This window comes from Xyrauchen texanus, chromosome 24 (assembly GCF_025860055.1).
Source record: "Xyrauchen texanus isolate HMW12.3.18 chromosome 24, RBS_HiC_50CHRs, whole genome shotgun sequence".
Taxonomy (NCBI): domain Eukaryota; kingdom Metazoa; phylum Chordata; class Actinopteri; order Cypriniformes; family Catostomidae; genus Xyrauchen; species Xyrauchen texanus.
The window spans coordinates 41,657,460-41,718,407 of NC_068299.1; the positions used below are offsets into that span (position 1 = coordinate 41,657,460).

General features: G+C 40.0%; 2 protein-coding genes across 3 annotated transcripts; one reads left to right on the plus strand and one right to left on the minus strand.

Annotated features, from left to right (window-relative positions):
* Positions 1 to 21,849: 21,849 nt before the first annotated feature.
* On the plus strand, positions 21,850 to 33,964 carry ddx21 (DEAD (Asp-Glu-Ala-Asp) box helicase 21). 2 transcript variants are annotated; one of them, XM_052090459.1, is made up of 16 exons: positions 21,850 to 22,011; positions 22,659 to 22,796; positions 22,876 to 22,998; positions 23,091 to 23,163; positions 25,801 to 25,979; positions 26,099 to 26,216; positions 26,342 to 26,527; positions 26,619 to 26,764; positions 27,875 to 28,024; positions 28,112 to 28,273; positions 30,194 to 30,313; positions 30,405 to 30,478; positions 30,761 to 30,920; positions 32,037 to 32,171; positions 33,025 to 33,069; positions 33,311 to 33,964. In XM_052090459.1, the coding sequence occupies exons 1-16, from the start codon at positions 21,862 to 21,864 to the stop codon at positions 33,551 to 33,553; spliced, it is 2,202 nt and encodes a 733-aa protein (XP_051946419.1). In that variant the 5' UTR covers positions 21,850 to 21,861; the 3' UTR covers positions 33,554 to 33,964. The 2 variants fall into 2 exon arrangements, with proteins under 2 accessions (XP_051946419.1, XP_051946417.1); XM_052090457.1 differs by having other exon boundaries at positions 22,873 to 22,998; positions 33,311 to 33,963.
* Positions 33,965 to 34,086: 122 nt separating this feature from the next.
* On the minus strand, positions 34,087 to 38,874 carry irf1a (interferon regulatory factor 1a). The gene is made up of 8 exons (XM_052089850.1): positions 38,788 to 38,874; positions 38,511 to 38,610; positions 37,135 to 37,314; positions 36,058 to 36,141; positions 35,850 to 35,966; positions 35,715 to 35,767; positions 34,340 to 34,436; positions 34,087 to 34,169 (listed from the first exon to the last, which is right to left on the minus strand). Exons 1-8 carry the CDS (start codon positions 38,872 to 38,874, stop codon positions 34,087 to 34,089), a joined length of 801 nt encoding a protein of 266 aa, XP_051945810.1.
* Between the last annotated feature and the right edge of the window lie 22,074 nt (positions 38,875 to 60,948).

The following is a 60,948-nucleotide window of genomic DNA, read 5'->3' on the forward strand; positions in this document are numbered from 1 at the left end:
CCTCTTGAAATGGAAAACATAGACTATCAATTACCAACAAAAGCCATCATCAGCCAATTAACAAGGACAATAGCATCTATGTTAACTTCTGCAATTAATCCAGGATGGACTTCAAAGACATTGTTCATTAATCTTACAGTTCATACAAAATCAATGTTTAAACACTGTCCCTTAACACTTAGTTTAATCATTTTAAACCATGACTTGCACTATACATAAGTAATATTGGCATTATATTCATGATGTTAGCCAGAGGGGAACTGACCCCCACAGTGAGTCTGGTTTCTCCCAAGATTATTTTTCTCCCATTAACCAACATCTTTTTGAGTTTTGTGTTCCTTGCCACAGTCGCCTTCTGCTTGCTCACTGGGGTTATAAATACAATTATTATTTAATTACTTATTTTTAAACACGATTCACAATCATATTTTATCTAATCACACAATGATGACTCATCGACATTATAGACATTACAGTTTTATCCTCTGTTAATGCATGATCTTCTGTAAAGCTGCTTTGAAACAATGTGTGTTGTGAAAGGCGCTATACAAATAAAATTGACTGGACCCAACTCTTTATGTGTCTATTCTCAATGTCGATGACCGCCCCATTGCCCAAAATACAGAGTCTGGGGTAGAGTGCCCAATACATCACGCACAAGACTCTGAACCTTCAACCAAAACTCCTGGATCTTAACACACCCCCAAAAGACATGGGTTCAGTCTCCATCCTCTGATTGGCATCACCAGCAGGTGGGTGTGTCTTTAAGACCAAGCCTATACAATCTAGAGGGGGTCCAATAGAATCTATGTAAAATCTTCAATTGCATAAGGCGCACCCTTGCATCTCTAGATGCAGACTTGATGTTTTTTAGAATCCTAGCTCACTCTCCCTCCTTCAATACCAAGTTTAAATCTTTCTCCCATAATCTCTTGGGAGAAATTAAAGCTCCATTCCCAAGGCTCTGGATTAGGTTGTTGTGGGGACACTGCTTTCTGACGAGCTGCACAGACACAGGAGTAAAGTGTACACCGCTTATCCAGTACATTTAAACAGGAACCTAGGAAGCCACATTCTCACAATAACCAGCTTTTTTGGTGTCCATCTAAACATACTGACAGAACTGGTCAACAGTGCCACCCAGTGCTTTCTGTTATACATGCCAGTTTTAGGTTGTGTGTTCTGGATTTAACATGCACCTCATTGTATATATGGCCAGCAAAGCAAAACTTTGCAAAATTTGAATATAATTTTTTATATTCAAATAATTATTGCAGAATGAATACTCAAGTATTTGACTGCACGTGCACATCCCTAGGCCTATGCAGCTTACTGAAATGTAATCTGGGATGTTTCCCGTTCCAAATGAAGGACTTTGCTGTTATTGTAGAATAATCATTTTTAGATGGTATAATAATCATTCTTAGATATCAAAATACTTATATGAGTTTCTAGGCCTTTGTGTGAGCCAGGAGAGAGCATATGAGGTTACTAAAAGTGTTGATGCTGCAGAGAACACAAAGAATGGTATACAACCTTGAAATACAGGATGTACTTCTTTAATCAGTTATTATATGAATGGTGTCTTGTATTCTTGCAGCTGGTGTTTTGCTGTTTCTGTTAATTAGTAGTATTCTGACATATATCTTTGGTGTATTTCCTTTATGCTGACACGTATCTCTAAAATATATGGTGTGTCTCATTAAAATACAGGATGCACTTCTTACGAAAACACTTTTAATAAGTTAGATATCTCTTATATGATATGTTTCTGGCATGGTGTTTTACCTTGATGAGTTAAATATCTTTGGAGCTTGTATTTTCTTTCATTAATCAAATGATACTGTGTATGAACAAACAAGGCCGCCTCATTATGAGGGTACACTGAAATGTAGGGCAAAGGTAAAAGGTATGTGATGGGGACATGGCTGTTTGTATCATACACAGGTGTTTCTAAAATTGATGCACTTTTACCATGAACTATGACTTATGTCAAAAATAAGTGGAGTTACCAGTTGATGTATGTTTTTTAAAAAAATAATTAGATGAGGGATTTTCCACCAATATTTAATTAGTAAGGAAAATAGAACATATTGGTGGCGAAGGAAAGAGACAAGAGCAATTATTCTATTGGTCAGAGATAATGGGCAAGAAGATAACAAAAAGGTATATAACTGAGAACTCAGGAGAATAGAGTCAGAACAATCAGCTGACTGGTCTCTTGTTTGTTGGTGATCAATAAACTACAACTTTGGCATCTGGAACTCAAGACTCTGAAAGTTTTCTTCAACTTAGAGAAACTCTTCGCAATATTCCACGACATATTTTTGGCGCCCAACTCGGGGCTGGCATTGAGGTCAAGGGGGCAGAGGTCGCTGGTGGGACGGCTTGCACGGATCGCACAGAAACACCGGCGCCAGAAACTGAGGTAAGCATCTTTGCTTAAGGTGTTTTTGTGTGATCTGTGGTAGCGGGTCCCAGTAAGTGGCTTCCCTAAGACTTTTGCCAGTCCGAACATAGGATAATTCGAACTAATTGGCTAAAATAGAGAGAGTTCCAGATTTCAAAAATGGGGGTGGGATTGTTTAAGTTAGTGTATTAAAGAAGGTAGAAAAAGCCTGGGGTGAGTCGAGAAGCGACGGCGTGGAAAATTCCCGGTTAGGTGCATTTATTCAAGGTTTTGCCAGAAGAGTGGCTGAAAATCCTGTACAGGTGAAAATCCTAACACGGGTGGAGAAGTGAAAATTCGCGCAAAATTCCTCCAGGTGTTAGATTAAGTTATTTATTGCAGTGTTTGACGGAACCCGGACTGTGCAGAAAACGGGGAATTGTTGAACTATGTGCATGTTTAAGATAATGAATAATGTGCATAACTAACTATGTTGTTGGTGCATGTGCTTTCATACTACTAACCGCATTGTCTATGTGTTTTTTCAAATGCATGGTCACAGTGCTGATGATGTGTTGTGTGCAAGCGCAGAATAATGCAGAGAATCAGGTGCACCAAGCAAGTAACATGAACTAAAAGTAAGGGTAAATTGGGAAATTAAAATGAAGAAAATAATTGTAGAAAAAGATGTGAAAACACCTGATCCTCTGTCTCCCGGACCTGCCTTCACTCGCTGGGTGGCTGAATGGCCAGCACTGTGAGTGAGGGGAGGGGGAGATTGGGATAGAAAAAGAAATAGATTAATTGGGGAATAAAAAGAAGGAAAATGTTTTCCATTTACAGTGAACAAAACTAAAGAGAAAATGCAGAGACCCATGAAATTTGTGAGATGCGAAGACCGACGGGGACCTGAAGAGTGGGAATGAAAATTGGAAAAGACACTGATAGAGTCAAAGGGCATACGTGATCATTTTTGGAGGGAAACAGAGTATGTAGATTACACGGGACAGAAAAGACAATTGACACTAGATAAAAAGAAGGCACTGTTGAGAGGTTTGATTAGGATAGTAAATTTACCAGAATTAGAACAAGAATGGCCTTTTGTAGATTGGTTGGAAGTCACAATGGAGAACTTGTACCTTGGAACCTTTTTAACAGGCATAGAAAGACTTTGCCAGGCAGGATATGGGGAACAGTTAGACACCTTTGGGATAGAAGTAAGAAGGTCAGTTAAACAAGTGCAAATCCCTTATCTCAGCACTGAAGTGGCCCATTATTGGGAAACGCTAGAGAGGCCAGTGGGACAAGGTGTCACAATTTTGAAAAATGTAAGCTTAGAGATATTCAACAGAGTCAGAAATGTATACAGGGAAAGTAAAGTAATATTCAAGGAAAATAATGAAGGGAGATTGTACCAGCAACTGTAATTGAAGGTACAATAGGAATGTTTGAGGTAAGAGTTTGCCTGGATCCCCAGCAGAAATAAAGCAGACTTGGCTGGACATATATGAGAGACAGCAAGATAACCAATAGGGGCAGGCTTGGATAGAAAATATAGATATGCATGAAATAAGATAGAATGCAAAACTTAGAGTGTATCATTAATAAAGACATTTACAGTAATGTAATCCTTAATGATGTAATGTTCATGTTTAGATAAATATGTAACCACACACGAAAGTATAATGCATGAGAAAGATTAAATAGTTAGAAGAATTAATGTATTAGTTTAGACACTTATAACTATGCTGTGTGTATAAGAATGAAGCAATGTATAAGTATGTTAACCAGATCAAACTTGTATCCAAGTGCATGCATAAAATAAGTAATGTGTAATCATCTCTAAAATCTTGTAATGTGCAAAGAGATTGTAATGAGAAAATAAAGCATAAACAAACAAATAGTTGGTTTTGAAAAGAAATAAAGTAAAACCATACAAATAATAAAAGAAGGAACATAAGCAAATAATAAGAAAAAATATGAATTAATAGAAATAAAAATAAAGAGAATGATAAAAGAGTGTAAAGAAAAGAAATAAGAGATAATAAATAACTATAAGAAGAAGAGATGATAAACAAAAGAGGAATATATAAATAGTACTTATAAATAAATAGTGAAGCTGGTAGGACTAAGGTAACTGAACGTAATAAGTTGACTCTTTCTCTCTCTCTCTCTCTCTCACAGCATGCTGAGGAATGGGTGTTGGGAGGGAGAGAGGGGAGGGGCTGCTAGAGCAAGACAAGAGAGCAGTGAGGGGAGGGGCTGCTAGAACAAAAACAAGAGAGTAGTAAAGGGAGGGCTTTTGAACACGCTTAAGAGAAATAGGATAAGATTTCTTGGGTCTCCTCCCGCCTGATAATAACAGTACGGAGGGCTGGCAGTGGATTAGAAAGGGTGTAAAAAGGAAAGAAGGAAAAAGAGGCAAAATGATAATAGATAAAAAGTCAAATAAATTAACCTCATGTTTTACTTTCATGCACTGGGCAGGAGAAGTAATTGCAACAGGTCAAGAGTGTTGTGGAAAAACCTGGAGCAGTGATTTGATAACCCTGAGGAGTGACATTGTTTGGATACATAATAATCTGTGTGGACTGGGACCAGAAGAGGAACCAACAAAGCAACCAAGCAGAACACAAACAAAAAGTAGCAGTATTAAAATATCTAGGAAGAAGGAAATTCCTCAACCCAGAAAAAGCCCAGGGGAAGTCAGGGGTCGGATACTTTTAGTGGTCCTCGTCTGACCAGCCTGGTGAAGATTAGCATAGCAGAATAGAACACTCTGGGGTTAAAGAGGTACTGAATTATTGAAAACATAGAGGGATAGTAAAATGGCACCGACACCAATAGATCAGATATGCATGGAGTTCCCAACATATAGAGAGGTGATAAAAGAGATGTCTAGGAAATGGGAAGGAAGAACAAAGGGGCTGAACACAAAGTGGCCAGCAGAGGGAACATTTGATGTAGGGATATGTAGAGAAATGGAAGCATTGATAAAAAATCATAAACCAAAAGATAAGAGCCAGAAGAGGATAATGAAACGAGATAGGGAACTAACAATGCTCCATATGTTCAAGACCAAGGGGATAGAAATAATAAAACAGGAAAGGGAAGGAAAAAAGGTGGATGAAGAAAAAGGAGAAAGACCCCCTCCCTATGCACCAACAATGGAAACGAAAGGAAATTTGCAAATGCCTATGATGGAGTTTAAGGGGGAAGTACACATGGCTGGAGAAATAGAAGTCACTGAGAAAGTGTCAATAGAGCCAGAAGAAAAGCCAGCAAATCTATACCCAGATATTAAACTGAGAGGAACTATGAGCCACAATTATGGGGAAGCAGTGGGATCAGAACAAAACAGCACAAAGGGTCTATGGAGTCCAAGTCAAAGGTGGGAAGGGCCAGAAGGATCAGATCAAGAAATGCGCCAAGAGCTGTTAAGTCAACAAAGAATAAAGGAAGAATTAAACAAACAATGCCAGGAAGCAATAATAGAAGGAATAAAAGGGTATGCGGAGCAACAGAACAAAGAACAAAGAAAACAACAAGAGCAAGAAAGCACATCTGAAGATGACGATCTAATAGAGACAGATGACGGCATGACAATATCATCAAGAGTGAAAGAAAGTGTGAAAAAGCAGCGGAAAATGAGAGAAGATGTGACCAGCATCAGAGCCAAGTCACAGGAACTATCGGACTCCATGAGAAAGGAAAAAGAGATGCTGGAAAACATGAGAAGGTCAACAAGAAGAAGAGAGCATGTCGCTCCAGACATAAACACCCTGGGACACCGGACAAAAGGAAAGATGAAACAGGTTACAGGACAACTCTATCTTGAAGACATGCCAGAAAAGACTAAGCAAACATGGCAGAGAATGACAGGAAGAATGGTCAGAACTGATGTGGAATCTGATGGAGAGGATGATGAAGAATGGCCAGATGAAGAGGAAGTGAAAAGACCAGTCAGACGACATAATAGGACGATATCATCACAGTGTCCTATTATGATGAAGGGACAGTATGACTGCTATGTGCCATGGGCCAACCATGATCTTGAAGGATTACTGGCAGCCCTCCCTGACATATATGAAGGAGCAGGAAGGTGGATTAGAGATGTTGAGGAGCGAGCAGTAGGAACTCAACTGGCCCTGGGAGACATTAAAGCACTTCTTGCAAGATGCATTGGAGGAGGCAAAATGGCGGAAATACTCGAAAAAGCCAAAGTGGGAAATGCAGCAGATACCACAAAGTATGATGAGATACCATTCAGCAGATGCCGAAATACCATCTGGAAAGCCCTAAGAGAAGAATTTCCCACCAACCTAGACCCAAAATCAATAAAAGGAGAGCCACTGGGAACAACTGAAAACCCGAAAGCCTATATCGAACGAGAGCTAAAGAGATGGAAGCTGGAAATGGAAAAAGATCCAGAAAAGGATCCCTGGATGACAGCTGTGTTCGAACAGCCATAATAGAGGCTATGCCTACACCAGTAAAGGAAAAGCTGGAAGACGTGGTGGGGTTAACTACCAAGACACAGAAAGAGTTCTGTGCCCATGTGGTACATGCAGTGGAACAACACAGACGGAATGAAGAAAAGCTAAAGCAACAAGAGAGGGACATACGTAAGAAACTGGAACAGTTGCAACTGGAGGAACTAACAGGAAACAAGAAAAGAATTCAAGCAGCAGTAAAAGGAAAAGATGCACCAACCTCTGTAATGGCGCCAGTAAATACAGTATTGCAAACTCCGATCGGTGCACAGGCTCAGATGGCCTCAAGTGAAACAGTCACACCTATGGTACCCGGCGTACCACCTGCGCCCATGTATCAACCCGTATCAACAATCCAGGTAGCACCAATGGCTCCTGTACCAGGTGCTCAAAACCAGATACCCATGCAAAGTCAGGTGATGCAACAGCCCATGCCGACTGTGGTACCAAACCAGATACCCATGCAGAATCAGGTGATGCAACAGCCCATGCCGACTGTGATATATCATTTCCCGATCAAATGAATAGAAGATGGAATCGACAGTATCAAGGGGAAGAGGAAGAGGACGAGGAAGACAGAATTATAATAATGGCCCAACAAATGCATGTTGGGGGTGTAACCAAGTGGGACACCGAAAAGCGAATGTCCTATGAACCCCTGGCCACAAACGCACCAGGCAGACACCAACAACTGGCAACAAGACCCTCAGCAGCAGCAGCAACAGCAGCAGGCCCCAGGTCCCGTCAATCCATGGCGCGGACCACCACAAGGTTACTAGGGATGCCCAGAGAATCCTACGGGGAGGGTCAGCTTCCAATGATATCAACTGATACTGATCAAGAACCAATAATGAAGGTTAAGATAGAGGGCAAAGTAACACCGGTTATGTTAGATACTGGAGCCACTTTTACGTGTATAAGTCCAAGTTATGCCTCTCACCTCCCCGGTCTGGAAAATATGTTAAGACAGTAGGATTTTCGGGACAAACGCAGTTAATTCCAATGACGGCTCCAGTAAACATAGAAGTAAAAGGAAAAGCAGTAAACATCCCAATCTTGATATCAGAAAATACACCAGTGAACTTATTGGGAAGAGACGCTATATGTAAAATGAACTTACAGATATGGTGCACTCCAGAAGGAATCTACATTGATGATAGAGGAGTGAAACAAATGACAATGACAAAACAGCCTGACCCTGAACGACCACAAGCAAACGTATATTGGCTGGGAGATCTAGGAAAAGAAGTGAACAACACAATAGACAAATGGGGAAAATATATTAAGGCACAGTTAGGAGATCCCAATGTGCCTGGAGCAGAGCATCATTGTACATTAATGTATGATGAAACAAGAAACCCAGAATTGGAGGAAAAGTGGCTGAATGGAACAAAACAACAAGAAATCGCCTTGATATCAGAATACATAGTAGTTGGACAGGCGGGAGCAGCACTCAAGATAGAGAATAATGACTTTATAAACAAATGGTTTCAGATACCAGAATCTGTTCCACATGTGACAATCTATGTGAGCAAAGGAAGGGAACAAAAAGACTTAGGACAAATGATGAAAAGGGCAGAGAGGGTACAATGGAAAGGGACAGAGAATCCTCTAATCATGGAATCACCAGACAGAACATTTCTAAAGATCATATGTGCTACCCAAATGATAGGAACACCTAAGGTAGTAGTTATTTCACCTACTGAAAAACTAGACTCAAAAATGGTAGAGCTAATGGCAGAAATGGAAAAAGTAGTGCCAGTAAAACTATGGTCACGCCATGACACAGATGTGGGGTTAGTACTATCGGCAAATCCAATCCGGATAAAAGTAAAACCAGGAACCCAACCTCCACGAAAACAGCAGTATCAACTTAAACCAGAGGCAATATTGGGGATTAAAAGTACTATTGAAGGGCTACTTAAAGCAGGAGTACTAATAGAAACATCAAGCTGTTGTAATACACCTATACTTCCAGTAGCAAAGGCAAATAAAGCAAAGTGGCGATTAGTACATGATTTGAGGGCAGTTAATGAAGTAGTAGAGGATTGGCCTGCGGAAGTACCCAATCCGCACACTCTGCTGACTAATGTTCCCCCTGCTGCTAATTATTTCACTGTGATTGACTTGTACTGCCTTTTTCAGTATTCCTTTAGCAGAGGAAAGCAGACAGCTCTTTGCATTCACCTATCAAGGTAAACAATTCACGTACACACGACTACCACAAGGATTCAAGCACTCACCTCAAGTGTTTAATCAAGTATTAAAAACAGATTTAGAGGATCTAAGAATAGACAGCACATTGATCCAGTATGTGGATGACTTACTGATCTGCTCACCAACACTAGAGCAATGTCATCAGGATACTATTAAGGTCCTTACTAAATTGGCTGAGGGGGGTCATAAGGTATCAAAAGAGAAGTTACAGTACTGTTTACCCCAGGTGGAGTATCTAGGACGAATTATTGCACATCAGACTAAAGCAATATCGCCAAGTCAGTTGGAGGGTATAAGTAAAGCGCCGCAACCACAAACAGTGGGGCAAATAATGACCTTTTTAGGGATGACAGGATTTAGTTCAGATTGGATAGAAGACTATGCTATGAAAACAAACCCCCTGCGAGAACTAATGAAGCAAACAGGACAGCAAAATCTTAGAAGTAGGCTAACCTGGGGTGCAGATGCACTGGTAGCTTTTGAATCACTGAAAAAGGAACTGCAAACAGCACCTGCACTAGCAAGCCCAGACTACACTAAGCCGTTTCATTTGTATGTAGCAAATAGAAAAAGTGGTTATGCATCAGCAGTGCTGATGCAGGAACTGTGTAGTGGAAGGAAAAAACAACCCATAGCGTATTATAGCACAAAATTGGACAGTGTAGCCCAAGGATACCCGCCATGCTATCAGGGATTAGCGGCAATTTATTTTGCGTATGAAAAAGCCTCCACAATAACTATGGGATATCCAGTGGTGATCTACACTCACTATAAGATAATAGAGCTAATAGAGAATGGGAAATTTGTACTAACACAGGCAAGATGTTTAGCATATTCAACATTGCTGACATACCCAGATGTAACTATAAAGAGATGTGCCACTGTAAATCCAGCAAACTATATTGCCTTGGAGGATGAAGGAACACCACACGATTGTGTGGTAAATTCGTTAGCATTCACACGGTTGAGGCCTGACCTGGAATCGATACCAATGGTTGAGGCAGAAATAGAATATTTTGTTGATGGATCTTGTTTTAAGGACCATTTGGGAAATCATGCTGGGTTTGCTGTGGTAAAAAGCAGGGAGATTCTTTTGTGCCAATTGTGGTTCAGCATTGCGAACAGCCATGCTCAGCACAATTGGCAGAATTAAAAGCATTGACCAAAGCCTGTCTACTCGCAAAAGATCAAAAAGTAAATGTATATACAGACTCTGCATATGCGCATGGAGTGTGTCATTTGTTTGGTGCAGTGTGGAAACAGAGAGGGTTCAAAAAGAGTGATGGAACACCAATTCAGCATAAAGACCAGATAATCAGATTAATTTCAGCAATGATGAGTCCAAAAAGGCTGGCTATAGTCAAATGTCAGGCACACAAAAAAGGCAAGGATTTTGTTATTAGAGGAAATAATGCTGCGGACGAACATGTCCGAGAAGCTTCAGGATGCAAAGTAGCAATAATGGCACCACAAGTGATATTACAGGTCCAGCCAAGTTTGGCAGATATAGCACGGATGCAGCTTCAAGCTGGCCCACCTGAATTAGCACAATGGCAGCAGAGGGGGGCGACAAGGGACGTTAATGGAATATGGAGGTCACATGAGGGGCAGATATTGGCTCCAGTAGCACTTCTAAATATGTTAATTTCTGATGCGCACGGATTTGACCACTGTGCAAGAGGCGAGGTAGTGAGGAAGATAAAACAGCAGGGCTACTGGTCGCCATACTTGCAGGCCTCAGTAGATGAGTTTTTGGCAGGCTGTGAAATTTGTGAAAAACACAATGTCAGGAAAGGCACAACCGCTCCATTAGGTCATATTCCAGCACCGGAGGGCCCGTTCAAACATCTAGTGATGGACTATGTAGATATGATAAAACCAGTCAGAGGCAAAAGATATATGTTAGTAATAATAGACAGATTCAGTAGATGGGTAGAAGCAGTTCCCTCGGCCGACCAGGGAGCACAAACAGTGATTAAATTCCTAACAAGAGAAGTTATCCCAAGGTTTGGAATACCGTCGCAAATTAGCTCAGATAATGGCTCGGCATTCATTCAGAGGGCAGTAAAAACAGTCATACAGCAGCTGAGAATAAAACAACGACTAGGGTGTGTCTACCATCCACAGTCTCAGGGGATGGTGGAGAGGGTAAATGGGAATCTCAAGGCAAAGATTGTGAAAATCTGTCAAGAAACAAGACTTAATTGGGTTGATGCGCTTCCGTTGGCATTAATGAAATATCGCATGCAAACAAATAGGATTACTAATCTAACCCCGCATGAAATGCTGATGGGAAGGCCTATGCCAGTGCCTTATCTGAGAGGACCTTATGAGGGTCCATCATTGGAACAACTAGAAATGGAATTGAAAGCATATATGAGACAATTGACAACAATACATGGAAAAATCTGTTTGCAGGAACAAAGAAGAAATCCTAGGCAGGAAGAGAATGCACCTTGTTCAATTGCTCCTGGAGATCTTGTGTACCTGAGAGTGTTTAGAAGAAGGTGGAATGAGCCAAGACGGGAAGGACCTTATGAAGTGGTGCAGGCAACCCCAACAGCAGTAAAGGTGAGAGGAAGTAACACATGGTATCATTTAAATCACTGCACTAAAGTACGTAGGAGAAACCTACCACAAAATCAGGAACCTGAAACCGAAGAAGAAGAGGAGCAACAAAGAGAGAATCAAGCTCACGAGGTTGAAGACCTACAAGTACCAGATAGAGACAACGAAGAAGAGGAAGAAGGACAACAAACGAACGTAGGGGAAGAGCACACTGAGGCAGAGGAAGAATCTGAAGAACGTGCCACAGTGGAGCGGGACAGCACAGAAAGAGACACGGAAGTACATGTCGCAGAAGGACAGGAACAAGAAGGTGAAAGAGAAAGACAAGTGCTTACCTTGCTGCACCAAATACGGAAACAGCTGAAGGATATGAAGCAGACCAACAGAGGCATCCGTGGGAGGACATATTGTCGGAGGCAGAGGACAGGTTGGGGGATGAAGGAGGTACTGTGGATAATGATATTGATGATGTATTTGGGACAGGTATTTCCCCCGATACAGGGCCTACCGGGGAAGCAGCGCAAGAAGACCCAGACTCACCCGGTGAAGGACCGTCAGAGCGACCATGGTATGATGACTTCCCTACAATTGACACCTCAGAACTTATGTCTTTCTTCCCAGAATAAGCAAGGACAAGATGTTATAGAACAAAAAATTAGACAGAAGAGAGCATCTGGAGCATTAAACGAAGGTGAACCAAAAAAGGACAGAAGCATAGTTAACCAAAATAAGACGAAACCATTAGATTTGATGTATGATTGGGAGCCTATAGAGACAGCAGGAGTAGAAGAACTATTACAACATGCAAATCAAAACGACTGGTATAGATGGGCAAAATATACGGTTAAGCAGGCAGACATGACAAATTGTGTAATGTGCTCACCCTCACCGTTGAAGAAGTTGACAGTAGTTCCGAATCAGTATGATTACAGACACTGCGCCAAGTATTATGCCAAAAATTGTGGAACTAAAGGAAGAACAGTGTTCTGCCCAGCGGAATGTTTGGCTTTCCTAGGTCACCCAGAATATGAAAAGTATAGTAAGCTGATAAGGTGGGGAGATGAATGTAGGAAATTAGATGTACGCGTGGATAATAAGAATAAAGAAAGTCCATCATCATTTACAATTAATCAACAACTGGAATATGAATGCTTTAACAGGACCAAGGGAAAAAATAATGTAGGACAGTTTAAGGGCAATTGTGCAGTAATATGGCATTTAGACGAAGAAATGTTTTCCAACAATAATGTAATCAGATTTGGGGGACCACGTTATGCAACAGCAACATTAGGACAGAACTTTACTGCAAATATAACCCCAGGATGTTTAGGTGTAGTGGCGGGTCATTGCCTTACAGGATGTGAAAATCAAACCTTAGTATCTCCTTCGGTAAAGATTCATCAGGAACAAACAGAAACCATAGCGGACTACTTTTGGTTATGTGGGGAGGTCAGTTGAAAACCTCTCTACCTAAAAACTGGAAAGGGCTGTGCGCTAGAGTAAGGTTACTACAAGAGGTAACTATGGTAGAGTGGGATCTCTCTGAAATCCAAACTGCACCAAATCCATTTGTAAAACAACAGGCAAGGGTGAAAAGAGCGTACTCCCCAGATCCGGATGTTTATTTGGATGCAATTGGTCAACCAAGGGAATACCACAACAATTTAAAGCTCGGAATGAAATTAAATCAGGCTTTGAGTCAATATTTGTATGGGTAACAGCCAGCAAAAATGTAGAATGGATTAATTATATTTACTATAACCAACAGAGGTTTATAAACCATACTGATGAGGCATTGGAGGCATTAGGAACCCAATTAGCGGCAACTAGTAAAATGGCATGGCAAAATCGTCAAGCACTAAATTGGTTATTGGCAGATAAAGGAGGAGTATGTGTTATGTTCGAGCAGATTGCTGTACATACATACCAAATAATACATCCCCAGAAGGAGCTTTTACACAGGCAATGAAAAAACTGCATGACCTCAGAAAGGAAGTTAAATCTAATGCAGGAAGAGATCAGATGTTTGGCCAAAGGTTCGATGATCTTTTTGGATCATGGAAGTTGGGCTTAATGAAACTAGGTATAATGATCGTTATAGGACTGACCCTATTTGCATTGTTGTTTTGCTGTGTCATACCGGTTCTAAGATCAATAATGGCTAGAACAGTGGCTAAGCAAATGGTGACTGTATCAATGATGTCAACGCAAACGGGGATAGAAACTAGATACTGTACCATTGGGCCAGGATTGGATGAACTTGATGAGATTTACTGAGAAGCAATTCAGAAATGACATTAATTTAAGGGGAATTTTATTTTTGAACACTTTTCTCATGTTTTTGATAGTAAGGGAGATAGCATGACTATTGTACTTTCATTTTACTTAACAGAATAGATAGCAACTCAAGAAAGGAGTTAGAGGGTGTTTTGTTTGTTATTTTTGACATGTTCCCCTATTACTTTCAATATAACCCATTACTTATAATAATTAACAAAGTTTATATTACGATATATTTAATCAAGTAGTAGTAGTATTGGTGATGATTATGTTCAAGAAAATATAGTTGTGAAGTAATTGCCAAGAGAAGACATACAAGAGCAACATGTGAAGAAAGGAGCGACGAGCACCTCAGTGCTTGGCTGCAAGAGCAAATAGACTCAACTGGTGGTTTAAAAACCCGCTGTCTGCTCCAACACACCACCAGATAGCGCTCCAGGCTACCGGAATTGTCTGTGAGTTCCTCTGGCAACGAAGGATGTAGCTCGTGTTAAGGGAGGAATATATTGTATATCTTATATATCTTATATATCTTTTTATATATATTGTATATCTTATATATCTTATATATCTTTTTATATGTTTTTTCTTTATGAATAATCAATTGTACTCTACACAACGCAAGGCTTTCAAGTTGCATGCACATGCTTATTACATATAATATGATTTGTTTCTGCTCCCCCATTATTGACAATAAATAAGAGGATTGGAATCTTTTACTTCCTTCTAGCTGATTGTGGAGGGAGAGGTTTGGTTCACAATCCTGCAGAGTGTGGCCCCATATGCACGGTATTGATAACTTAGTGCGTAGCCTATTTTGGCTACGGTTGTATTAAATTAGCTGGCTTATGTGGCTATACTGTGGTTTGAGGGACTTAGTATGTGGGACTTTTAGTCCCAGAGGGGGGAATATATTGTAGAATAATCATTTTTAGATGGTATAATAATCATTCTTAGATATCAAAATACTTATATGAGTTTCTAGGCCTTTGTGTGAGCCAGGAGAGAGCATATGAGGTTACTAAAAGTGTTGATGCTGCAGAGAACACAAAGAATGGTATACAACCTTGAAATACAGGATGTACTTCTTTAATCAGTTATTATATGAATGGTGTCTTGTATTCTTGCAGCTGGTGTTTTGCTGTTTCTGTTAATTAGTAGTATTCTGAAATATATCTTTGGTGTATTTCCTTTATGCTGACACGTAACTCTAAAATATATGGTGTGTCTCATTAAAATACAGGATGCACTTCTTACAAAAATACTTTTAATAAGTTAGATATCTTTGATATGATATGTTTCTGGCATGGTGTTTTACCCTGATGAGTTAAATATCTTTGGAGCTTGTATTTTCTTTCATTAATCAAATGATACTGTGTATGAACAAACAAGGCCGCCTCATTATGAGGGTACACTGAAATGTAGGGCAAAGGTAAAAGGTATGTGATGGGGACATGGCTGTTTGTATCATACACAGGTGTTTCTAAAATTGATGAACTTTTATCATGAACTATGACTTATGTCAAAAATAAGTGGAGTTACCAGTTGATGTATGTTTTTTAAAAAATAATTAGATGAGGGATTTTCCACCAATATTTAATTAGTAAGGAAAATAGAACATATTGGTGGCGAAGGAAAGAGACAAGAGCAATTATTCTATTGGTCAGAGATAATGGGCAAGAAGATAACAAAAAGGTATATAACTGAGAACTCAGGAGAATAGAGTCAGAACAATCAGCTGACTGGTCTCTTGTTTGTTGGTGATCAATAAACTACAACTTTGGCATCTGGAACTCAAGACTCTGAAAGTTTTCTTCAACTTAGAGAAACTCTTCGCAATATTCCACGACATAGTGCAATCAAACTGCTTGAAATAAGAGAGGGGGCATATATAGGGAGTGACTGTAGCAGGTAGTTTTGGGAAAACAATACATTTTAATAACATTAACCTTCCCAATCATTGATAAATGTAATGAAGCCCACCTGCCCACATCGCTTGAAAACCTTTTTATTAAAGGGTCAAAATTAACAAACTAAATCACACAAATTTTCTTAGAATAAAATATCCAAATACTTAATGCCCTGTTTGGGTCACTGGAAGACCCCCAGCTGAAAAGCCGTACCTGAGCAGTCACTCCCAAGGGGAAGACACCGCAGAGACAACACCCCACCAAGAGAGGGGGGTATTTTCAGTGGAAATATGTCGCTTGGTCTTGCCAAGTCTTTTTCATCGTAAGTATGTCATGTGGAGAAGTCCCATGGTAGGTCCTACCCCACAGGGGAGAAGTTTCTAAAAACATGGTGACTGGGACAGAGGGGCCTCTGCCCAAGGAAGATGCAGTTTACCAACAGGGAAATGATTTAGCGGAAGACATACGTCGCATGGGGTTACCTACAGGGAACCAGCACATGCGGAGCACCCACCCCAGTACAGGGCATGTGCTGGGTGTGATATGCCATCGCTATGGCATCGATGACCCATTTGGTGATCCTGTGCTTGGAGATAGCGCTTCCTTTCCACTATCCACCAAAGCAGACAAAGAGCTGCTCAGAGTGTCTAAAGCTCTGCGTGTGAGCCAAATAGGTGTGCAAAGCATGCACTGGACACAGCAACGCTAAGGCTCAGGTTCACTACCTGATACCTGAAAGGGGTCGTAGGAACCTTGGGTACGTAGCCCGGTCGGGGTCTCAGGATGACGTGAGAGTCTGCTGGACCGAACTCCAGGCAAGTGTCACTGACAGAGAAGGCTTGCAGGTCCCCAACCCTCTTGATGGAAGTGAGCGTGATCAGGAGGGCCGTCTTCAAGGAGAGGGCCTTTAGTTCGACTGATTTCAGCAGCTCAAATGGGGCTCTCCGAATGCCAAAGAGGACAATGGAGAGATCCCATGAGGGGAACAGGCATGGTCTAGGAGGGTTCAGCCTCCGGGCGCCTCTAAGTAACCCAATGATCAGGTCATGCTTCCCTAACGACTTACTGTCCACTGCATCATGGTGAGCCGCTATGGCGGCTACATAAACCTTCAAAGTGGAGGGGGACAGCCACCCCTTCAGCCTCTACTGCAGGAAAGAGAGCACTGACCCGACTGCGCACCTCTGTGGGTCTTCAGATTCTGAAGAACACAAATTTGCAAATAAGCGCCACTTTAGGGCAAGACTTGGAGGTTCCAGAGGTCTGGGTGTAGATGCCAGAGGGTGCCCTGTTCCTGAGAAAGAAGGTCCTTCCTCAGGGGAATTTGCCAGGGAGGAGCGTGAGATCCGAGAACCAAGTCAGAGTGGGCCAGTAGGGGTCCGCTAGTCAAATATATCGGACGTAAATATTTTTTGTTATAGCGCCACCTTGTGGCCGATTCTCACAAATCTTGATACACAGCCTAATTTTGACACTGTGTATGAATATCTCAAGTTTTGTAATGGCCGGCCATTCAGATTTGATATTATTAGTTGCTGAAATTTGATTGGCTGCCAAGTTTTTTTATTTGTCCGACTGATATTGTAGGATATGTTAGCCTTTGACCCCTACAAGATGCATAAATCTTTCAATTTATTGAGTTATGAGCGTTTTTTGTTGCTGTTGTAGTGCCCCCTATAGGCCACATTTTTCACGACTTTGTGTGCATCCTCAGAATATACTTTTGTCTATGTGTATCAAGTTTCATAACATTTGTCCTATTCGTTTAGTAGATATTGGTCAATACATACAAAATGGTCGACGCCTGACCAATTTGTTGGCTTATATCTTAGTAACGCTTTGACAAATCGAAATTATTTTGATGATTTTTTTTGTCAGGAGGGTCCATAGTAGACAAACACTGATTTTAATTTTGTGGAAAATTAAATCTGAGATATTGTTGAGAGTGTTGTTTGTCTTGAACCAAGGAATCCAACTATACAAGACACTTGAATGTGTGACAAACAGTTTAGGAGTTATGGGCCAAAATGTAAAAAAAAATCACTATAGTGCCACCTTGTGGCTGATTGGGTCCAAACTTAGATATTCTATAGTACACAGGGGGACTACCTTTCTGCAATGTTTCAGCTGTCCACGACTTACGGTTTGGTCTCCACGATCAGTTTTAGGGCAGAATAATAATAATAAATATTTTTGCAAGCAGCAATTGTTGGGGTTCAAGCCTTTTAAGAACACTCAAAGCATGCAAAGAAGGAATGTATTTGTATACGTATATGTAATTTGTAAGTTGCTGAATTTGCAACCTGGTGTTAAATATGACTGATGTCTTGTGTTCAATGATCCTGAAACAGGGTAATTGTTATGGTGGTCATTGTTTTTACTTTTTAACTGTTATAAAGACCCAAAGCACCCAATCTCCAAAAAGGTTTAAAAAATTAAAATGTTTATTTTAGGAATTACAGGGATTTGGATACACTTGGTCAAACCCACATGATAAATGCAACCCCTAAATAACTAAATAAATAACTTAAGTTAACTAGGGAGTCCTAGATGTAGTTCACAATAGCAGGTAACATTGGATAATATACATTAGTTTACACACCAATTATACAGCCATTTTGCTGAAATTTGCGGCCATGTTTTTTATTTGTCTGAGTCATATTGTAGAATGTGTTAGCATTTGGCCCCTACAAGAAGCATACCGATTTTCAACTTCATTGTTAATACAGTTTTGGAGTTATGAGCATTTTTTAGTTGCAGTGCAGGGGGCAAGGGGATAGGCAAATTTGTTTGCAATTTTGCATGCAGACTCACAATGTGCTGTTGTATATGTGTATCTAGTTTCGTAACATTTGGCATTTTTGTTTGGTAAATATTGGTTAATACAAACAGAATGGACGATGCCTGACCAATTTGTTGGCTTTTATCTTTGCAACACTTTGACGAATCAAAATTCCTTTGATTTAGTTTTTGACAGGAGGGTTCATAGTAGACACTCACATTTTATGTGAGAATTGGATATAGGAAAAGTTTGAAAAAGTTGCTTTTTAAGAACATTAGAATAGCAGAAAGATTTTATAAAATGCAATAAAACAAATATATACATTTTGAGATTATTCAACTTGGTTGCGGAGTTATTGGCAAAAATGTAAATGTCCTAGTTATAGCGCCACCTTTTGGCTGATTTTCATAAAATTTGAACATCAATCGTAACAAGATCAAATTGAAGTTCACAGCTTTTTAATATTTCTGTGTACAAATTTGAAGGCTGCTTATTGCATAAATACTGGTAAACATCATATTATGCGACTACGCATCACTTTACAGAGCGTTTACGACCTACTAGCAAAGTCTTGCCTCAAGAAAAGGTGGTGCAACCAAATTAAGCACTGACTTAGTTACAAACTATCTAGTAGTTACTAAGCCCTTAGTGTGAATTTTACGTCCCAACTTACGTAAGACCTTATGCACGGCTGGTGCAACCCTACCCGGGGGCCAGTTGCACCAGCTATACTTAAGTAACAACTTAGCCTAGTAGTGGCGTAAGTGGGCACTAAGTCACAATTCATGCACTGCTAAATATGTGAGCGTTGCACCATTAAACTTAGGTAGAACGTAACCCTACGTATAAACATAATATTTATGGAAGACTCCGACCAGGAGTAATGGTTGGAATAAAAAAGCAGACTGATATTTTATGACATCAATGAGCTCATGTTTAGCATGACAGGCTTCAGTCCTTTCGGCATATATGATGGGGTTGGCATTTACACTCGTTTACATTTACGGGAGAGAAAAATCATACATTTAAGCGGCTCTTCAGCATGAATGCTTTCTAACGTTGCAGTTTTCAGGATGCGTCACCCATTGTCAAGTTTCAACACATTAAATATATATATAGGATATTAAAATTAAGATTTAAAATTTTTTCATTTGTATTAGCATTTATTTATCACCCTTTATTTAGTTTAGATACTGTTCCTATATAGTGTTATTTACACAGGGCAAATATACTATTTATCAAATCTACTTTTATTACATATTGTATTTTAATGGGGATATTATTTATTACAGCTGATAGTTACGTGAGAAAACAAGGTTTGAACTTCAACCGTAACAAGATCAAATTTAAGTTCACGGCTGTTTAACACTTCTTTGTACAAATTTGAAGGCTGTTTTTTGGATCAATACAGTTAAACGTCATAACATGTGACTACGCATTACTTAACGGAGAGCTTACAACCTACTAGTGAAGTCTTGCATTAAGAACAGGTGGTGCAACCAAATTAAGCACTGACTTAGTTACAAACTGTTAGGAATATTTTGGATCTAGTCGCGATCTCCAATTCCCCGGCCCCGTCTTTCTATGTTCGTGCCCAGTGAAGTGCAGTCGCACAAACACACAGACTCTAGCACACACACAAACACACACACTCTCTCTCTCTCTCTCTCTCTCTCTCACAAACACACACACAGACACACAAACACACAGACTCCAGCACACACACAACACACACACTCTCTCTCTCTCACAAACACACACACAGACACACAAACACACACACTGACACATAAAGTCTAGCACACACACAAACACACACACACTCTCTCTCTCTCACAAACACACACACAAACACACAGACTCTAGCACACACACAAACACACACACACACTCTCTCTCTCTCTCTCTCTCTCTCACAAACACACACACAGACTCTAGCACACACAACACACACACTCTCTCTCTCTCTCACAAACACACACACAGACACACAAACACACACACTGACACATAAAGTCTAGCACACACACAAACACACACACACACTCTCTCTCACAAACACACACACAAACACACAGACTCTAGCACACACACAAACACACACACTCTCTCTCTCTCACAAACACACACACAGACACACAAACACACACACTGACACATAAAGTCTAGCACACACACAAACACACACACTCTCTCTCTCTCACAAACACACACACAAACACACAGACTCTAGCACACACACAAACACACACACTCTCTCTCTCTCACAAACACACACAGACACACAAACACACACACAGACACACTGACATTTTTTTTATTTAATAACACATTTCTATTAAATTAAATTGAGTAATCTTTTACAAAATAAAATAAAAAAATTAATATTTATGTTTTATTATTTTAATTTTGTTAAAAATGAAACACTTTGAATTTTGTTATGAAATTTAAATGCATCTCTTAAAAATAGGCTAAAATATTATTTTTATTAAATTATTTGCTATACATGCAATTGTTTCACTATCAACCAACAAGTAAACTATAATAAATAATTATATAATAATAATTCTTGTACCATGGCCAGCAGTGTGTTTTTCAGTCATGATAAGGAGTCCAGGAATGTTCCAGGAATTTTCCAGGGCCAAGGTGGCAACCCTACGTGAATTGCACATGTAAGTCCAAGTTAGTCAAGGATCACCACGGTTCGAGTGACAGTTTGATTTAATTTGTTTTGAAATGTCCACTATTTCACTTATCACTTTATAAACTTGATTATTGCACCATATTTTCAAATGGTCGTTGTCATTTGTTCCAGCACATATATAATTTTAAATATCTATTTTAATTTTATACCCTAACACCCCTAGATAATATTAGGGTCACACCATTGAGTGACATTGACAAGTGAAAATAAAAAAAAAACAGGAAAGCCAGAAAAACTGTCTAAATGAATTTGGAATATGTTTGTGATGCATTTTTATTTCTTTGATAATGTTTAAGTATTAGTTCTTTTTGTGTTTAATTATTATAATAATTTTATTATATATTTAAAATGGTCAATTAAAAGGACCGTGTGGGACAGGCCCGATGTTTCTCTTTTGGGCCACAACACGTGTCCGGTACCGTACAGATCGAGTAGTGACTGAATGACGCGCCACCTGTAGGAGGAAACTTCCCCTCCACGTGCTGCACTTCCGGGTTTTTCTTTTTCCTGCTTGTGTGATGCGAGTTCAGTCGCACATGTCCAGCTGCTCGATAACATCCAACATCCAACATCATTCAACAACATCTAACATGCCAGCAAAGATCCACAGTGAAGCCGATCACATCACACACATGGAGGAGGTGGAGAACGGACTGGAGATGATGAAGGTCAGTGCGACACTTCAGATTTACTCTTTTATTCACTGAAGATGCGCTAATGATACAGATTAAAAACTCACTCTGATCTATATGACGAAAACACCCGAGTACTCTGTGTATAACATAACTATAAATAACTATAAATAGTGATAACTGAGAAACATTAACTAGTTTAGAGGAGAGTAAAACATATCTTCGCACCCCCTCCCCCCCGATCAGTGACGTAAGCATGTGATCACGTGTGATGAGTGCGTTTTTATATTTATATTCATTTAATGTTTTTTATATATATATATATATATATATATATATATATATATATATATATATATATATATATATATAATTATTTAGAAATGATATATTCAATCATGTTTAACTTTGGGCCTTTCTCAGCAAATATTGATACACGATTTGTTTTTATTAATTAGCATGTTATGCAATGTGAATATCCTGTTAGAAACACAATAAAATGCACTGGCTGTATGAACTTTGTGAATGAGTGAACTGGAGTTCTACAGGTGTGGAATGAAAGAGAACATTGTAACTTGCGTTCAGGACTGTGGCCTCGTCTGTCATGGAAGTTTTGAAATATCTTCGGATCATCTACTGCACATTATGTACACATTGTGTTTGCCGCTCTTATTTTTCTCCAGAAAAAGAAAATAAAGAAAATGAAAGAAAAGAAAACAACGGCATCGACGGACGAGTGTGAATGCCCTGCTCCTAAAAAGAGGAAGAGCGAGCAGTTGACCACCGATGTGAACGGAAACATGGACACAAACACAGTCAAGGTACTCGATCACTGATTACATCTGAGTTTGCGCTGGATTTCACAAGTCATGTGCTTCACAATGTCATTTGTTACAGAAGAAGAAGAAGAAGAAGGTAAAAGCAGTGGATGTGACGGATGGATCAGAGATGCTCCAAACCCCTCCATCAGCAGAGATAAGCAGCGAGTGTCCAGCAGCGGCCAGTGACAGCGACACGGAGAAGGTGTGTGTGTGTGTGTGTGTGTGTGTGTGTGTGTGTTATTCATATGACGGTGTTGGTTTTCATACTGTTGATGATCAATGTGTGGCCTGTAGGAAACTCCTGAGCAGAGAGAAGGAGCGTTTGCCAACTTCAGGATCTCACAGGACACTATCAAACTCTTGAAGGGTAACACTGACTCTCACACACTCACCGAACACCGGGGAAAATGTTGTGATTTACAGACCTGGAAAAGTCATACAAATGTAGTAAAATCCTAAAATGTCATGGAGATTTCTGTAGTGAACATGCTTTCTAGATTATTGATGAAATTACAGTGTTTTACAGTTTCTTCAGGGTTTTTTGTGCAGCAGATTACAATCGTGAATATGAGCAGCACTGACGTTTTTAATCATCTCTTAAGCATAATATTATGTAACTATCAGAAAAACAAGTTTTATCTTGGTTTGATCGTGTATGGACATGTTGGACATGTAACAGTTTGATGAATACTCATCCTCACATGTTTAACACACTTCTAAAGCCTGACAAATGTGGCATTTAAAGTCAACAACTACCATGAGACATTCAGTATGTGTCTTTAATTATCAGACCACACACCATATATATTAATATTATTTGATTTAAACTCATTATATTCCATAACATCTGGTTTCGATTGAACTTGACACTTGCATTCAAAATACCCTTTAGAAGAATGACATTATTTATGCCAATGCACTGCAGTGGTGGAGACGGGGTACAGTTCGTCCCGTTAGATTGTGGAATAAGATCATCAATAGATCATATTTGTCACATCGACCTCATTTTGGACATTAAAAACAGTCCTTTGTGTTCTGCATTTGTGCAACACTTTTGTGAAAAGTTCAAATCCTGCAGCTTCGGGATGAATGTTTCTTATTACGTGAAGTACCATAAATGATGTCAAATCCAGAGTTTATCCACAGATCCTGATGGAAATTGAAAGAAGCCCAAACCTCCAATAATCTTTCCGAAACAAACAGCACTTTTTCTACATTTTCAGATCAATTTTTGTGAAACGGCCATTAAACACAGATCTTTTCACAAGTGCCGGAGCCGAGCAATTTTTGGGGTAGAACTCAGTCTTTGTGAATGCAGTTTGGATGACATTCTTTAAAAATGTTTTGGTCAAACGGTGTGGGAAACCTTTCAGTCATTTGTGATCTGAACAGCAAGAATGCACCACATGAGATTTCATGACATGAGCAGAGACAAAATGTTCAGTTTTACTACAGTAATCGATGTAAATATCTACTTTATGTTCCAGAAATATGGAATGTTTGTTCTGAAACATATTTCAGTTAATATAGCACATTGTGAAATATTAAAGTGGGGTTTTTATTATGCTTAAAGAAATATTCCGGGTTCAGTACAAGTTAAGCTCAATCGACAGCATTTGCGGCATAATATTGATTACTACAAAAATGTATTTGGACTCGTCTCTTCTGTTCTTTAAAAAAAAATTAAAAGCACAAATGTGTGTTCCAATGAGACACACTGTTAATTTGTGTGATAATCAATATTATGCCACAAATGTTGTCTATTGAGCTGAACTGGTATCAAACCTGGAATATTCCTTTAATTGTAGAGATCAGATGTTAATCATTTTTACATGTATTTTTCTTTTCTTCTTTATTGGGTATCATTTTTTATCTATTGAATCTACTGATAAATAACATCTGTTGGGTGTGTAAATAATCGTGCCTAAGCACTAAATAAAATTATACAAATCAGCTCTGCAGATCGTTATCGGCTCAAAATGAGGCAGAGGTGTTACCATGCTGATCAAAAAAGTGACGTTAAGATCACGTAAACGTTGGCTTTGCATTAATACACTCCTAATGACCTGGAAACTGAATACTAGTGTTCATTTTGTCAGCTGTTTTTTAATTTAGTCTTAGTCCTGTGTCAAATGTCCTTTTTAGTTTTTATCATATTTAGTCAATCTTACAGAGTTCAAAAATAAATTATAAACATTTTAGCCATAAGAGTATTATTGATTGGCATTTGTCAATCTAGTCTATCCAAAACTAATATATATTTACCAATACACATATTATTGTTTTCATTTTAGTGTTATTTTTCACATGAGATTGATCTTATCATGATGATGGCTTTGCGAGCTGCAGACAGCGGAGGTGAGGGACAAGCGTCTCCGTGTTAGAGTGCGCATCAGCCGGCAGAACTTTATTTCTCTCCCGGTCTCGACTCCCGCTCAGATTGGGTCTCTTCCGCAACTGGTTTAAGCGGCTCTGACCTCACAGAGAACGACAGTTTTGTGTTTATTTACATGTCACGCTCCCATATTATATGAACTTAAATTAAGGATGAAATGAAGATATATCGGCAAGCTGTGATCTGTGTTTCTATCAGACACTCGAGCTGCAGCGCTCCTCTCGTCTCGCGTGTCATTGTTATTGTTTTATATGATCTCAAGTTACGTTAAATGACATCAAGCAACTATTCGACAACAGAATTAATGTATTATTATTACCGAGATTTGCAGTTACAAATGACAATCCACCGAGTGCAACACTTGTTAGTGTTTTCCATGAAGACACCTGCCAGAGTTTTGTAGAAAACGTTTGTGTCAGAGGCGGCACGAAATTTAACACAGGCGGACGCCTAGTAATTCTCTATGCAGGAAAAACCCTGCTGACATGTAAGCATAAAATATGTAAAAGTTGAAAACAATAAAACAATATGTGTTGATCTCCAATTAATAAAAATGAAGTTTGCCCTGATTTGAGGTGTTTGCTGACAGTGTCACTCGTCTTTTTTCAGCACGCGGCGTCACATACCTCTTTGACATCCAGTTGAAGACGTTTAACTCAGTTTATGATGGGAAAGATCTGATTGGTCAGGCGAGAACCGGCACTGGAAAAACCTTCTCATTCGCTGTTCCACTGGTGGAGAAACTGCAGTCTGGAGCAGCAGATAAGAGACGAGGACGAGCCCCTAAAGTACAGACGCTTTTGTATTACTGTGACACATAAAGTGACTTTACAGTTCTAGTCCAGCGGGAATGGCACTTTCCATATCTGTACAGGTATATAATGCATCTCAATGTGTGTCTGTGCAGGTGTTGGTTCTTACACCGACTCGAGAGCTCGCTATTCAAGTGTCCAAAGACTTCAAAGACGTCACCAGAAAACTGTCGGTCACGTGTTTCTATGGAGGAAGCTCCTACAACCCACAACGTAGGACTTGAATGTTCACATACTTAAAGATTGATCTTTCAGTGGCTCTTTAGAGAAATTATTATTATTCTGAATGAAAACGATGTTTGATAACATGTTGATTGAATTGTCTGTTGTGGTGTTAGTCGAAGCAATCCGCAATGGCATTGACATTCTGGTGGGCACACCAGGTCGAATCAAAGACCACCTGCAGAACAACAAACTGGATCTGTCTCAGCTCAAGCACGTGGTTCTGGATGAGGTGGATCAGATGTTGGACATGGGCTTTGCCGAACAGGTGGAGGAGATTCTCTCCATGTCCTACGAGAAAGGTACATATTTCTTTGAGTGATGACACGTGTGTTCTGTCTAGGGGTGACTGATCGTGTCTAAAGAGAGATTTTTCTGTCCGTTTCCCCTCAGATGCAGAAGAGAAGCCGCAGACACTGCTGTTCTCCGCAACATGTCCTCATTGGGTTTATGACGTGGCCAAGAAATACATGCGCTCGCAGTACATTCATGTGGATCTGATAGGGAAGATGATGCAGAAAGCCGCCACCACAGTGGAGGTAACGGCACACCAGATCAGACATCGCTTCGCAGTTTAACATGTGTAAATGACCCGTTCAGAGCATCCAGTCAGGAGAACTGTAGAAGGCCTGTTCAAATTATATTCAGTATGTGTTTTGCTATTTTAAACTTAAGTTTATTAAAGGAGACTTATTATGCCCCTTTTTACTAGCTGTAATATAAGTCTCAGGTGTAATCAGAATGTGTCTGTGAAGTTTCAGCTCAAAATACCCCATGGATCATTTATTATATCATGTTGTACATTTTTGGGTGGAATCAAAAACAGGCTGTTATTGTGTTTGTCTCTTTAAATGCAAATGAGCTGCTGCTCCCCGCCCCGACATAGCTCTGGTCTCCATGAATACAATCAAACACATTGGTAACTTTAGCTGCATTAGCCGTAGAATCAGCTAACAAGCACATTCGAAAGGCGATTTGCAAACATTCACACAATATAAAGTGCAATACTTACATCTTCAGGATATAAAGCTGGAACACAAACAGTTGGTATTGATCCATGCTTGAGAATCACATTTTTGCTTTATATTGACACTCATTCACAAAGCAGTCCGGTGTAAAATGATTTGCACAAACATACACACATTTTTGTATGTTCGCATTTCCTTCAAAAACTAAATTTGTCCACTGCGTCTTCAGTGGATCTAATGCCGGGACTACATGAAGACTCTTATGTTCACTTTTACAGCCAACAACAGAACACTTCTGACGCTTATGAAGCTGAGACATCATTATTCTCACTGTATCTGTTCCAGTGCGGGAAACAACGGCGGACTGTGTGTAGATCACTCAGGGGAGGATCTATGATAATCGGGTGGAGTCGGTCACCAGTTGTGATGTCACTTTAAAGCAGAAATGAAAACCATTCATTTTGACACACTGTTTTTGATTAATAGAAATATAAGAAAGAGTGGGTGGACTTTTAACATTGTAGAGTGGTTGTGTACACACACTGCCGACTCACATTTATGTACAAACACCATGTAAAAGTGAATTTTGCATAATAGCTCCCCTTTTAGAGACGTTTTTGTGTGATCTATTCCTTCGTCTTGTGCCACCGTTCTCTCACATGCTCTTGTTGTCACATGCAGCACCTGGCTATCGCTTGTCACTGGTCACAGAGAGCGTCAGTCATTGGTGATGTCATCCAGGTGTACAATGGCTGTCAAGGCCGAACCATCGTCTTCTGTGAGACCAAGAAAGAAGCCACAGAGCTCTCCATGAACACCTCCATCAAACAGGTGCCCAGTGTTTGGTGTTTGTTTTGTGCTGTTGTTTTGTATTTAGCGTAGTGTGTGACATGTCCGTGTGTGTTTCCTGTGGTTCAGAGTGCACAGACGCTGCACGGAGATATTGTTCAGAAACAGAGAGAGGTCACGCTGAAGGGCTTCAGGAATGGCACCTTTGAAGTGTTGGTTGCCACTAACGTTGCTGCTCGCGGTCTGGACATCCCAGAGGTGGATCTGGTCATTCAGTGTTCTCCTCCAAAGGTTCGAGACACAACAACACTCACATGAGTACCAGGGTTATTATACTTTCAACATTTCACTAGTTTTTACTTTAATTTCATCATGTATTTTGTTTGTGTGACTTCTATGTATTTAAGTAGGTATTTGTAGATGTAGGATCACTGTGACAACTGCCCCATCGTGGTCATGTGCACGTAGATGTAATAACTTAAACTTTGTAAAAATCTGAAATTCATGAAATGGTATCGTACAATCAGTATAGTGAAGTATAAGATCCTTTGTCACCGTGTTGTCGGTTCTTGGCGAAGGATTGAAGTTGCACGTGAGGAAAATTATTAGTCACTTTTCTGAGGTGCTATGACAGATGATTGCATAATTCCAATTTTATTTCTGATTATTTAAATGTTATCAGTAAAAAATTTCATGAAGTCATAACTCTTGTGCTGCAACGTAATATCTGGTTCAGTTGAGGCTTTATTGTAGGGATGGAACGATACCAGTTTTTCTCTTCCGATACCCGAACTATCAGTATTGGCCGATACGGATCCAATACCAGTGTTGTTTTTTCTTAATGGGTTTAGAACATCTATAATTCTTTAAACATCTGTGTGGAACTGATTGGGTATTGAGTACTCTTTGTGTAAAGAAACAAAAACCTCTTAACAATACATTATATCATTATAAAATAGGAAAAAACAATTACATAAGAGCATGAGCAAAAATTTATTGTTCACTAGTCTGCAGGATGCAGCCGCAAAAATAACAGTAATTCCAGTGAAAGTCTTCAGTAGAGAAGCCAGTCAATGGTTTCAGATCTCTCTCTCTCTCATGTATTTATATCATTTGAGTTTTATTAGTATATCAATCTACTTTCCAATCACACAGTGTTTTTTGGAACCCAATTTGTTTTTGTCATTTATAATAATAATAATTTTACTATACATTGGTGATACATTTCAGTTGTAATTTCTTAAGGGTTTTATTTTGAATGTCCAGCGCTGAGCACTCCAGGATGTCTGTGTTTGAGTGTTTGTTTATAGGCTAATTCATACTATTGTAATATGCTTCTCATTCAAGTAGCTGTGCATGCTGACTGTGCATTTATTAATAAACACAGCCTTATGCCATTCACAAAGCGTTATATGGAATACTTTAATGGTAATTTGAAGGTTATTTATGTCATTATTTGAGCTTGACCGTAACATCAATGATCAACATTCGGTATCAGATTTGGATTGGGCTCATCGGACCAATACCCGATCCGGGTGAAAACATCAGTATCAGACCCGATACAGGTATTGGATCAGTGCCATCCCTACTGATGGTTGTTTTCCATGAGTTTGCTAAAATATGCTGACCTGGCAGCTACAGACACTATCCTTTCATACACCGCGAAATACTTCTAATTTTGTATATTTCCACATGCGCTCCATTTTCCGAGCTGCTCTCTTGAGAGCATGAGTGTGATCATTGTACCATGGTGCAGGGCTTATTTCTTTCATTTTCTTTAATCGAGGTGGGGCGACAATATCAAGAGTGCTAGAGAAGACAGCATTTATATTTTTGGTTATTTCATTCACATTCACGCCAAAAGTGTCACGAATACACACCATTACCGCTAATCGACAGTCAATTTCACTCATTACGGTACATTAGTTGATGTATGAGAAACTACTTGACAAGTTTGCAAAACAACCATGCAATCACAGTATGAGAGACACGCAAGCGAATTCTACAGTGAGCTGATCGAAGAAGAAAAAAAACATTTGACATGCTTCACAAACAAGTTCAATTCACCAGCAAGACAAGTTGACAGGCAGTATGAACGTCATGTACACCGCAGTCTGAGGGGTGGTATGAAAGTGTCAAAATAATTGATGATTCTCTGCTGATTGGATTCAAATCCACTTTTAAAAGCATTGTGGTCTGTTGTAAATGCAGGATGTGGAGTCGTACATCCATCGCTCAGGACGGACGGGCAGAGCTGGGCGAACTGGTGTCTGCATCTGTTTCTACCAGCGCAATGAGGAGAACCAGCTGAAATTTGTGGAGCAGAAAGCGGTGAGATGCCTTCAACGGTTCAAGCTACTGTCATGCACAATAATTTCCTGAACGTCACGTGAGCTTTAATGCCTTTGTTCTTCTCCATCAGGGCATCACGTTCAAACGTGTCGGAGTCCCTACAGCCAATGACATCATCAAATCTTCCAGTAAAGACGCCGTGAAGTGAGACACGTGAAGTTCTTAATTAAAATGAATTCCATCTCAGATGTTGCTTTAAACTGTGGACCTCTAAACATTATTATTAACACCTGAAGTTCTGTTTTCATAATTATGAAATGATACTATATAATGAGTTGATGCCTGGAAAGAGTTTATTAGTCTGTTTCGAGCTACGTTTAAACAGTCATGTGAACATCCTCATAAAAGAAATCCTACAAGATTCGTATCAGGCACCGAAGAGCTTCAGTCATCATTTCACCCGTCTCATGTTTTTATTCGTAACAGGTTTCTGGACTCCGTCCCAGTGGCAGCGGTTGAATATTTCCGACAAGCGGCGAGTGACCTCATCGAGCAGCGGGGGGCTGTAGAGGCGCTGGCCGCGGCGCTCGCTCACATATCAGGAGCTACGAGTCTGGAGCAGCGATCGCTAATCAACTCTGATGCTGTACGTCACCCCGCACAACACATCTGTATTGATGCTTTCTGGAAAGAGTGCTGATGATGCCATATGATTCACTATATGGTGGAAGTAATATAAGTCATGTATTCATTGATTATATAAGTGCTGCAATTTTTCAATTTAAGAGGAAGGCCGTTTTTTATTCTGTAATAAGGATTAAATTGCAAGAGTCTCGTAGTGCATCCAAAAATGTCTTCAGGGATGTAGCCAGCACTTATTAATCTTTGTTAATGTTAATTTATGAAAATACATGAATATGTTCATTTATAGCTCATAATGCATAATAATACAACTTTAATTTGTTTTATATTTTTTATTAATATGTGCCAAAAAAGTATTATAGTTTGTTCATTTTAACAAACAACCATGATGTGAGGTGTTACCTCATTTATTACAAACCTCTGTGAGTTAATGCACAATGAACATGAACTAACAATGCACAATTGTGTTTTTGTTTAATAAATGCTGTAAGAATATGTCATTGTTAGTTCATGATCCCTAATGCATTGCTGGAAATAGAACCAAATGGAACATTAGAATAAAGTGCCCTGGTAACACTTTACAATTTTATTCCCATAATCTTATCAGCATCAGCTCTTATTTTCCAACCACAGTTTATAAAATAATTTATTTCTCGTTAAATATCCTTTTTTGAAAATGTGCCACATTTTGGAAGTAAACTGTGTTGAGTATGCGTGAAATTTCAGCCATTATTTTAATGGGGATATTTTATTACAACAAATCAGAAACTATTTAGCATTTTTTAGTAATTTTTAATACATCTGTAATGTAAAGTGTGGAATTGTTCATGTAAAGAATCAGATGAAAGTGTGTGAAAACTGTACATAAGATGTGTTCTGATGATCCGTAAAGCGAGCAGGTCTGCACATCTACAACAGGTTTAACAGATAGTTAAAAACACACCGCTGTCCTGGACTCTGTCAATAGGTGTTGTGTAGATTTTCGAGAGCGATTTATTCGAAATGGCCCTCTCTGCTCATTCAATCATTGTTTTTATCAGATCTGTTATCATTGAAGTTCGATTTGTAGAGCAGACTGTTGAGTAATAGAGTTTTCTATCTGTGTCATGTGTTCTCTCAGGGATTTACCACACTGATCCTGAACTGCTCTCAAGAGATGCAGAGCATGAGTTACGCGTGGCGTGGACTGAAGGAACAGCTCGGAGAACAAGTGGAGGACCACATCAAACAAATGAACTTCCTGAAGGGCAAGAAGGTGTGACCTTCACTCGAATGATAAACGTACTTTATTAAAACATGGTGCATTTATGTGATGAGATTTAGCCGCTCTAAAAGAGTGTGGAGTTTGTGTTGATAATGAGTCATATTTCACTTGAAAATCAAAAGACTAAAAGTAAAAATGTATTTTATATAAAAGGAAGTTTGTTTTTCAGAGCATTTAAAAGTTTTTATTTTGTGGCATTATCATGACAAAACACATTTTCTCCCCAAATTCTCGTTGCTGTAATGCAAAATGGTAATATTTGTTATACTGCCTTCATTCATATTTTATTTGTAAGTCTTTGTAACAGCAATTTTGTTACAGTAATACGGCAAAAAATGCTATTACAGTAATGAGAATAAAAAGAAATGACTGGATACATTACAATAATGAGTGAGATTATTTTTGCAGTTTTAGGGAAATGTTTTTATTTTCATGAAAAGGGCTTAAAATATTATTTGTATTATTTTGAAGTGAAGAAAGACCTGAATATATTTTTGTGAGATTCGCCCATTTGCTCAAATTTCAGAAATATCCATCGTCCATTGACAAATCTGGGTAGATTTTGGGCGTGTCTGAAATATCGGCGGGTATACGAGTCTGTCATTAAGATATCTGCAGTTATTGACTTGTGACAAACCGATATACTGATTAAAAAGCCAATAAGCATGTTCACTTGGCCAACAAGTTTGTGCAAATTTCAGTAAATATTGGATACAATTTCTCTTTTTGGAAATTGTGAGCATCTGATTTGCTGTAGTTAAATTGTATTATGTATATTTTCATTTAAATTGGCCTTCTAGATATCGACTATTATTAACTCTGTTTCTGTGTGTGTTTCTCTCAGGGAGTGTGTTTTGATGTTCCTGCCAGTAAGCTGAAGGAGATTCAGGTATGAAGATGTGCTCTCATGTTTGGAGTCGTTTGTAAAGTGACTCCAACAACATGTCTGTGCATTTGACTAAATGATTGGAGTTTTAAGTATCATCTTTTCCAAGCCACTCTGATTTGTTTTGAGTCTCTCTGTGGCATCGAGTTTCACTAATGGACGCTCGTGAACAGATGCATGACAAACGAGCTGTCCGAGCGGGTTTGTTTGCTGATTCTATCGTTTTTTTGGGGGGTCTCTGCAGGACAAATGGCAGGACAGCCATCTCTGGCATCTGACCGTCGCTACAGAACTGCCAGAGATGGAGCAGAGCGTGCGTCACGGCGGTGAGAGGCTGGCCGGCGGGTTTGGTGGTCGCGGTGGAGGGAGACGCCGCTCGTTTGGTGGAAACTTCAACGGCAACAATGGTTTCAGCAGAGGAAGAGGACGAGGAAGAGGAAGAGGAGGCGCTCAGAAACGAAACTTCAGTCAGGCCTTTGATTATTGATCGATTGTTGATCATGTTGTGTTGGACTGTCAGACTGTCTTGTTTTTACTGCCACTTGATAAATTCCCATTCGCTCGGATGTCGGGCATTCACAACCATGAAACATGCAGATTGCTTATGCTTGCAGTTGTACTATTTATATTACGAATCCTGTTTGCATTAAAGTGGTCTTCCAACTAACACACTGCTATGCGTTTTGTCACCCACCGGTGAATGTTTCTCTTAAAAATAGTAATTCTGGAGACATTTGTTACATTGAACTGAATGCAGCAATTAATGCAAATATGAGTCCATGAATGATTGACATTTGTTCTGCTTGTTGTTTTTCTTTTTTCATGAATGAGGCCTGATTTTAATAACTGGTTACATAAAGAAATTCCTACATATATCAAGAGCTTTAATTGTGTTCAAAATCATCAGGAGTTTCAGTGCACTCAGTAGTGTCCATATGCTTTATATTCAATTGCCTACTACAGAAATATAAAATGGATGCAACAAGCCGTGAAGTGTGTAGTCCGGGTCCCTCTGATGCTCTAGATATACTGAGCTGATGAGGAAGCACAGTGAACATTACAGTCTGTGTGAAGGGAATAACCAGATAATTCCATTGTTCCACCTGAAAACAGACGTTAATAATCAATATATTACATTATATTTTACACTGCCTTGTATCAAGTAAGGGTGGAAAAAATTGTTAAATGATTTTGTTCAATATAAAACGTATTAGGTGGTTTTAGTCGTGACACTTGTGTGATAGTTGTAAATCCAGTAATGTTTGAATCTTACAGAGACAGTCCATCCACATTGAGTTTGCTGGTCTCCAGCTTCTGTCACTCTCATATAATGGACTCCAGTGCTCAAAGTTCTTCAGATGATCCACAATCTGCAGATACAATATATAGGATAGTGATAGGATATCAATGCACTGCTATGAGTGTGTGCAATAACAGTGGTGCTCATTCTCTCTGAAGCAAAGTGCATGAAGACTAACTTCAGCTGTTTAAACAAGAACGCACCATCATCTTGTGCTGTCAGTATGTGGTTTGGTGTCTATACAGCTGGAGTTGCATTTACTGCCCCCTGCTGATGAGACTCACAAAAACCTGAAGATGGTTCTTCTACCTTGAATTCCTCTGATGGTAGGAATATTCCTTATTACAGTCAGGGAGAATGATTAATTGTATTACTTTTTATCACGTTATATTAATTACAGTGAATTAACATTAAATCTACGGCCCTAATTATAATACAACTGCAAAATGTTTTTAGCTGAGTTCAGCATGTGCTGTCAAATAAAAATTCTAAGATTTGTTTAATTTAAGATAAAAATGCACATTCAAATGCTAAAACTAACAATTGAAATTTGAATGTGTGCCAAGCACTGATGATGACACATTCAGACATTACGAATAAATCAACGCAGGTGTATCCAGACACATTTTAAAAGGAAGTTCCATTTAATTTGACACATTGTCTGAAAAAAAGCATCGTCATTGCACAAGATGCTGAAAAAAACGCGAGTCACAGCGCAACAGTCAAACAGGTCCCTCGAGTGCATGCTTACGTAGAAAAAAACTGACGCATTTGGAGTGACCACCCCCAAAGGTGGAGGTCTTTGCTGTCGTGACTATATTTCTATTATAACTATTCCTATATGACTGTATTTAATGAAATACTTTAGCACTGGAATAGGCTACTGTGCAACACTAAGTTAACATAGAACCATATTTTGAAGCGTTTCTTTTCTCATTTTACTCTATTATAGAAAAACTGGCTAATCTTTTAACTTTATGTTCTTTGCAATAAACAGCCACTATAACACATTGCTGATTGGTTTATATTGATTTGTTGTGTCCTCTTGTGGATGTAGGAGACACGTCAATTTAAAAAAAGAATGTCACTTACCTGAAATAATGTCTTTAAAATTCAAATAGAAATCGAACTTTGGTAATATTTCAGTGAAAACTTTCAATTTAGATTCTCAGCCCAGTTGAGTACAAACAGACCCGGCTCTGAAACTCTACTTGTGACATTTCTGCTCGCATAGTTGTGAATTTACGTGCTCAAAAAAACATACACTGCTTTCCATAAACAGCCCTTAGGGATAATCAAACAAACAATATGATAATGTCTTTTAGAGGACATGTGCTGTCTAACTTACCTTCAGCACGGCTTCTGTCTGTTCCTGCTCATCGCTTTTGGTCACCGGCAGTCCTGTACAGGTAATTAGTAATTTTAAACCTTAACTAATCTTAACTAGAATCCACAAACTAGTTTGTATTGTGTGTTTTCCCACCCTGTGCTGTGGAGCTGATGTTTGATTGGTGGTCCTCAACACATATGGAGACGGCATCTTTTCTCAGGACGTCTGCTGTGGAGCACTCGTGATCATCTGTGAACTTCCAGAAGTTCTCTATTCTCACACAGGACAAATGTGTCTCAGTGTGGAAGTTACTATTTATTTTTCCTCCTATGTTTGGTTCAAATTGAAGTTCTTTCTGTACCTGTAAATCTCTCCAGCACTGTGTTTCTTTGTGTTGGTGGTGGAGGAGACCTTGATTTAACATGAGAATCCAATCTCCTCATTGCTGACCACAAACATCAGATCAGAAAATAAATCAAGAACATCAATTCAGAAACTAATATTAATATTATTGAATTATTCAATCTCAAGTTCATGTTCTGCTAAATGTGTTATTGATAATAATCCAGATAAAGCGATCCTAGTCATATTAGGCGTCTTAACTTGTATGTCATTTATTACACTTTAGGGTTTGTGTATATGTTTTAAGGTAACTGCATGTAATCTGTAATTACACTGTTGTACCTACTGTTGGAGACATGCAAGTGTAAATTGTAACATACCAGCATGTTTTTATTAGTGCTGTCAGTCGATTCAAATATTTAATTGCAATTTGAAAGTGCTGAAATTATCTCCACATATACTTCTTTTCCTGGCAAAATGCATTTAGTTCCTTCTTAGGAAAGAAAAGGTAACAGCTATGCTTCCTCAGTATAAAGACAGAAATGCACTAAATTAGCACCAATTCAAGAACCATTAAACATTTGAGAGGTTGATGAAGTGAAAGAACTAGTTCCCATTGGCTGGGTATCTGTTGCAATGCACATTAAATCTCTTAAACCCTCCACATTGTTAATTGGTCGGTAGTCTGTTGGTATCTACTTTGCTACAGCAATCGTGAAGCTGCAATCACATGATTCACACCACTTTGAACTTTTGCAGAGAATTTCTTGTTGTGCTTCTAGCGCTGGCACTGCCCACATAATGCTACGTCATCCAATTGATTCTGGCAAGACGGAAGCGCAACATGTGAATGCAGCTTTTTAAGTTGCTGCAAGTGTGATAGTCTACAGACCTTTCACGGGAGATCTCCAACAAGCTAGCGGGCCGGGGTGGTCACTTATCAGCTCACGCCATGTATCCTGCTTTTGGCTTTTAGGTGATAGTTAACATTTGAAATGCTAATCATTTTTGTCCCAAATCCCATCTGGGTTTGCTCTGTAAGAGGTCCCTTCTCCTTCATTTGATCATTATTTCTGCAGTTTTCGTGTGTGATTACCTCTGCGTCTCTTGAGCATTTTGCTGTGTGGCAGGAGAATATAAACTCTGAAAGCATTGTGACCTTTCTTCCTGCTTTTGTCTTGAAGCTCTTTGACATCTGGCAGTGAATTGAGTGCACAGCGGAAGTTTGCTTTCCATGTTTTGGGATCAGGTTTGTCTATGCCAGGTTTATATCTCCCTACAATAAATGAGAGGACAGATGATGTGTGCATGATGATGCAGCGTGGCCATGTCAGCACTACCAGTTTCAGGATAATAATAATAAAAAAAGATATTTAATTGTAATTGGACAGTGATATGCTATACTCCATCTGAAACTATTTTAAACAACATTACTAATTCTTGCATAGTTACTATGCATGCAGCATTTATGACATGGAATATTTGTACATTTCAGAATTCATTTGTCACATCACAAGTCCATTTTAAATGAACCAACAAAGACAAAAATGTGTTTAAAAGTGTTGACAACCTTTAAAGAATGGTGACCAAAGATATACACTTTCTTTTATCCATTCATATAACTTTTCAACTGATTTCTTAATGTTGATTACATGGGAATGTTGTGTGTTAGCTTGTGGTAACACTGCACATGAATGTGCACAATAATGTAATGTAGCCTACATTAACAACTTCTGGACATTTTCTGGATGTTATAAAAGCTTAATAAATACACTTTTTCCTACTATAATTCAAAAACATAAAATACCATACTCTAGTTCAGTTCACTAGTTCACATTGATGTCAAAAGAATGGTGGTTCTCCGTGTGCTGTCCCAACAGACCTAGTCCTTGCTACAAAAACACTTTTCAGCTCTTCATGCTCATTCACAGCAGATATCATATAATAAAAGCCCGATGACCATTAAACCATACTGAACTTCATGCACATTAATAAATGCTTCATGTTTGTTGACTTTACCTTTTTATAGGTTACGAATGTTGAATACTGTAATTGATATTAAGCATTTATAACATGTACTGTAAAATGGCTCAGTATTTAGCAGGAAATGCATGAATGTCACTCTTTTTAAGCATGTTATAACCAAATATCAATGTTAGTCATTAATGAACCCCTTTACAAACCCTTAACAAAGGGACCACTCATGTAAATTGTTCCCAAATATATCAATTTCACAAGTGACCTAAATTGTTGAAGATATGACATGATTAGAAAGCTGTAGGTCAGGACACTCTAAGATGAAAATCATGGTCTTCTCACTGATTTTGCGTCTACGTGAAACATGTTTCTTGTTCACTTTATTTGTTTAAAGCAGTCTAAAGTGCTCAAAGTCAGCTTGTGATTGAATATTTTAATAGGCAACGGTATTTCTTTAGTTTGCTGTGCTGTAATGGACTTATGTCTGAATGTCACCTGTGTGAATCGCCCAGTTCCTGAACAGAGTCGCATCCTTCTCGATGTTCCAGCCGTGTCTGGCTGCATGCTTCCAGGGAATCTGGAAAACTCCGGCAGACTACACATGGCACATACAGTATATACGTTCTCAAATAATCTCTCTTATGTTAAATTCATTTGCAGCGTGTGATTGGGTCAAACTTCAGGGCAAGTTTGAATCCTTCATGTACTGAATCAATCAAACAATACCAATTTGAACTATTCTTTAACCAGTCTCATAGTCTGATGATCTTACCTCATCCAGCCATATGACTCCTGGATATGTGCCCGACTTGATCTGTTCCTCTAACCACGGCCGCAAGCGCACGCGTCGCTGATGCATCCTTCAATCCAGAGGAACAGAATTCTGATTTTGCTCCTTTACAGTATGTTGTCTTCAATGTAAGTGTATCATCAGCTTCAAACAGTCAATATGCTCAGCAGAGCAGCAATGAACATGACAGTTGACTGAAATTAGTATCAGTCAGTCACTTCAGCAGCTCCTTCAGTGAACACACAATGTCTGCCTCAACTTTCGCTCGAATGAACCTGCACCAACAGGTTTGGACGGTTTCAAAGAGCAGGAGAATTGCTGTGGTACTGAGGGATGCCCCCACTATAGTTCAAAGCCATCTGATTTCATTTCTCTAATCACACTGAAACAAGTAAAACACTGAGAAGAGAACAGTATATTTAGGAATAATTAATACACATGACTGTAAAAGTAGTTTATTTAAGGAACAAATAAACCAACAAAAATGTATTCTGAGCCTTTATAGTAAAACTAAAATGGCCAAACTGATAACCCTCTTTGTGCAGGTAAATACTTTTTTGAGATTTGTTCAGTGTTGCAGTGACAGATGGATCATTTGAGTTAATTATCTGATTACAATCAGTTGTGTATTCTGTGTAATGTTGTTGAGTCACTCTTGCCCCATTTCCTGTGAACTTTAATGAGCAGTTGATGTATCTCCGGTATTTTCCAATTGAACAAGTATCAGTGTGACACTTTGCATGTCAAGTCAAGTGCAAATATCTGCCTAATGTACAGAATCAAGATGTCCAGGCAATAACCAAGAAATAAATATCAAGACAGTTTAGAAAAAGTGTCAATTTATAGATGTTAAATCTCAAATATTAAGGTGATGTTAATCTTATGAAACACATTAGTTTATACTGTGAAATGATCATGTTAAAGTTGTGAAATGATATGATAATGAAATGAATTATACTATAAAGTATAATATATCTTGTGGAATTGTGGGACTTTCCTGTATTGCTTTTTATTTTCCTCAGAAAATGGTTGTTCTTGAATCAGTGTCATGATTGGTCTGTTTGGGTAAATTGAAGCATTGCAGCATTGACCACATTATTTACTTACCGTTAATTTTTTTTTCCCCTTCACCTGTACTTGTTGTATTCATACATTGTTGGACCTGTGTAATTGTGTACATCTTATTGAACATTTATGGAAACTGTTCTTCAATGGAAATAAACAAAAAAATCACAATGTGTGGACTTTTTAGATGGTCCATTACTGTATGAAAAATGTCCAACTTGTATTAATGTTACATTATTGATCTGGAATGAATTCACCGTGACACCATTTGACCAGCTAACAGGACAAATCGCATCCTGTAGGCTTTTGATTAGATTTGGGAAGCATATTTTTATATTTAAAAACAGGACGATCCCATAATTGGAGTGGTGGTGGCGTAGTGGGCTAAAGCACATAACTGTTAATCAGAAGGTTGCTGGTTTGATCACCACAGCCACCACCATTTTGTCCTTGAGCAAGTCACTTAACTCCAGGTTGCTCCGGGGGGATTGTCCCTGTAATAAGTGCACTTTAAGTCACTTTGGATAAAAGCGTCTGCCAAATGCATAAATGTAAATGTAAATATTTACGAGACACTGAGGTCTAATACATTCTCATAATCAAAGTGTGGATGCGGAAAAGCGCGAGTATATCGGGAGAAATTGTTATCATAAATTATTATATAATCATAAATTATTAATGATTATAGAAAATAGAAGCATGAAATAGAAGCATTTTAGTTATTTTGTTGAGTTTGTATCAATCAATGGAAAAACCTGAACAGACTAACCTGAAAAGCTATGTAACCTATTAGTGAAAACTGTAGATAATTCTGTTTTTTTTTAAAGCATATATTGAGTCTAGTAAGAACCTGAAGAGTTTGTTGTACCAAAATGATGCACTTACTGCAGATACAGGGGAGGTCTAAACAGCAGGATGCCCATGCATTACAGGACTCAGATGGTGAGAATGTCATGCTGCTGTTTTTCTGATAAAATACCATTATTTTGTGGGAGATGAATGTGTAGTAAGCTCAATCTAGCTTTCTAATTGTTGTGTACATACATAATATCCGTATCTAAATGCTATAAATTAGTGTTGACAGAACAACTGATCCTGTTGATAGATTGAATTTATTGTTCTTGTGTAGGAAATAACAATGTCTAAACAGCCACACAATAAACTGTACTGTACAAAAAGAATGACATGCAATACAAATAAACAAAATAAAGAAACATATTTATTTGGACATACAGTACATTATAAACTTTATACATACACAAAAGTTAAATGTTCTCTATATGCAATTAACAGTTATTTATTGTAGACACAGGGAAAACAAAACATGAATGGAGATAAAGGAATCGATGGTGGTCTCCTGGAAATGTATCTGGTCCAGCCAGGGAGAACAGTCAGAGCCTTTAAGCACACTAGGCTTGAGTGTGTAACGTGGGAAGAGCCAGCCACTTCCTGGGTTCTGAGAATAGAAGAAGCTTGCACACACTGGGCTGGCGCACACAACACACAGAAGAACAGAAGGGTAGGTATGTATATGTATATATACTGTACATTGTAAATGACTCTGGAATAAATTTCGTATCCTGGCAATCATATTCTTTTAATATAACTGATTTATAGTTCTAATATTAGGGTACAGTGTCTGCTTTAAATAAATCAGAAAGAGCTGTGGAGTGTCAGATATATCTAAATGCATATGTTGCTCATTGTCTTATGTCTGTTTGTGAATTGATCTGCAATGTGTAAAAAGGACATGCTTTTTGCAGTCTCAAAATGTGGCCCCCTTAGAAATTCTAAATGCCCCCCTCGCATATCAGAATCAGAATGAGCTTTATTACCAAGTATGCTTACATATACAAGGAATTTGTCTTGGTGACAGAAGCTTCCAGTACACAACTATACAGCAACAAGACAGAGATAATAATACAAATATAGAATAAAAATAAAAGTTAATAGAAAATAAAATTTTATGGAAATACACAATAGGGCAATAAATATATATATATATATATATATATATATATATATATATATATATATATATATATATATATATATATATATATATATATATATATATATATATTTATATATACACACACGTATGTTCAATATACAAATTCAAATCAGTTATATATGTAACTTAAGGATTTTTCCTTAAGCCAAGGTGACCCAAAAAACCAAACATAAAAAACGCTTATTGGACACTCAGGTCTATCACAAAAATAGTAATTTATTAATGCAAATAAATAAACCTAAGGTACCAATAAACACATGTAATAAACAAACAAACATACAGCAAACTCATTCCCACTCAAATATTAATAGCCAACCAACACTCCATAAACATCAACAAAACCCAAGCTTCATGCAGAATCATGCAAATTAAAGAAACAAAATCAAAAATCACATCAAATATATAACCGGTTTACCAGGAAACCTACTCCAAACCAAATGAATTCCACAGCAAACATAAACCACATACAAATGAAAAGTTCACGTGTTTCAAAGCATCGAGAGTATGGAGGTTGGCTGGCAACACGAGGCTGGGAAGGTATAGACTAACAAACAAACAAACAAAAACATCAAACGCCCCACGAGCCAGTCCCGTTTACAATAACCATTAAAGATACCAGCGCTGGAGGCACACAGCGCGCACATACAAGGACGGGCCAGCGAGGAAATGAGACATGCCAAAAAACACAAGAAGAACAGCGATCAACTTAAACCTAAAAAGAAAAACCAACATAAACAAAAACACAATTAACAATACACTTCATACATAACCACTACTCTATTTTATTTTAATTCCATTAAAATACTAAAAAATGCTCAAATATATCAGTTATATAAAAAACTCTACGATTACCTGAAACACAGCTATCTCCATATTTAACTGCCAAGATGAAATGAGATCGGGCGTGACCAATGGCCTTCCAGACCATCCACAATGTTTGCATCTGCTCACCCAGATCATGTCCATGCAAAAGCAAACAATGAAGCGCTATCAGACAACACGCTTCAATGCATTAACGCGGACCCCATCTCCATGTCTCCTTTTGGGCGCCTGCTTAAAAACCCTCTCATTGTCTAACTGGCCACGCCCTCTACTGGTAACCACCTCACCGGCTACATATACATAAGCAAGGGAATGTAATGGCGTGTGGTGTGGTATGTTAGATAAATATTAATAGACTAAACTGTGTATTGCACATTCATTATTACTCAATGGGGCAGTTTTTACGGTTCATGAGATGGATAGCCTGAGGGGAAAAACTGTTCCTGTGCCTGATGGTTCTGGTGCTCAGTGCGTTGTAGCGCCTGCCAGAAGGGAAAAGTTCAAAAAGGTAGTGGGCAGAGTGAGTGGGGTCCAGAGTAATTTTTCTAGCCTTTGTCCACAAAATGGAAGTGTATAGTTCTTGAAGGGAGGGCAGGGGGCAACCAATAATCCTCTCAGCAGTCCGAACTGTCCTTTGTAGTCTTCTGAAATCAGACTTCATAGCTGCACCAAACCAGACAGTTACTGAAGCGCAGAAGAAAGACTCAATGACTGCTGAGTAGAATTGTTTGAGCAGCGCCTATGGCAGGCTGAACTTCCTCATCTGGCGAAGGAATTACAACCTCTGCTGGGCCTTTTTCACAATGGAGTCAATGTGAGTCTCCCACTTCAGGTCCTGTGAGATGTTAGTGCCCAGGAACCTGAATGACTCCACTGCTGCCACAGTGCTATTCAGAATGGTGAGGGGGTCAGTGTTGGCGTGTTCCTCCTGAAGTTCACAATCATATCCACCGTTTTGAGCGTGAGCCAGCCGTTCAACCTCCCTTCTGTACACAAACTTCAGGAGCTTGACAGTGTGGTCCTTGGCGGTGCAGTCATTTGTATGTTGGGAGAAGTGTAGTGGGGAGTGCACACATCCCTGGGCGGGCACCGGTGCTTATTGTACATGTGCCGGAAGTGAATTTCCCCTGTCTCAGAAAGCTGGTGATCCATTGATAGATAGACGTGGGAACAGAGAGTTGGTGTAATTTAGTCTGGAGAATAGCTGGAATGATGGCGATGAATGCCAAACTGAAGTCCACAAAAAGGATCCTTCCATATGTCCCTGGTCTGTCCAGATGTTGCAGGATATGATGCTATCCCATGTTGACTGCATCATCCACAGGCCTGCTTGCTTGATAAGCAAATTGAAGGGGATCTAGAAAGGGTCCAGTGATGTCCTTCAGATGAGCCAACACCCTTCTTTCAAATGATCTCATGACCATAGACGTCAAAGCGGTGGTTCTGTAGTCATTAAGTCCTGTGATTTTGGGTTTCTTTGGAACAGGAATGATGATTGAGCATTTGAAGCAGCATGGGACTTCACACATCTCCAGAGATCTATTGAAGATCAATGTGAAGATGGGGGCCAGATGGTTAGCACCGGATTTTAGACAAGTGGTTGAAACACATTATCAAACATTTTAGGTCTCCCTCCGCCATCACTATAACAAGACACAGGTGTTAGAGATAATGCCCAGATGATGAGCCTTACCGCTCTCCCTCTCCCGCAGACAGATACACAACCACGACCCCATCCCCACAGGACTCAAATATAATGGCAAAACTTAAAGTATCCCTGAAGGGTAAAAACATAGTCCTTGAGCCAGGTGGAGAACATCTGACTGGCTAGAGATGGAGGCTTGCAAAGCCAGCAAGGAATGGATAGGCATGTCAGAATAAATTGGTTGGGGAGCTGTATCCGTGGAGCAGACAAGGCAAGCATACCAGATAGGTACAGCTGACAGCTAGACAGGCTTAGGAATGTGCAGATGGTTATGATGCGGAGTCATAGACACAGCCACAGGTCGATAGCCAGAGAGAAGTGACTGGGCTGACAATCTGGGCAGGAAGCCGACACACCTGCGGTAGTAGGAAGGCAGGGGAATGGAGCCAGAACACTGGACCATCAGGCAGGAAAGGAGTCAGGAAGGCCACCTAGGGTGCTTTCAACAGAATTCTCATTGGGTGTGTCACTGAGTGGGGAGAACATGTTGGAAACTCCAAAATGAATGGGAAAGTGGTGTAGATTTTTCTACAAGTATTCTGCTGAGACATCATCCAAATGCCCTGCTGCGGGGGCTCTACAGCCAGAACAAAGTGTGTGTGTGTTGCTCGCTGTACTACCCATATCTGAAACAGTATTTACCGACTTCTCTTCCTCACTGACCTCCACTAGCGTTCAGATGCGTGCCTCTAACTCATTAATCTTCTCCATCAGCCTAACTAATTATTTATATTTATCATATGTAAATCACTCACTGCTGATGGTTGGAGCTAAGTAAATGTGTCATGCAGTGCAAGTAGTGATGATGTGTGCTGATGCCATTACTTACCGCAACTATTTGTTGTTGTGGTGGTGGTTCTTGATCCGCAGGGGTTTGAGATCGATGTGAATCCCTCACGCAGTTGTTTGTTGTTGAGGTTGTGGTCCTGATCACCAGTGATTTGAGATCGATGCAATGATCCATGTAAAATACAGAGGAGAAAATGGATGCACGTAGTAAAATGAGAGAAATTAAAAGTTTAAATGCTGAAAATAGAAGATAAGCAATGCTAAGAAGACTACAAAGACAGACTCGAGCTAAACACCAGCAGCAACCTAACGATAAATAAAGATAACATAAAGGTAATTCTATGATGCTCATGGAATGGCCTGATAAACCAGATGAAATAATGACGGACACTGACGGACACATTAAGAAGTCAAACGGACCAATGAAAAGACTGGTAGTCGAGTGACTGGATATGTCTGGATAGGTCAGAAACATAGTACGTTATGTAAGGTATGGTACATTATCTTTAGTAATCTCCGACTGATGAAGCCGGGATTCGCTAATGCCAACATGAATAATAATCTTAGAAAATCTACATTCAGCCTTAGCCAGCACTTGTAAATTTTTATCTGATGTCAAGCGCTTTCAACAAAATTCTCAGTGGGTACGTCACTGAGCGGAGAGAACATGTTGGAAACTTTAACAGGATTGGGAGAGTTGTGTAGCTTTACTTTGCAGTAGGGGTGGAAAATGCATTGATGCATCGTGGTGCAACAATCTATCAAAGAAAGGTCGTTGCATCGATTAAGAAATGTAAGAGTGGTGATGGTGATGAGGTCTAAAGCACATATCTGGTAATCAGAAGGTCGCTGGTTCGATCCCCACAGCCACCACCATTGTGTCCTTGAGCAAGGCACTTAACTCCAGGTGGCTATGGGGGTATTGTCCCTGTTATAAGGGCTCTGTAAGTCACTTTGGATAAAAGCGTCTGCCAAATGTATAAATGTAAATGTAAGAATCAATTATCATTATACATTAATACCCAGTGTGTCCATTATTCAAAACATTTTGTAAGTTCATTGTTGTTGCATAATTTCCTGATTATTATATATACTGTATAATGTTAATGTTGCTTTTATATCAACCATAAAATGTGTCATATCTCTATAAAACAGTTTAAACATGAATAGAACTTGGCTTAAATGAATGTGACTGGTGGGCAGACATTGGCTGTGTACGAAAACACTCATTCATTAATTAATTCTCTTTATAATGAATGTCACAGAATAGTGGGCAATTTCAGACTGTTCATCTAACCAGTTGATTACAGTCACCTAGTCCCCACATGTCCCCACATGCTTCAAAACATCAACCAAGCTATAACCACTTGCTTAAATGACTGGCGTCCTGTTGCTCTGACCCCCATCATCAGCAAATGCTTCGAGAGGTTAAGATTACATCTGCTCTGTTCTGCCCACCTCTTTGGACCCATTGCAGTTTGCCTACCGCAACAACCGCTCCACTGATGATGCCATTGCATCTACACTACACACTGCTCTCTCCCATCTGGAAAAAAGGAACACATATGTGAGAATGCTGTTTGTTGACTACAGCTCAGCATTCAACACCATAGTGCCCTCCAAGCTTGATGAGAAACTCCGGGCTCTGGGCTTAAACAGCCTGGATTTCCTGTCAGGCAGATGTCAGGTGGTTAGAATGGACAGCAACACCTCATCACTGACCCTCAACACTGGAGCCCCGCAGGGCTGTGTTCTCAGCCCACTCCTGTATTCCCTATACACACATGACTGTGTGGCAACACACAGCTCCAATACCATCATTAAGTTTGCTGACGATACGATGGTGGTAGGTCTGATCACTGACAATGATGAAAGAGCCTACAGAGAGGAGGTGTACACTCTGACATGCTGGCGTCAGGAGCACAACCTCTCCCTCAATGTCAGTAAAACCAAGGAGCTTGTAGTGGACTTCAGGAAGAAAGACGGAGAACACAGCCCCATCACCATCAATGGAGCACCGGTGGAGAGAGTCAGCAGTTTCAAGTTCCTCGGTGTCCACATTACTGAGGAACTCACATGGTCCATCCACACTGAGGCCGTTGTGAAGAAGGCTCACCAGCGCCTCTTCTTCCTGAGACGGCTGAGGAAGTTTGGAATGAACCACCACATCCTCACACGGTTCTACACCAGCACTGTAGAGAGCATCCTGACTGGCTGCATCACCGCCTGGTACGGCAATAGCACCGCCCACAACTGCAAAGCCCTGCAAAGGGTGGTGCGAACTGCCAGAAACATCATCGGAGGTAAGCTTCCCTCCCTCCAGGACATATACACCAGTCGGTGTGTGAAAAAAGCTCGGAGGATCATCAGAGACTCCAGCCACCCGAGTCATGGGCTGTTCTCACTGCTACCATCAGGCAGGCGGTATCGCAGCATCAGGACCCACACCAGCCGACTACATGACAGCTTCTTCCCCCAAGCAATCAGACTGTTGAACACTTGATCTATCAGGATCAATAATTAGCACTGCAGTTTATTCATCTATAATCTCACACTGGACTGTCAAGATATTCTCCTCAATACAACTACTTATATATATATATTTCATATACTCTTACTTATTGTATATTGTGTATGCTATATTGTGTGTATTGTTTACTGTACATTGTATATAATTATTGTGTTGTGTAAGTATGTGTACATTTGATATGTAAATTGTGTTGTGTAAGTATGTTGTTTACTGTAATTGGTATATGTCACGTCACTGTCATGACTGCTATGTTGCTCGAACTGCTCACAAGAATTTCACCTACTGTTGCACTTGTGTACATGGTAGTGTGACAATAAAGTGATTTGATTGACCTGTGATTAGTCAATTTCACACAGCAGCCATGAAAATAGAAGTAAGTAATATTAAGTTTAATTGTGTTTTACACTGCTCAAAATATCATTATAACTGCTTCATTCTGTTTTGAATGGTTTCTAAAAGTTTTAACTGTGCACACTAGTTTGAGCATCAGAGCAATTGTCCGTATTCAAAATTTAAGTGATGTCAAACTCGATATATTTAGCAATATTAATCATTTTAATCTATCTCAACAGGAGTCAGGGAAGTTTAGGAAGAGCAGGCTCAGCCTCAGACCATTTACTTTAACATTTGGTTCTGCAATACATAAAATGAGGGAAGCTAGGCAGACAAATAACATCTATTAATTACATATAATGATATAATGACAAATATTTGTGATGCCAGCTTAAGTGGGCCACATTTTGGAAAATCACCTACACAATTAAAATGTCTGCACATTTTCCAGACTGCTTTCTGTTTGTTAATTTGGATTTCTACCATTTAATCTTGAAAATGTGAAAAAAATAACATCTGATTAAGTGATTGCATCACACAGTTACTTTAATCTGGTGTTTAATAATTATTATTATTATTTTTTAAATTGTATATATCTTAATTCTAGATTCACAAATGTTATTTTGAGGATCTTTGAGAAGGTTTCCTGAATAATATTAAGTAAGCTTACTTCATTAATATGCGACAGACTGTGGAGGTGAGGGTGTGGTCGAGCGGCCGTCTGGAGAGAGAAAGCGGTATGGAGTTACACCTGAGATGAGTTGCTTCTAATTACTGTTTCTATGTTCACAGTAAGAGATGGGTGAGATAAAAGCAACCTAGTCTACAGAGAGAGTGAAAAAGAGTGATCACAGAGTGTGCCTGATTGTTGCTGAAAAGCATGTTTCAATGTATGCTGAAAAGCCTTCTTATTTATTTTTTTATACTTGCTGGAAAGCGTTTCTGTTTTATTTGAATAAAATCTGACTCACGTGGTTCGTGGAAACCAGCTCGCGCATCCTCCTTCATCTGCCTGGCAACGAACCTTTGTTACACAGACCTTCTACAGATTCAAATGTAAGAGATTTTCAACATGTTCCTTTCAGCAAGGACAGCGAGGATGGGATTCAAAATTACATGTGTACAGGACAATGGATTAGCAGTCCATCGCCTTAACCACTCTGATTTGGAGCATGTTCGAATCCTCCACAAAGGTCTTCCCAAAAACATCTTCATTGTGTGGCAGGGTAGGTTGAACTCTTCCTGGAGTAGCAGCTAGTTTACATTGTCATGACAATTAAATAATTCGTAGCCTTTCAGCATGCATTTGTGGGGTATATTAGGGCGGCAATGTACCACCTAGACAAAAATGACTGCCCCTTTCTGGTATCGGAAGCTTCGACTCTAAAGGTATGTGTTGTTGTTGTTGGATGTTAGGCTAACTGCTTGCCTTTGGTATCTAGGGCTAATGTTATTTTCTCTTTGTGTAACAGTGGTTGGATCGAGGCTCATATCAAGGTTCTATGTCTGACTGCTGCCTTCCTCCAGTCTGTTTGATCCATTGGTGCCCATGTATCCATGTCTGTGTTACTGGCTTTAGCTCCAACATTTCCGGTACATGAAATTATTAGTCATACACAATGCCGATTTTTTTAGCTTTTTGTCATTGTCCTTTTATAGGTGAAAGACAATGCTCACCATGATGCGAACAGTGCAAGGGTGAACTTCCGATGCTTTGTTTTGTTTCTTTTAGTTTTGTTTTGGTTCTTTGCATGTTTCCATTTAAAACCCTGTCGCTGGATTTGAAAGTCATGTTTGGAACTCACAGAGAGAAATGTGATGATTGTCTCGGACTTTATATAGGGGGATAGCTGCACTCGGCTAGCCTACCTGATTCTGGTAATCCTCAGCCCTCTGTGTTCAGCAAGTAATTGCTGTTTCATTCTTTTTTTGTGTGTGTGTGTGTGTGTGTGTGTGTGTGTGTGTGTGTGTGTGTGTGTGTGTGTTTATGTGTGTGAAGCCTATTGTGAACCACGCAGCTGATTATGTTGTGCTCATTATAATTTGAATACACTTTTAATGGATGGAATTTGTGTCCAGTGCTCATCTGACTCATCTATTGTTAAAATAAATAATTATTTTGGTACATTGTATCCATGTTTCTTGCCCTTTGTTTTGGAACTTCAAACCTGTGTGCCCTTTCTTTTAAATGTGTTAATATTTTTCCCTGTGTATAACAACAGGGTGGCATAGTTTTTCTATCGGTATTCCCTAAAATATTAGCTTTAGCGTCATTCCTTTCAACCCGCTTGTCCTTTTATACTCTCCTCTTCTCACTGCACCTGGACACCACACTGCCATTGAAATGGTGAGTGATAAAACGAAATATATTATTGCCAGAGAAGTGTTGGATTGATGCAAGGTTATTGACCTATTGTGTTGTTTCAGCTCTTCAGAAAGCAGATCTTCTTGACTGGAAAGTGCAGTTGGTTGGATTTGGCTGAGATGGAGCACCTGTTATGGTGGGAAGGCATTGCAAAATTGCTGATGCAGAATGTTCCGCATCTTATTAATATCCACAGTTTAGGACATGGATTAGAACTGGCTGCTCTTGACAAAATCAAAGCCAATGAAGAGTGTTAATAATAATACTTAATCTCATTATGTTTCTTTTTTTATGTCTGTTGACACAGAATTACTTATCATTGTGCAACATCTTTCCACATCTTTCACCAGTGAATTATTTGTTGGGATTTGTTCCTTTAGTGCATCTGTAAAGAGAAAATACTGTATAGTAAACTAGAAATGATTAATAAAAGCATGATGGTCTATCTGCATGCAAACTGAATGAAATAAAACATATTCAAAGGTAGGCCCGTTTTTCATATACTCCCACCACCTGTATGGTATTTGATAGACTATTCACAATGCATAGTCCAATGATAGAATAAAAGTGTCTCTATCCAGCATAATTAACACTGAAATGTGTGTAACATAAAATAGAACTAGCAGACTGTTACGATCCCTGGTTGTCTGCCCCGTGTTTTCCGTGTCGCCGTCACCCTGATTCCCGTCCTTCATCACTATGTCATAGTTCGCACCTGATTGTCGTTTGTTATCATCATGTGTCTGCATATTTAAACCCCGCTGTTCCTCCATTCCCTTGTTGTTCATTGTTTTGAGGTCCTTACTGTTTCGATGTTCTGACTGTTTTGCCCATGTCCTGATGTTTGCTCTCATGCCTGTCTTGCCGGGTTCATCCTGCCATGTTTTCCCAGTTTGTGTGCCCTTGAATGTTTTCGTGTTTTAGTTTCTGTTTACCCATCGTGGTAGTTTCCTTTGTTCCTGTCTGTTTATTTTCACCTTTGTTCAATAAACCCGCTTGTAGATCTTCACTCCCCGTCTGCCTCCGCCGTCTTGTCATTACACAGACACACTTATAACTAGTAACAAGAAGATACACCTGATCATCATGGTCCAGAAACAATAACAGTAAATCAACAATAAAAAACTAGGCTTGTTTTAGGAGCAAAAACACATTCATCAACAACTGGAGAATATGGGGCACCACAATGGCATTCCAAAGAACAGGGAGCCCATCAAAAATGTATAAAAAACAAGAAGAAAAATGATCAGAGAGGCTGCCAAGAGACCTACAGCAACATAAGAGGAGCTGCAAGAATATCTGGCAAGGACTGGCCACTCATGTGACAGCTGCACTTGACAACAATATCCTGTATTTCTATTAAGTCTGGGCTATGGGGTAGGGTGGTAAGAAGGAAGTGTCATGGAATCCAGTTCCGCAATCCACCCCACTTCTTCCAGTTCCCACACTCGCTCTCAATCCCCTGAATATTAGTTTCACCTGCGCTGTTTTGGACTCTATTTATACCCTGCCAGTTCACCTTTATTTTGTTGGTTATTGCATGTTGTTACCCTGCTTTGCTAAGTCCTCTAGAATCTCTTCTAGTTATATCTAGCCTTTTGCTTCGTGTTTATTCCCCGCTTGCCCTGCTCCCTCTGTTTGTTTATTGGATCTCCCGGCTCTGACTTTGGACTCTGTTTTTCACCTCGCTTTCTGGATTTGCCCTCTGTGTTTGTTGAATATCCTTTATTAAACTTTTCCTGCATTTGAATCCATCTCGTCCTGTTCCTGTCACTGGAAGCCATTGCTCATGAGAAAAAAAAATACAAGTCCACCTACATTTTTCCAAAACATATCCAATCACCCAAAACCATGTGGGAAAATGTTTTATGGTCAGATGAAAACAAGGTATCACTTTTTGGCCATAATTTTAAAAGGTGTGTTTGGAGGAAAAAATTTATAAATAAATCATTTAAAAAACTCAAACAACACCATACCCAATGGTGAAGATAGAAGGAATCATGAATAGTGCAAAATACCAGTCCATTTTGGCACAAAACCTGCAGGCCTCCATTAGAAAGCTGAAGAGGAATTTCATCTTTCAGCACGATAATGACCACAAACACAAATGTTAGTTAAAAAAGGAATCTCACCTCTGGATAAGCAGTTCGCTACTTGGTGTATTTGAACTCTTGTAAAATGGAATACATCCAAATTCAACTGTAATGTCAATAATATGTATCACGATTTGTTAGCTGGGGTAATATTTTGTCAAGCACACCTGACACTGTATTAAGAATGCCAAAATTGAAAGAAGAACCTCCAGCTATTATTTTTATTTTATATTCTGATTTCTGTGTCAGTCTTGAGAAGCGTTCGAGCATCTTTTGGGAGGTTTGGGTGAGTAATGTGCAAAACTGACAAAAGAGCTGTCAGTGAAACCAATGTGATTTTAAACTGAACTGCCCAATCAGTCAAAGCGTTTGATCTGATAAAAGCTTCATCAGAACTTTCCTCAACAGTGCAATCATGACTATTCTCAGAGATCTCAGACATTAATGCATTATAGTCAGCATAAAGATGATTAAAGTCTTTAATATCAGTGGCCTTATTGTAATTAGTACAAAAAGTCTGGCTATGAGAAATGTCTACATAAGTTCTAGACTAGAGTCATCGTTCTAAAGTGACTTCAAATAGCAACAATTGCTCTTGCATTTTTCCGGATGTTAGAATTCACGGTGTAATACTCATAATTTCATTTCTCACTTTCAGGTGTTTCTGAACTTGTTTCTTTGTGGATCTTGCTGCTTGAGGGGGAAAACGGGAAAACGTGTGACTTGGAAAAGTTAGTTCACCCAAAAGTGAAAATTCTTTGATCATTTACTCCTCCTCTTGCCATCCCAGATGTGTATGACTTTCTTTCTTCTGCAGAACACAAACAAAGATTTTCTTTTGGTCCTCACAATGCAAGTGAATAGTGACCAGAACTTTGTAGTTCCAAAAATTACATGAAGGAAACATAAAAGTAATCCATAAGACTCCAGTGGTTTAATCCATGTCTTCAGAAGTGATATTGATAAGTGTGGGTGAGAAACAGAACAATTGTTCAGTCCTTTTTTTACTATAAATGTCCACTCAATTCCACATTCTTCTTCATTTGTTTTTGGCTATATGCGTTCTTCGTGCATATTGCCACCTTCTGTAAAGGGCGATTATTTATGGTGAAAAAACATATACATATTGATCTGTTTCTCGCCCGCACCCAGCATCATATAAAGGCTATGAACACAGTTTGACACTCCAGGCATACACAGAAGTGTAGATGTGGTCTTTTCCTAGTCAGACAGGATGCTCTGATTCACTGTTTTAACGTAGTAATTTCCACCATTGGGACAAACAGATGCTATATGTCATATTCCCTGTTGTCTTTTGTTTTTGTACTTTTATGTTGAAATTCTTGTTTAGTTCCTGTTTGTTTTGTAGTCCTTTGTACGAGGTGTTCCTCGTTCCCTTGTTTGTTCCCTTGTATTTTTAAGCGCTTGTTTTCCCCAGATAGTTTGTCAGTTCTTGCATGTTTTGTTATGCCCTGTGCTAGGTTCCCTGTGTTTTTCTTTATTCTGAGTTTTCTTGTTTATTTTAATGAAGCTGCACTTAGATCCTCATTCTTTGCCTGCCTCGTCACAGAAGAACTGACCAAAGATGGATCTAGCAGCGGTCTTCCTCCAGTTGAGTCGAGTGAACCTCTCTATAATTGAATACTCACGTCTGTTCAGCACCATTGCCAGATGTACTGGATTTGCTGATAGTCACATGAAGTCCATTTACCAGATCGGCCTCCTTGCCCATGAATGGAAGGAATTGCCGGAGACCGGTGATTACACGTGGGAGGAGTACGTGGATTTAATTTTAGAGATGTTTGCTTCTGAGAGTACTCATAAAGAGCCCACGCCCACGCCTGCCACAGGCAACGAGCCAACGGCCACGCCTGCCATGGCCAAAGAGCCCACGCCTGCCACGGCTAATGAGGCTCCGCCCCGAGAGTCTTCCATGGCTCCGCCTTCCACGGCCCTGTCTCCTGAGCCTTCCACGGCTCCGCCCCCTGAACCTTCCACGGCCCGTCTCCTGAGCCTTCCGTGGCTCTGCCCCCAGAGTCCTCCACGGCTCCGCCTTCCACAGCTCAGCCTTCCACGGCTCCGCCCCGGAGTCCTCCTGGGCTCCGTCCTCTACGGCTCCGCCCACTCCCCAGAGACCATGCCTCCTGACCCAGTCCCTGTCCTGTGGCCACCTCCCAGGCCTCCTGACCCAGACCCTGTCCTGTGGCCACCTCCCAGGCCTCCTGACCCAGACCCTGTCCTACGGCCACCTCCCATTCCTCCTGACCCAGACCCTGTTCTACAACCGCCTCCCGACCTGGTCCCCACCTTGAGGTCATCCCCTTGGTCTCCTGGCTGCCTGTCTGGTCTGCTCTGGTTCCCTTGGTCTCCTGGCTGCCCATCTGATCTGGTCTGGTCCCCTTGGTTTCCTGGCCATCCGCCTGATCTCCTTGGTCTCCTGGCTGTCCCCAGGATCTGCTCTGGTCTCCTTGGTCTCCTAGCCGCCCGCCTGATCTGCTCTGGTCTCCTGGCCACCCGCCTGATCTGCTATGGTCTCCCTGACCTTGCCTTGTTCCTCTGCTCCCCTTGTGCCCCCCTTGGACTGCCTGTTTGCCCCTTGAGCCTCATGTTTTCCCCTTCTCTCCATGGACGATTTGTTTTTGTTTTTTTGTGCTTTTTGGAGCATCTGGAATCTACTCTTTAAAGCGGGGGCTCTGTCATATTCCCTGTTGTCTTTTGTTTCTGTACTTTTATGTTGAAATTCTTGTTTAGTTCCTGTTAGTTTTGTAGTTCTATTCCTTGATTGGTTCTCCCTGATTGTTTCCCCAGGTGTTCCTCGTTCCCTTGTATATTTAAGCCCTTGTTTTCCCCAGATAGTTTGTCAGTTCTTGCATGTTTTGTTATGCTTGGTGCTAGGTTCCCTGTGTTTTTCTTTATTCTGAGTTTTCTTGTTTATTTTAATAAAGCTGAACTTAGATCCTCATTCTTTGCCTACCTCGTCACACTATACAATTCTACTGTTCAGATGCCAGTACGGTAAAACTCATAATGACAGTTGTGTGCCTTGTGCTTGTGACAGTTGTGTGCCTTGTGCTTGTGTCTTCATTACATAAAAAGAAAGAATATTTCAAGAAAATGCTAAATGTCATGAATATAATAAAATAGATGTAAAAATACAGGTGTCTGTCTATCAGTAAACATCTTTATCTGTTTATTATGTAATAAGCAGTTGTGCGTCCGTTTTTCATAAGCTTGTTTTAGTGATAAAACCGTAAGCTCATCCTCACCCTTGGACTCAACCGCGTTTCTCAGAACATCTTCAAAAATGATGAACTCAGTTAGTGTATTTAGTGAGGATTTATTTTAATATATATATACAGGTCCTTCTCAAAAAATTAGCATATTGTGATAAAGGTCATTATTTTCCATAATGTAATGATAAAAATTAAACTTTCATATATTTTAGATTCATTGCACATCAACTGAAATATTTCAGGTCTTTTATTGTTTTAATACTGATGATTTTGGCATACAGCTCATGAAAACCCAAAATTCCTATCTAAAAAAATTAGCATATTTCATCCGACCAATAAAAGAAGTGTTTTTAATACAAAAAAAAGTCAACCTTCAAATAATTATGTTCAGTTATGCACTCAATACTTGGTCGGGAATCCTTTTGCAGAAATGACTGCTTCAATGCGGCGTGGCATGGAGGCAATCAGCCTGTGGCACTGCTGAGGTGTTATGGAGGCCCAGGATGCTTCAATAGCGGCCTTAAGCTCATCCAGAGTGTTGGGTCTTATGTCTCTCGACTTTCTCTTCACAATATCCCACAGATTCTCTATGGGGTTCAGGTCAGGAGAGTTGGCAGGCCAATTGAGCACAGTAATACCATGGTCAGTAAACCATTTACCAGTGGTTTTGGCACTGTGAGCAGGTGCCAGGTCGTGCTGAAAAATGAAATCTTCATCTCCATAAAGCTTTTCAGCAGATGGAAGCATGAAGTGCTCCAAAATCTCCTGATAGCTAGCTGCATTGACCCTGCCCTTGATAAAACACAGTGGACCAACACCAGCAACTGACATGGCACCCCAGACCATCACTGACTGTGGGTACTTGACACTGGACTTCAGGCATTTTGGCATTTCCTTCTCCCCAGTCTTCCTCCAGACTCTGGCACCTTGATTTCGAATGACATGCAAAATTTGCTTTCATCCGAAAAAGTACTTTGGACCACTGAGCAACAGTCCAGTGCTGCTTCTCTGTAGCCCAGGTCAGGCGCTTCTGCCGCTGTTTCTGGTTCAAAAGTGGCTTGACCTGGGGAATGCGGGATGTTTCTACTCCAGACTCAGTCCACTGCTTCCGCGAGGTCCCCAAGGTCTGGAATCGGTCCTTCTCCACAATCTTCCTCAGGGTCCGGTCACCTCTTCTCGTTGTGCAGCGTTTTTGCCACACTTTTGCCTTCCCACAGACTTCCCACTGAGGTGCCTTGATACAGCACTCTGGGAACAGCCTATTTATTCAGAAATTTATTTCTGTGTCTTACCCTCTTGCTTTAGGGTGTCAATGATGGCCTTCTTGACAGCAGTCAGGTCGGCAGTCTTACCCATGATTGCGGTTTTGAGTAATGAAACAGGCTGGGAGTTTTTAAAAGCCTCAGGAATCTTTTGCAGGCGTTTAGAGTTAATTAGTTGATTCAGATGATTAGGTTAATAGCTCGTTTAGAGACCCTTTTCATGATATGCAAATTTTTTGAGATAGGAATTTTGGGTTTTCATGAGCTGTATGCCAAAATCATCAGTATTAAAACAATAAAAGACCTGAAATATTTCAGTTGGTGTGCAATGAATCTAAAATATATGAAAGTTTAATTTTTATCATTACATTATGGAAAATAATGACATTTATCACAATATGCTAATTTTTTGAGAAGGACCTGTATTATATACTGTTTATATAATGTATATATTCTTTCAGTATTGTATTTTTCAGATCACTTTTGAAATTTTGCTTTTATCTGTTTACGTGAGAGTGTATGCTGAGGTTTATCACACTGTCATAAAATTGTGCTGCAGGTTAAATAAACAATACCTTTATTAATGACGAAGAGTTCATCATCAGGTTGTGTTAGGTTTAGGGGTTGTGTTGAGTTTAAGGGTTGTGTTGAGTTTAAGGGTTGTGTTGAGTTTAAGGGTTGTGTTGAGTTTAGGGGTTGTGTTAGGGTTAGGGTTTGTGTTGGGTTTAGGGGTTGTGTTGGGTTTAGGGGTTGTGTTAGGTTTAGGGGTTGTGTTGAGTTTAGGGGTTGTGTTGGGTTTAGGGGTTGTGTTGGGTTTAAGGGTTGTGTTAGGTTTAGGGGTTGTGTTAGGGTTAGGGGTTGGGTTTAGGGGTTGTGTTGGGTTTAAGGGTTGTGTTGGGTTTAAGGGTTGTGTTGGGTTAAGGGGTTGTGTTGGGTTCAGGGGTTGCGTTAGGTTTAGGGGTTGCGTTGGGTTTAAGGGTTGTGTTGGGTTTAGGGGTTGTGTTAGGGTTATGGGTTGTGTTGGGTTTAGGGGTTGTGTTGGGTTTAGTGGTTGTGTTGGGTTTAGGGATTGTGTTGGGTTTAGGGGTTGTGTTACATTTAGGGGTTGTGTTAGGGTTAGAGGTTGTGTTGGGTTTAGGGGTTGTGTTGGGTTTAGGGATTGTGTTTGGGTTTGGGGTTGTGTTGGGTTTAGGGGTTGTGTTTGGTTTAGGGGTTGTGTTGGATTTAGTAGTTGTGTTGGGTTTAGGGGTGTTGTTGTGTTTAGGGGTTGTGTTAGGTTTAGGGGATGTGTTGGGTTTAGGGGTTGTGTGGGGTTTGTGTTGGGTTTAGAGGTTGTGTTAGGGTTAGGGGTTATGTTAGGGTTAGGGGTTATGTGAGGTTTAGGGGTTGCGTTAGGGTTAGTGGTTATGTTAAGGCTAGGGGTTGTGTTGGTTTTAGGGGTTGTGTTAGGGTAAGGGGTTGCGTTAGGTTTAGGGGTTATGTTAGGGGTTGTGTTAGGTTTAGTGGTTATGTTGGTTTTAGGTGTTGTGTTAGGGTAAGGGGTTATGTTAGGTTTAGGGGTTGTGTTAGGGTAAGGGGTTGCCTTAGGGTTAGGGGTTATGTTAGGGTTAGGGGTTGTGTTAGCTTTAGGGGTTATGCTGGTTTTAGGGGTTATGTTAGGGTTAGGGGTTGTGTTAGGTTTAGGGGTTGTGTTAGGGTAAGGGGTTGCATTAGGGTTAGGGGTTGTGTTAGGTTTAGTGGTTGTGTTGGTTTTTGGGGTTGTGTTAGGGTAAGGAGTTGCGTTAGGGTTAGGGGTTGTGTTGGGTTTAGGGGTTGTGTTAGGGGTTGTGTTAGGTTTAGGGGTTGTGTTGGGTTTAAGGGTTGTGTTGGCTTTAGGGGTTGTGTTAGGTTTAGGGGTTGTGTTGGGTTTAAGGGTTGTGTTGGGTTTAGGGGTTGTGTTGGGTTTAAGGGTTGTGTTGGGTTTAGGGGTTGTGTTAGGTTTAGGGGATGTGTTGGGTTTAAGGGTTGTGTTGGGTTTTGGGGTTGTGTTAGGGTTAGGGGTTGTGTTGGGTTTAGGGGTTGTGTTAGGGTTAGGGGTTGTGTTAGGGTTAGGGGTTGTGTTGGGTTTAGGGGTTGTGTTAGGGGTTGTGTTAGGTTTAGGGGTTGTGTTAGGGTTAGGGGTTGTGTTAGGGTTAGGGGTTGTGTTGGGTTTAGGGGTTGTGTTAGGGGTTGTGTTAGGTTTAGGGGTTGTGTGGGTTTAGGGGTTGTGTTGGGTTTAGGGGTTGTGTTAGGTTTAGGGGTTGTGTTGAGTTTAGGGGTTGTGTTGGGTTTAGGGGTTGTGTTGGGTTTAAGGGTTGTGTTAGGTTTAGGGGTTGTGTTAGGGTTAGGGGTTGGGTTTAGGGGTTGTGTTGGGTTTAAGGGTTGTGTTGGGTTAAGGGGTTGTGTTGGGTTCAGGGGTTGCGTTAGGTTTAGGGGTTGTGTTGGGTTTAAGGGTTGTGTTGGGTTTATGGGTTGTGTTAGGGTTATGGGTTGTGTTGGGTTTAGGGGTTGTGTTGGGTTTAGGGGTTGTGTTGGGTTTAGGGTTTGTGTTACGTTTAGGGGTTGTGTTAGGGTTAGAGGTTGTGTTGGGTTTAGGGGTTGTGTTGGGTTTAGGGATTGTATTTGGGTTAGGGGTTGTGTTGGGTTTAGGGGTTGTGTTTGGTTTAGGGGTTGTGTTGGATTTAGTAGTCGTGTTGGGTTTAGGGGTTGTGTTAGGGTTTAGGGGTTGTGTTAGGTTTAGGGGATGTGTTGGGTTTAGGGGTTGTGTGGGGTTTGTGTTGGGTTTAGAGGTTGTGTTAGGGTTAGGGGTTATGTTAGGGTTAGGGGTTATGTGAGGTTTAGGGGTTGCTTTAGGGTTAGGGGTTATGTTAGGGGTTGTGTTAGGTTTAGTGGTTATGTTGGTTTTAGGTGTTGTGTTAGGGTAAGGGGTTATGTTAGGTTTAGGGTTTGTGTTAGGGTAAGGGGTTGCCTTAGGGTTAGGGGTTATGTTAGGGTTAGGGGTTGTGTTAGGTTTAGGGGTTGTGTTAGGGTAAGGGGTTGCGTTAGGGTTAGGGGTTGTGTTAGGTTTAGTGGTTCTGTTGGTTTTTGGGGTTGTGTTAGGGTAAGGAGTTGTGTTAGGGTTAGGGGTTGTGTTGGGTTTAGGGGTTGTGTTAGGGGTTGTGTTAGGTTTAGGGGTTGTGTTGGGTTTAAGGGTTGTGTTGGCTTTAGGGGTTGTGTTAGGTTTAGGGGTTGAGTTGGGTTTAAGGGTTGTGTTGGGTTTAGGGGTTGTGTTGGGTTTAAGGGTTGTGTTGGGTTTAGGGGTTGTGTTAGGTTTAGGGGTTGTGTTGGGTTTAGGGGTTGTGTTAGGGTTAGGGGTTGTGTTGGGTTTAGGGGTTGTGTTAGGGTTAGGGGTTGTGTTATGTTTAGGGTTTGTGTTGGGTTTAGGGGTTGTGTTGGGTATAAGGGTTGTGTTAGGGTTTGGTTGTGTTAGGGTTTAGGGGTTGTGTTATGTTTAGGGTTTGTGTTGGGTTTAGGGGTTGTGTTATGTTTAGGGTTTGTGTTGGGTTTAGGGGTTGTGTTATGTTTAGGGTTTGTGTTGGGTTTAGGGGTTGTGTTGGGTTTAGGGGTTGTGTTGGGTTTAGGGGTTGTGTTATGTTTAGGGTTTGTGTTGGGTTTAGGGGTTGTGTTATGTTTAGGGTTTGTGTTGGGTTTAGGGGTTGTGTTATGTTTAGGGTTTGTGTTGGGTTTAGGGGTTGTGTTATGTTTAGGGTTTGTGTTGGGTTTAGGGGTTGTGTTATGTTTAGGGTTTGTGTTGGGTTTAGGGGTTGTGTTATGTTTAGGGTTTGTGTTGGGTTTAGGGGTTGTGTTGGGTTTAGGGGTTGTGTTGGGTTTAGGGGTTGTGTTAGGGTTAGGGGTTATGTTAGGGTTAGGGGTTG

Excerpts from the sequence above, each read along its gene's own strand:
- ddx21 (XM_052090457.1), top strand. The coding sequence starts at position 21,862 with ATGCGAGTTCAGTCGCACATGTCCAGCTGCTCGATAACATCCAACATC. Across the intron at positions 25,980-26,098 it reads GACGAGGACGAGCCCCTAAA|GTGTTGGTTCTTACACCGAC; the intron begins GTACAGACGCTT and ends GTGTCTGTGCAG. Across the intron at positions 26,765-27,874 it reads AAGCCGCCACCACAGTGGAG|CACCTGGCTATCGCTTGTCA; the intron begins GTAACGGCACAC and ends TGTCACATGCAG.
- irf1a (XM_052089850.1), bottom strand. The coding sequence starts at position 38,874 with ATGCATCAGCGACGCGTGCGCTTGCGGCCGTGGTTAGAGGAACAGATC. Across the intron at positions 38,611-38,787 it reads GAGTCATATGGCTGGATGAG|TCTGCCGGAGTTTTCCAGAT; the intron begins GTAAGATCATCA and ends TGCCATGTGTAG. Across the intron at positions 37,315-38,510 it reads GAACTGGGCGATTCACACAG|GGAGATATAAACCTGGCATA; the intron begins GTGACATTCAGA and ends CATTTATTGTAG.